The sequence below is a fragment of the Ictidomys tridecemlineatus genome, chromosome 1 (assembly GCF_052094955.1).
Source record: "Ictidomys tridecemlineatus isolate mIctTri1 chromosome 1, mIctTri1.hap1, whole genome shotgun sequence".
Classification (NCBI taxonomy): domain Eukaryota; kingdom Metazoa; phylum Chordata; class Mammalia; order Rodentia; family Sciuridae; genus Ictidomys; species Ictidomys tridecemlineatus.
Genome location: NC_135477.1, coordinates 160488910 through 160560998, shown reverse-complemented (window position 1 = coordinate 160560998; position 72089 = coordinate 160488910). Strand labels below are relative to the sequence as shown.

Sequence of the window (72089 nt, the reverse complement as noted above, 5' to 3'; positions counted from 1 at the left end):
GTCAAAGATGGAAACAACCCAAGCGTTCACCAACAGATACACTGATAGAAAAAATATGGGTAGATACACGTGGAATACTATTCAGACATAAAAATAAAGTTTTTTACATTTGCTGCAACACTAATGAACTTTGAAAACATGCTTACTGACATAAGCTAGGAAAGGAGAACAAACATCATATGATTCCCCTTATATGAGGTATCTAGGACAAGCAGATTTATAGAGACAGAACTTAACAGGGGCAGGGAGAGGAGAGCAGGGAGAAAGGATGGTTGCAAAGTAATATATGTTGATCCTGATCATAAAAGTTTTAGATATACATGGTGTGATAGGTACAAAGCATTGTGTTTGTAGTTTTGAAAGTTTTTTTAATTTCTGTTGGAGTGTTATAATTATACATACTAGTGAGATTTGCTATGTCATATTCATTCATGCACATAATTGGATCAATCTCATTCCCCACTACTTTTCTGTTTCCTTCCCTCCTCCTCTCCCTAATCCACTACTCTTCTTATATCCCTATTATTATTTTAATTGTTGCTATATAATTTTACACACACACACACATATGTATTACACACCAACACCTTATATGTGGGATTCATTGTGGTATATTCATACATGGACATAGCCTAATTAGGTAGATTTAATTCCCCAGCACTTCCCCATAATCTTCCTTCCTCCATCACTCCACTTTATTGGTATTTCTTCTATTTTGGTGAGATTCCCCTCATTATTATTATATTATTATTATTATTATTATTATTATTATTATTATTATTATTAGAGCTTTTTAGTTAGTTATACATAGTCACTGGGTTCATCCCAATAGACTCATGCATGCATGAAAATCAGTTTAAGTTCATCATCCCTGTATTTTTCCCTCCCCCATCCCTTTTTAAATTCTTGCCCCTCCCCCCATCTTTCTCTAACTTCCACATATGAGAGAGAACATTCAACCCTTGACTTTCTGAGTCTGGCTTATTTCATTTAGCATGATATTCTCTATTCCATCCACTTACCAGCAAATTACATAATTTCATTCTTCTCTATGGCTGAGTAAAATTCTATTGGGTATATGTAGACCCCAGTTTCTTTATCCTTTCTTTATTGATGGGCACCTAGGCTGTTTCATAACTTGGCTGTTGTGAATTGTGCTGCTGTAAACATTGGGATGCATATATCACTTTGGTATGCTAATTTTAGATCTTCTGAATAAGGACCAAGGGGAGGGATAGCTATTGTATATGTATTTAATGCCACTGAATTACATACCTACAAATGGGTAAAATGATAAATATTATGTAATGTATATTTTATATATTTACAATAAAATATAGTAACAACATCAAATGCTGATTCTTTAGAAGTACTTTTTTTTTTTTTAAGAAGTACTTTTTAAAAAGAGTAAATGGTCAAGAAACAAAGGACCTAAATTAGCAAATAGTAGTTAAAAATGAAAATAATAGTAAAAAAAACTTGTTTAATATCATCAAGGGATAAATATGAACAAGTAGAGACCAATAGATTTTAAAACTTGGAAAAACAAAAATGAAAAAATTTGATACAAGAAAAAACATAAAGTTAAGTAGACCAATAAACACAAAGAAATGAAAATACATCAAATACCTATCTTTATAAAATTCCTCAAGTCTTGATTTATTTGTAAGATACATTTAAAATTCTAAAGAACACATTCTCAAGTATCCTCACAAACTCAGAAAGAGACTCAGAAAAATGAGGGGGAAGCTCACCTGCACATGTGTGCCACATATGTGTACATGTGTACACACAGCCCAGGTCACCAGCAGACGGTGCTGCAGGAAGATTTTCACAGATGTCCAGTCCTTATTTAGACGCTTCAGTATCTAATGCATGTCCACTGACTTGGCCAAATTTTCCTTATCTTCAGAGATTATAAGGCTCAGAGTATCTTTTCTCTAAGGGAAGCAGATAAAATTAATCAAATAAAAATTTAAAAATTTTTGTTATAGCAAATAGAAAGACCAGTTCTCACCACTCTGATTTACTGTATACCAAACCCTAAGATGATGAAATAAAAACATATCTCCTTTAGTCTTTCCAACTATCCCATAAAGCAAATATTAACATCTCTTCTCCCACCTCCTGCCACTACACAGATTAAACCAACTCAGAGAAGTCATGTGACTTTCCAAAGTCACACAACTGTAAGAGTTCAGCAGGATCTAAGGTCAGGTAGGGGGAACCCCAAAGCCAATGCTTTTAATCACTAAGCTGTAACTGTTGCAAAGTCAGCAAACATTAGTTATATCAGCTGAACAAGTTAGGGGAGGGAAGTACATCTACACAGTCAACCATATATACTCTTTCTGTGGGGCAACCCTGCAGTCCAGAACCTGGCCATTTCATTTCTATGACTTTACCTCCAGAGGAAAAAAATCAGAAAGTGTTTAACAGTTTTCTGAAGTTTTGGGTCAAATAGTCCAAATGTTTAATAGGAATTTTATTAAATTAATTATAATAAAAATATATAATTTTAAAATTTGGCACCATTAAAATGAGATGAAAATCCACATTTAGTAATAGGAAGGCATGTTATAGTAAGCCATGTTATGGAATAGTGATTATGATTCAATTATAGTTAAAATTTAACTAAGTTTGTGTGTGGGCATATATTAAAGTCTATAAACATATGGCAGGTATTTTTTTTAAATCTCTATAATCATGTTTATCTCTGTTGAGGAGACTCTGTCTGGTTTTTAACTGTTTTGATTCCTCCAGCTATCAGTGTTGGTTGTTAACTCCCCTGGTAACCCCTTTCCATCTTGCAACTCTGTTCTGGTATCCACCCCCTTCCACATAGCCATTTGCTTCACGGAAAATTGGGGCCATCCTCCAGTCCTGAATTGAGTAGTCTAAGGCTCTAAATTAATCACAGGGATCCCATTCTCTTTTCCAGCAATTTGTTTCAGCATGAACAAGTAATGCAAATTTGATCAATGAGATATAAGTTTACTGGGAGACATCAGAAAAGGTTTATTCAGTGTTAAAAATAAAAGAAAGAAAGAAATCGCTCTTTTACCAAATGTTGTACAGGGTCAAATTATGATACTGAAAACAGCTGAAGACATTGGTTGAGCAGAGCTAATCGGAGGAGAAGCACACTTGTTACCAAGAGAGAAGAGATGAAAAGAACCTGAATTCACAGTGGCATTGGTGAGCCCCTTCATCAACCAGCCCTAAAAATGCCTAATTTGGGATTTCTTTTTATGTAACAATGTTTTCCTTTTTGTCCAATCTATTACTTTTACACTAAAACAAATCTGACTTATTTAAAATATTTTTGTGTAGTCTGGATTTCTTTACAGTATGAATGTAATTTAAAGGATACCTCAAATTCACTGTTGAATTTTGCCCCCAAGTATACACTGTTCACTGGCTTCCCCATCTCAACTGACAGAAACTCTACTTTTCTGACTCAGACTAAATACCTTAGACACAGTCTTTCACTCTCTATGAAAAATACATATAAAATTTACATCGCAACTTTTTTTAAGTGTATCAAGCAGTAGTATTACATATATTTACATTGTTGTGCAACCAAACTCCAGAACTTTTCCATCTTGCAAAACTCTAACTCTGTACCAGACAACTCCCCATTCATCTTTCCTCTGCAACTCGTGCTAGCCATGCTCTACTTTTAATTTCTCTGAATTTGAATTTGACTATTTAGATAGCTCACAGAAGTAAAGTCATATGGTATTTGTGTATTTTTGTGCTGGCTGATCTTATTTAGCATTTTGTCCTCCAGGTTTGTATGTGTAGTGTATGTGTCTGAATTTCCTATAAGACTAAATAATATTCCATTGCGTGTATATACCACAATTTGCTTATCCGTTTATCTGTCACTTGGGTTGCTTATGCATTTTGGCTAGTGTGAATAAAGCTTCTATGAATGTGGGATTCAAATATTTCTTTAAGACCCTACTTTTGGATATATACCAGAAGTGGAATTTCTGGGTCATATGGTTATTCTTCAGTTTTCCATTGCGACTGCACAATTTTACATACCTTCCAATGTGTGCAAAGATTACAGTTTCTCAATATTCTTATCAACATTGTTACTTTCTATTTCCTGTTTTTTTTATACAGTAGCCATCCTAATGGGTGTGAGTGGTATCTTGTTCTCAGATGATTAATGATGTTGAACATCTTTTCATATGTTTGTTGTCTATTTTCTTTGGAGAAAAGTCTATGCAAATCCTTTAGTCATTTTTGAATCAGGTTGCTTATTATAACTTCACTGTAATGTAGTCATGTCACAATTTTCACTCCTAATATTATTCATTTAGTTTTGTTTATTTGTTTGTTTTTTGGCCAATCCTGCCATAGGATTAACCCTTTTGTCAGAATTTGCAAACATTTTCAGCTCTGGTTTTGATGAGTTTCTAAAATGCCTGTTTTTGTTTTTTTTTTGTTGTTGTTGTTGTTTCCTATTTCATAATTTTTGCACTATCTTGTTTCCTTCCTTCCGCTTTCCTGGGGGGTTCCTGTTTTTATTTTTCTAAGTTTTGGACAGAATGCTGTGGAAATAGATAACTGTAAGGCCCAGAATTGTTAACTCAATTTGTCTAGAAAAAGTATAAATGAAGTCAGGGAGTCAGGGGCTGTGGAACCCCAGAAAAGCTGTTAAGAATCTTAAAAGCAAAGAAGACTGTTTTAGCAAAAGAATCTTGAAAAGACAAGCCCTTAGGTATGACGGCAACTATTTAGATAGATAAGAAAAAGGTTATCCAAGCCTTAGTAACTTATAAAACTTATTCCTTTACTTACTGTGTATCTTATCACAGGTAATTACATTCCTAAGTCATTTCAAAAGATTCATTTTAATTATCCCAAATAATGTTTAATTTATGACTTTCAGTGTTTGCTAAAGGAAAGGAAAGTTGTTAAAATAATTGCTGTGTAGTGTATTCTCATTAAAGTCACAAACTCTTTGTGATAATAGAACACATTGATTGCATCTTCATGTGCCAATCAGCAAAAACATTTAAAAGAATTATAAAGATTCTCTAGCTGGGCGTGGTGGCACACATTCAAAATACAAATTAGTCCTTCATCCTTACTTAACCAATTTTACAATTTAAAAAAAGAAATAAACTAATTCCAGCACTTGAATCTTAAAATAAAGTACAGAATTTTCATTTATTTTACCAATTCCTCACTTGTCAAGCCAGGCTATCTGCTTCTGTAACTTGGCCATTTAATGCTTCAAATGTCCCCCCCAATATAATCTAGGTACATCCCTCAAGATTTGGTATTTATTTTATCATAGACGTCCTATTCCAACATTTTCCAACTTTTGTAATGATATCATTATTAATTAATTAGCTATATAAATGTTATATTTAAAACATGAAAACATGAGCTTTTCAAAGTTACTTTTGTTACTTTCTGACTTCAAGGAAATGTGCTCAAAGAATAAGGTCTGTTTAGTATTTATTTATTGAATCTGAGGGAGGTTTTATGGCCTATGTGGCGGGAATCCTTTTTCTAGTGTTCCTTATGCACTTGAACTGCCCATTCAGTGTTCTATGTATGTTCATTTTATCAAATTTCTTAATTATGTTATTCAAATTATCTACAACTTTAAGGTGTCTCATTTGATCTATCAAGGACTATAATGGATGTGTTAAAATATTCCACAATAATTACAGCTCTATCAAGTCTTCCCTACAGTTTTATAAAGTATTTGTTTCAATGCTTGGTGCTACCCCATAATGTCTAAATAAGTTTTGGATCCCTTAAATCATTACTTGTATTTATTTATTTATTTTTGGTACCAGGGGTTGAAACCAGGGGTACATAACCATTGATCCACACCCACAGCCCTTTTTATGTTTTGAGACAGGGTCTTGATAAGTTGCTTAGGGCTTCAATAAGCTGCTGAGGCTGGCTTTGAACTTTTGATGCTTCTGCCTCAGCCTCCCAAGTTGCTGGGATAACAGACATGTGCCACCACACTTGGCTCATTACTTGTATTAAAGATATTCTGTCAGATGTTGATACTGGCATATCGGTTTTCTTTTTCTAATTGCATGGTGTATATTTTACAATTCTTTTATATTTAACTTCTCTGTATTCTTGATTTTTACTCGTATCTTTTGTACACATAATTCTTAAAAATTTTTTTAACGAATTTGAGAATGTAACATTAAATTGCTGCTTCCCAGTACCTCCAGTCTTGCTTAACTTACTCTAGATTTTTTTCCTAACACTTGTTATATTTAAACATATTACATAGCTTTCTTATTCAAGGTATTCTATTATCTCTTCCCATTAAATACAGCATTAGTTCCATGAGCATGGAAATTTTTGTCTCTTTTGCTTTCTGATGTCCCAAGTGTTCACATCAGAACCTGGCATATAATATACACTCAGTGGGTAATTTTTGAATATTTAGTGACTATTTCTCTTCTATTTGTTAAGTCTAATGCATTTACATTATCTTGTGATAACTATTATATTCAGACTTATTTCTATAATCTTTTTTTTCCCTAAGAGATGGGGTCTCATTGTGTTTCCCAGGCTGGTCTCAAACTCCTGGGCTCAGAGAATCTTCCTACCTCATCCTCCTACATAACTGGGACTACAAGCATGTACCACCCATCCAGCCACAACCTTATATGCATATTTACATATAAGGAATAAAATTATACATTTTTTAAGAATTATAGCTTTTATTTTCTTGACAATTTCATCAGGAAATTTAAGAATTGATGGAATCCTTCACTGGCATTGTCAAGATCGTATTGTCATTAACATAGATAAAATCTGTTTGCATCTTTCTATAACACCAGAATTTTTTGAATAACAATAAGTTCACAGGCTACACCACTTTCATCAGTGACAGTTCACTGAACACTCACCTGATAGTAATAAGCTGGCAAACACAAGTTCTTTTATACCAATCTTAATTGCTAATATCTACAACACTTAAGTCACACATACTCTACACAATGATGTTATAAATAGGTTGCAGAAATACTAACAAAGGGTTAAAGCAGCCACAGGGTTACAGGATGCTGTACCAAGAGCAGAGAGAGACAGAAAGAGAGACAGAGAGAGAGAGAGAGAGAGAGAGAGATAGAGAGAGAGAGAGAGAGAGAGAGAGAGAGAGAGAGAGAGAAGCAGTCAGAGTACCTGTAGGTGGTCAATAAGGATTTTAACAAAGCACTTCCATAGAGTTGTCACAGGGTCCAGACAGGATGGATTGGATCTACAGCAGTTTCAGTTTCAGAGTATCAGCTCAAGGTGTCAGCTTGGAGTGCACCATGTGTGGTTGGTCTTCCCAGGTAGGAAAAACCACATGTTGCTGAAGCCTGATGGGGACAGGAAATCAGGGATTCATTGCTGTGGTGATTTTCCTGGGCAAGGCTCGTGATGAGTGACCAGATGATGGGGTCGAGACATGTTATGACAAGTCTCAGGGTTCTCCTCTTTTATGGGTTGCAAGTGAGAGGTTCTCATCTGGTGAGGTTGATAGATTCCCATGTCTGGCATTCCTGATATGATTTGAGATGTCCACGTGTCTGGATACTCCTTGATTTCGTTTGTTAAGTAGATATGTATAAGTTATTTATCAATTTGTGGCCTTACAGTGATGCTGGGCAGATGGCGGTTGTTTACTTGTACAAATAAGGTCTAAAGTCATCCCACCTTGGCACTTGAACTCAAAATGGAGCAGCTCATGGCAAATTACTGCATACAAAATGAATAACCTAATTTAGGCACAGTCTGAAAACTGCTGTTCTATGCATCAAAGAGAATTTCATAGCTCTCCTTGGGCATGTTCTCTTGATAGTCAACGTACTGGCCTTGATGGAGAGTCTGTTCTCCTGTCTACCAAATTGGAGGTCCTTTGTCTTAAATATAAAAGTTAGTGAACTCACTTTTTTTGTAGCTGCAATTTATTTGTGTCTTTGGATATAAGTTTAACTCTTGTAGGCAATGTAGAGTTGAATTTTTACTTTATCCATTTTGTCAATCTCTATCTTTTGACTGTGGTGTCACCTCATTTCCTGCAATTACTCAGAGGTGGGACTTACATCTGCCATTTTGCTGTTTTCTATACATAATATGCCCTTTTTTCTTCCCTCTACCCTTTCATTACTGCTTTCTTTTATGTTAGTTTTTGAGTATATAATTTTATTCCCTTATTATTTCTTTTGTCACATTTTGGAGTTATTAGCATTGGAGATAGAAATTAACACCTGAACTCAAAGCAATCTAGCTAAGAGTCAAATTAACTTAATTTTGCTAATATGCAAAAACTTTGTTCCAATAAAACTTTATTCTAACTCATCTCCTTTTAGTATTACTATTCAAATTACAGCTATTTACTTCCCATAAATCCATAAACAAAGCTTTAAAATTATTGCTTTTTGTAGTTATCTTTAAGCAGATAGAATAGCTAGAAAGAAAAATACATTTATGTTGTCTTTTATATTTACCTATGAAGATAGGTAAATATAAAATACTGATATTGCTTTGTGTGGATTCAAGTTACTGTTTAGAGACCTGTCATTTAACTCAAAGAATTTCTTTAATGTTTCTTGTAGGGTAAATCTTGTAGTGAAGAATTCTGTTTCGTTTATCTGAGAATGTCTTAATTTCATCTTAATTTTTGAAGAATATCTTAACTAGATGTAGAATTCTTGGTTGATAGTTTTTTTTCTTTCAGCACTTTTAATACATCATCCCACTGTCTCCTGGCCTCATAACTTCTGATGAGAACTCAGCTGTTAATCTTACAGAAGATCACTTGTGCCTTCACTTTCTGTGTTCCTGAATCTCTTGATCTTTGGCTTTCATTAGTTTGACTACCATGTGACTGAGTGTGGATTTATTTCGTTTATTCTACTTAAGAGTCTATTGCATTTCCTGGTTGTTCAGACTAGCATTTTTCATCTGATTTGTAATTTTTTTGCTGTTACTTCTTCAAATACTCATTCTTCTCCCTTCTCTGCTCTTCTTCTGGAACTCCCTTATGAATATTTTGGTATACTTAATGGTTTCTCACAATTCTATAATGTTCTGTTTATTTTTCTTTATTCTTTTTTCCTTCTGTTCCTCAGATTGGGTAATCTCAATTGATCTGCCTTTAAGTTCACTGGTATTTTTTTCTTCTGCCAGTTCAAATCTGATGGTGAGCCCCTTTAATACATTTAATATTTCCATTATTATATTCTTCAACTCCAATATTTCCATTTGGTTTTTAAAAGTAATTTCTATCTCTTTATTGATATTCTTTATTTTAGGTGAGACATCATTCACATACTTCAATTCTTTAGACAGAGTTTTCTTTAGTTCTTTGAACATATAATAGCTAGTTTAATGTCTTTGTTCAATGTCTGGGCTTCCAGGACGTTTTTCTCCCAAGAGCCACACTTTCCTGCCTGTTTCTTTGCATGTCTTGCATTTTTGGTTGATAACTAGAGACTTTATTTTAATTTATTATTATTCTTTGGCTTCAAAAGTTTGGGAGGACACTCATAGAGATGTTCAGGACTTCAATCCAGAGAGTTCATTTGGTCTTTAGGGAGAAACCCATATTGTGGGGAGCCACTCTGAATGATTCACTCTTTCCATCCTGGACAGAGAGGATTTGACTGGTCACTACATCTCATAGTGACCTGGGCATTGCCCCAGTCCAGGAAGTTTGAGGGCATGTCTTCAGACATAGGCCTGTTGCCCCATGGATTGTTCCTTTGTGATATTACCCCTTTGCCCTGTTTGGGATAGAATGTTCCATGGAAACGCCCTTTGTGTATCTCCTTCTCTCGCTCTGCCTTTGGGTGTGGCCTTCCTAGATGTCAGTCAACCTGCTGAGAGTAGACATCACGAAGCTAGACTCAACCCCCTGAAACCTGACCCCTTGCCTCACTTGAATGGCTTCTCAATAAAAGGGTTCAGCACATGCTCTCTCTTTCTGCGGACCCTTAAGGTCAGAGGAGCTGTCACATGACTCAAAGAAAAAGGTATCTCTGTCTCTTGTGTGTTTATTTTGCGCAGCCCAGTTCACCTGGAGTGACCCTCAGTTTAAGTGTGAGGAATGTGACACCACATCTCTCTCTTTCACCCTAAGGATAATCATGTCATGTGGGACATGGAAACCCTGATAAATAAAACCACTTCAACACATAGGAATGAACTCTGAAGTTTTAGAAGAAAAGAGAAAGAGCAGATAGGACTCTTGTGCCACAGAATATATTCTTTCCACAATCACTAACATTCCACACAAAGTGTCCGAACATTCCTAGAGGCCTTGAGAATGCCCACAAAACGGAGAGACCACAATTATTTGTTCCCTGGAAAAAAACCTTTGACCTATTAAGGTCCAGTTCCTTAGTGCCTCCAGAAGGAAGGTATCCATATCTGGAAACTCCTTTCTCACTGTCCAATAGCTACAAGTAAAAATATGTGGGTGAGACTTTTCCATCCTGATGGAGAACAGGTGGGCCATACCTGACGGGAGATGGGAGCTACATTTGTAGAAAACACCTTCCTTGTCCATACCAACAGATGTGAAGACTTCAGCCCATGTGCATTCCAGAAGGCTGAATCAAGCCATTGCCATCATGGATATTTGGAGTTTCATGATTCCAGAGGTCAGCATCTACAAAGAATTTAATAACAGTCAATAGACCACAGTTAAAGTGACTAACATGAGGAGACTAATGCATAAATGCATGCACAAGTGTGATCACATACAACAGAAATGAAAATAAGTTACACTGTAAAAGCTTGAAGGAATCTACTTGATTATATGCTCCTCAGGAAATCAGACAGTGTGAAAGGGAGCAACTAGTTAAGATATAACCTCATGTAGGTCAAGGAGTGTTTTTCTTTTTCATTTTTTATTTGTTATTTTTAGTTACACATGACGATAGAATGCATTTGGACATATTACACATACATGAAGTATAACTTCCCACTGTGTGTATTCATATATGAATGTAGGAAAGTTATGTCTGATTTATTCTGCTATCTTTCCTATTCCTATCTCCCCCTCCTTTCCCTTCATTCCCCTTTGTATAATCCAATGAAATTCTATTCTCTTATTCTGTGTTAGCATCTGTATATCAAGGAGTGTTTTCATTCCAGGATTACCAAGGTGAGATGGCTTCTGAGAACTATAACTCAAGGATATTATTAATAGTTCAGTCTAAGAATGAAGTGATCAAAGCTGAGCACACAGCCCATACCAAAGTCAACTCCCATCTGTTCACTGGAACCCAGGTTCAAAGTCTATGATTATTAAAAAAAAAAAAGGCAGAAGTAAAAAAAGAAAAAAAGCTATAGTAGGCAAGAAATAAATAAATCTAGAATTCATAGATTACTCAAATTTGGTCTATTTAAATTTGGTCTCAGGCCAAGAAGAGTGGGCATGTCTTGGAAAGTTTTCTGATTCCATTGGGAGGAAAAGAACAAAGTCAAGCATTTTGCACATTGGACTCAAGAGACATAAGACAGCCATTTACCTTTCCCAGGACAAAATTCTTCATCAATTAAATAATATATCCAGATATCATGTCATTAAGGCCACATTTAGTTCCAAATAGGGTCTATAGTGTTTGTTAAAACCCACTTCAAACAATTAGAAACATAGATATATATTGTGAAAGCTATAGAGTAAGACAGATTTCTCATTAACTAACTGTAGTGTCTTGGACAAGTTAATTTACTTTTCTAAGTTATTTTTTTCACTTTGCAGTGTGCTTACAGTGGTATTTAATAAGAGATAATGTGGATGACACTACCATTATTGCTTCATAAATGTAGAAAGCATCTGTTTTTGTTTTTTACTTATTTATTTTTGCATAATATTGATCTGCCACTGGTCTGCCACCGAACTACATCTCCAACCCTTTTTGTTATTTTGAGACAGGGTCTTGCTAGGTTGTGAGGCTGGCCACAAACTTGGGATCCTACACAGCCTCAGCCCCTACACAGCTGGGATTACAGGTATACACCACTATCGCAAGTATAGGTTGTATTAATGTTCTATGTATCCTAAATTTGGTTCTTGGTGTAAATCCTCCCTCCCATACTTTTACTAATGATAGAAGCTAACATTTATTAAGTGGTCACCACATGACAGGCCTTATTTTATATAATACATAAATAATTATACATATTTACTCCTCACAATAATTCTATGAAGGTAGAAACTCTTTTTGGTACTGAAGATTAAATCCAGAGGTGCTTAACCACTGAGCAACATCCCCAGCCCTTTTTATTTATTTATTTTCTTTTTGAGACAAGGTCTCACTAAGTTGCCTAAGGCCTTGCAAAGCCGAGGCTGGCTTTGAATTTACTATCCTCCTGCCTCAGCCTCCTGAGACACTGCACCCAGCTTAGAAACTGTTATCACCATTTAATAAGTGTGGACACTGAGCACAGAGAGTTTAATAATTTGTCCAGGGTCACAGAATAAAGTGTCAAAATCAAGCAATCTAGCTTTTCTTTTTAATCTTTATTTTTTGGTGGACACAACATCTTTGTTTGTATGTGGTGCTGCAGATTGAACCCTGGCTGCACGCATGCCAGGTGAGCGCACTACTGCTTGAGCCACATCCCCAGCCCTAAGCAATTTAGCTTTAAAGGTCAAGTTATTAGCCACTATGCTATAACTACTAAAATTTGAACAACCAAACAGGTAATTCACAAATCTAGCCTTCTAGTAATATGGGTCAGTGCAATTTTTGTCCCTATGAATTGGGTACCAATGATGAAAGTTGTAATAACAATTTAATCAGGTGATAGTGACGCAGCAAGGCTTCTGTTAAACAGCACTCTAATGAGAATCTTGCAATGCACTAATTGCACAGGATTACACACTAAAGACACACACCACCTTCCTATGATCAAAGACTTTTCTATACCCCCTCAGCCTTCTTTCCATCCTCACAGATGGCAGATGAAGTTTGACATTGAGTTTAGAAAAGGTTACTCTCACAGCACAGTAACAGAGAGTACAGTTGATGATATGAGACATAGTTCAAAGCTTTTTTTTTTTTCTTTTCAGCACTGAGGTTGGAACCTAGGGGTGCTTTATCACTGAACTACATCCCCCAGCCTTTTTCTCTTTTATTTTGAGACAGATTCTCACTGAGCTGCTGAGGCTCTCACTAAATTGCTGAGTCTGACTTCAAAGTTGTGTTTCTCCTGCCTTGGCCTCCCCAATTGCTGGGATTACAGGGGTGTGACACCACAACTGTTTTGTTTTGTTTTTTTCAGTTCTGGGGATCAAACCCAGAGCTCCAAGCATGCTAGGCAAGCACCCTACCTCTGGGCTATACATCCCTTGCCCAGTTCAATGCTTTTAAAGTCTACTGTGTAGCTGCCATTGGAATGTAAGCTTTATAAATATTATTTTTTTAAAACTTTATTTCAGTAATTGGCACACTATTCAAACTGTTCAACAAAAAAGCTGTTGACTCATCTTTGGCTTTTCATTTCCTTTCACAACACACATGCAATACATTATCTTATCTTGTCATCTTTATCTTCAAAACGTGTGCCAAATCCAACCAATTTGGATTTCAACTACAGCCTCATCTGAGTAATTAAAACCTCTCTACTGGATGAATGTAATAGTCTCTTCACAAGGTTCTTTCCCCCACCCTTGTCCACTCGATTGTTTAATTTTCACAAAGCCACCAGAAGTGATCGATCCTCTATGATCTTGCTCACAATGGAAACTATAGTCCTTGCCCTGGCCTGTGAGGTCCTGCATGTCCAGGTGTCTGGCTACTTCATCTGCTGAATCTCCCTAACCTTGCTTGTCCACTCCAGCCACACTGGCCTGACCTTTACTGTTTTTCAAAACAGCAACTATTCTCCCTCCCAGGTGTTATGGTTTGGATGTGAGGTGTCCCCCAAAAGCTCTTGTGTGACACAATGCAAGAAGATTTCAATGTGAAATTATTGGGCGTGAGAGCTCTAACTTAATCAGTAAATTAATCCTCTATGGGGATTAACTGAGTGATAACTGAAAGCAGATAGGGTGTAGTGGAGGAGGTGGGCATTGGGGGCAGGGCTTTGGGGTATATATTTTGTGTCTGGTGAGCGGGGTCTCTCTCTGCTTCTTGATCATCATGTGCACTACTTCCTTCTGCCACACTCTTCCACCATGACGTTCTGCCTCCTCTCCAGCCCCAGAGAATGGAAGCAGCTGTCTATGGACTGAGATCTCTGAAATCATGATCCCCCAAATAAACTTTTTCTCCTCTAAAAGTGTTCTTGTTGAGTCTTTTATTCACAGCTGTGAAAAAGTTTACTAAAACACCAGGTAATTTGTATTTATTATTTCCTTTACCTGATAATCTCTTTTCTTTGATTATATTCAGGACTCTAACCAAAGGACTATACTATAAGGGGCCTCTCCTGATCTGTATAAATAGTAGACTTTGCCAAGCAAGGTGGTGCATATCCACCGCCTACACCACTACTCAGGAGGCAGAAGCAGGAGTATTGCTTTGAGCCCTGGAGTTCAAGGCCAGCCTGGGCAACAGAGTGAGATGCTATCTAAAAACAAAAGCCAGGCACAAAGGTGCACACCTGTAATCTCAGGTCAGAGAGAGAGGAAAAAGACAAAAGTACAGTCCAGAAAACTTACCACCATACTTGTGGGTAGCCTCTCTAAGAAAGACTTAGACCTAGAAAGTGATGGTTTTCAGGTACACTAAAAAAAAGTGCCAGGACTCCCAGATTTGTGAACCCCAATGAGGCCGAGAGGCAGAATATAGACCTCCGTTACAGAAACGCTGTGGCTATGTTCAAACATTCACACTCTATCACTAATGGCCATGAGAAACTCAAAGGTAGAAACCTACATTCTGTTTTTTGGCAATCTTATCTGCTTTCCATACTTTGGTGGGCACTTTGGAGGGGCTAGAGCCCTCCCCCGAAATGACTGATAGTAAATTTCTCACTAGCTCAGCAAGGAAGAGGTACTGAGTCAAATTTAATTTGGATTAAAAAATTTCAGTATGTTACTTATTGCTTACCAGATTTAGAACATTAGTACACACCAATTGAATCAGGTTTCTTCTCTTCTTCAAATATTTTAATGACTCACATCACATTTGAATAACAAGCTACCTCCTGACCACTAGACCAAGATTCTACCTGGCCTCACCTTTTTTTAGGGGGAGGGGGGTACTAGGGATTGAACTCAGGCCCCATCACACACACCCCTTTTTAAATATTTTATTTAGAGACAGGGTCATATTGAGTTGCTTATAGCCTTGCTAAGTTGCTGAGGCTGGCTTTGAACTTGTGATCCTCCTGCCTCAGCCTCCCAAGGCACTAGAATTACAGTCATGTACCATTGCACCCAGCGTCCTCACTATTTTTAACACCCCCATCCTCATATGCCAAATCATTACCCTTACTCCCTTTATACCAGCCTTCTATTTCAGTTCTTCCAAAATATTGAGATTTCTTATAACTCAGGTTCTGTTCCCTTTGCTTAATACTCTTTCCCTTCCTTTCTTCACATATCGATTCCTTCTTATCTATATGTCTCAGCTCATATGCTACTTCCACAAAGAGACATCTTATCTGAGACTCTTCTGTCCCAAGGTTCTCCATCACTGTATCACCTCAATTTCCCTTAACAAAAGGTAAGGATTTTCAGATTGAATAAAAAAGCAAGATCCAGAATACATGTTACATACAATGACACACTTTTGATTCAGATAATCTAAAAAGTTTCAGAAAGTAAAGAGAGACAATGTACCTTTGTTGGTCAGTATAATTAAAGGTTTATTGATGTTGTTGGTTGTTATTATGGTTTAAATATAAGGTGTCCACAGAAGTTCATGTGTGAGACAGTGCAAGAATTGTTTGGAGGTGAAATGGATAGATTGTGAGGATTGTAATGTAACCAATTGATCAGTCCATTGATAGGGATTAACTGGGTGGTAACTACAGGCAGGTAGAGTGTGGATAGAGAAGATAGGTCCCTGGGGGTAGGTCTTTGGGTTTTTATTTGTCTCTGGTTAGCAGAGTTTTCGCTGCTTCCTCTTGCCATGTCCTGACTGCTTTCCTTCTCCACACCCTTCCATCATGATGTTCGGCTTCACCTCGGGCCCAAAGCTATGGAGCGGGCCGTCCCTGGACTGAAACCTCTGAAACCATGAGCCCCAAATAAACTTTTATCCTCTACATTTTTCTTGTCAGGCCTTTTGGTCACAGAGACAAAAAGGTGACTAAAACCTTGATTTTTTCCAAATAGGTAATCTTTAGTTTCCTTGATTTTCTCTATTGCAATCAGCAACCGTAAGAGAGCTGAAGTGGCTATGTTAATATCTGACAATATAGACTTTAAAACAAGAAATAGTACTAAGGACAAAAAAGGGCACTGTAGAATGTGAAAGGGGTCAATATATCAGAAAATTCTAGCAATGATTAAGTCACACTTAATGAGAACCCAAAATACGTGGAACACCAATTGTCAGAACTGAAAGAAAAAACAGATAGTTCAAAAATAATATCTGGATATTTTAATGCCTCACTTTTTAAAATTGATAAAACAGAAAATTTGTAAAGGTATAGAAGGTTAGAATAATACTATGAATCAGCTTTATTTAACTACCACCTACAGCAGATGGCACCAAATAATAGCAGAATAAACATTCCTTTAAAGCTCACACAGAACATTCTTCTGTATATAGACTATATACTGCATCATAAATCAAGTCCCAATCAATCTTAGAAGACTTAAATTTTACAAAGTATGCTCAATGATCACATGGAATTGAATTAAAAATAGAAAGAAATTATGGATAACCTCAAATGTGTTGAAATTGAACAAAAAGCCAAGTACAATGGTGTGTGCCTATAATCCCAGCTACTCAGGAGGCTAAGGCATGAGGATCACTTGAACCTAGGAGTTCAAGGCTAGCCTGGGCAACCTAGCAAGGAAGACCTGTGTCTTTCCACTCTCCCTCTTAAAAAACAAAAAGGAAAGCAAGAAAAAAAGGAAAGCAAAGAAGTTGAACAATATATTTCTGAATAATACATAGGTTAAATAAAAATTCACAGTGAAAATTAGAAAATATTGTGAACTAAATAAAAAACAAACCCACAATATATCAAAATTTATGGGATGCAGCTTAAAGCAGTACTTAGAAGGAAATGTATAGTTTTAAATGCCTACATCAGAAAACAAAGGTCTCAATTTAATAAACCTCCATCTTAAGAAACCAGAAAAAGAAGGAAAAATTAAAATAAAACAAGCAAAAATAATGAAATAATAAGGATAAGAGCAGAAAACAATGAAATAGAAAACAGAAAATCAAGGAAACCAGGGCTGGTTATTTGAAAAGATTTAACAAAATTAACAAACCTTTAGTCAGATGATGAAGAAAAAAATAAAGGTAAAAATTGCCAAATAGAGGAATGAAAGAAAAGATTACAAATCCTATAAAAATTAAAAGGATTATAAAGAAATATTTTAAACAGGTTTATGCCAACAAAGTAGACAACTTCAATAGAATGGGAAAATTATTAGAAAGCCACAGCTCACCAAAACAAATTCGATAATGTAGAAAATCAAAATAGATTCTTAAAGAAATTTAATTAGTAATTTAAAAAACTTCTTTCAAAGAAAATTCCAGGCCCAGCTGATTTTACTGGCATATACTATCAAATATCTAACTAAATAATAATACTGATCCTTCACAAATTCTTTCAGGAAACAGGAGGGAACACAACCCAACAAAATCTACAAGATTCATATTAGCCTTACAACAAAGCCAAAGAAAGACATCATATGAAAAAAATTCAGAACCCTTAAGAACATAGTCATGAAAATCCTTAATTATTATTATTTTTTTATTGGTTGTTCACAACATTACAAAGCTCTTGACATATCATATTTCATACATTAGATTGAAGTGGGTTATGAACTCCCAATTTTTACCCCAAATGCAGATTGCAGAATCATATCGGTTATACATCCACAATTTTACATAATGCCTTATTAGTAACTGTTGTATTCTGCTACTTAATTATTATTAAACTGAATCTGGCAATATGTAAAAGGAATTGATACACCATGATCAAGTAGGATTTATGCCAGGAGTATGAGGTTTCACAGTCAACTAATATAAGAGGCTATATAGAATGAAAGAAACATGATCATCTCAAAAGATGTAGATACAACATTTGAACACATTCAACATCTATTTATTTTTAATTTATTTATTTACATCATGTCTCACTATGTTGCACAGGTTGGCCTTGAACTCCTGGGCTCAAGAGATCCTCATGTCTCAGCCCCCAAGTTCATGGGAATAAAGGCCTATGCACTGTGCCGAGCCTATTCATGTTTTTAAAAAAAAAAAAAAACAAAAAAAACTCTCAATAGACAAGGATTAGAATTTCTTCAACCTAATAAAGTACATAAATGAAGATCCCACCATTATCATCATATTTAACAGTGAAAGACAGATTGCTTTGCTCTTAAGTTTGGGAAAAATGGTAAGGAAGGATATTCACTCTTGCCACTTCTTTTCAACATTGTACTTAGAAGTTCTAGCCAGTTTAATAAGGCAATTTTTTAAAATTAGGAGAAAAAAGATATAAAACTGTAATTTCAGGCTACAGGGTTGAAAATTCCAAGGAATTAATAAGACAACTATTAGAATTAATAGAAAAGTTTTAAAAGAGTCACAAGATAGGGGCTGAGGTTGTGGCTCAGTGGTAGAGTGCTTGCCTAGCACGTTTCAGGACCTGGGTTCAATCCTTCTTAGCACCACATAAAAAATAAACAAAAGTATTGGGTCCAACTGCAACTTATAAATAAATTATATTTAAAAGAAAAGGGTCGCAAGATATTAAATCAGTATTCAAAAGTCAACTGTGTTTCTATATAGTAACAATAAATATTTCAAATACAAACTAAGAAAAGAATTCCATTAACAATAACATCAAAAGGAAAGGAATACAACTGATAGAAACACATTTAACAAAAATGGAAGACTTGTACATTGAAAAAAGAACACTGCTGAGAAAAATTTTAAATGATCCAAGCAAATGAAAAAACATCCTATGCCCATGGATTGCTCCCCAAATTGATTCAGAGACTCAATGCAAACCCTATAGAAATCTTGGCAAGCTTTTTGCAGAAATTGATAAGCTTATCTTAAAATTCATATAGAAATGAAAGGGACCCAGAATAGCCAAAGTAATCTTGAAAAGTAATGAAGTTGAAGGACTTTCATTACCCGAAGGACCAGAGACATCTTTCCTAAAGGAAATCTGTGGTTAGCCCAGTGAAATAACGAGTAGGCCACTAATTTTCCTATGGTAAAGCAAGTTCACACTCACAGGTCCTCAACGCCACTATTACTTCAGGAAGAAGATCTGAGCAAGGGTAAGTGATCTCTCTTTGAAGTGATGCTATAATTTTATCTAGAATTCTATATAACCTTTATAACTTTCTCTCTTGAGCTGACCCATTAGGAAACTAAATCAACTACTTGGGCCTTTCATTTACAAATTCTTCCAGTTGTTCTATCTGAATAACAGGCAATTTATTTGCTCTAACAACAAATTTATGGAATTATTATGGATATATTACTCCATTTTTATAACAAAAGAAATTAATGCATGACCTCATTAAGGTAATGTGCTTTACGTTACCTAGTAAGTGGCAAAGTCCAATGTATTATTGCATAACCAGGTAGGAAATGCTTAGTCATCTAGCACTGATAAAGCATAGAAGGTGCATAGACATGGAATTTCCCACTCTTTGGAAGAAACCATTGCTTTAAGTATTAAAGTGATGTGTCCAAATCTAGACATTTGTCAAGTCAGATTACTGGTGGCTACATCCAAAACTGGAATAAACACAGTATGTGAGAGCACAGAACATTTAATTTGTTTTTACAAAGACCATCATTTTTAGAGAAATATCTTTGTTTTTTTTTTTCTTTTCAGATTATATTCATATGATTACAAACCTGAGAACCAAGGAACTGAACCCAGCTAAACTTTCAGGAGTTAAATTGAAAGTAGTGTCTCTGTATTATTCTCCTTTTGCTAAATGAGAAGAAAACAGCATTTCTCTAAAAAAAAAAAAAAAAAAAAAAAAGGTAAACAGCCATTAAAGCAGGAGAATATATTTGCACCATATATACATAAAAAGCCTATACTCAGAACACATACAGCATTCCTACAAATGAATAAGAAAATAAGCCAGAAGAAAAATGGGCTAGGGGTTGGGGTTGTGGCTCAGCAGTAGTGCGCTTGCCTAGGAAGTGTGAGGTATTGGATTTGATCCTCAGCACCACATTAAAAAAACATGAATAAATACAAGGTATTATGTCCACCTATATTTTAAAAAGAAAAATGGGCTAGAAATTCACAAAGAACATATCAAAAAGCCCATAATTATATGAAAGTGTTCAATATCTATAATAATCAGAGAAATGCAATATAAAACTGTAAGATACAACTACGTCCTGTCAGAAAGTTTGAAATTTAAAATTCTGACAAATAGAAAGATATTGCTAAGGATGCTAAGGAGTGGGACGGACCTCTCATGATGGTAAGAGTGAAAACACAACTATTTTGAGAAAGCAGAATAATCTAGTAAATTTCAATGGTCTAGTAATTCCATTTCCACATAAGAACTTCATAGAAACATGCATATGGGAAATATGCATATATTCATACAGAATTGTTTATTACATCCCAAAATGGAAGATTCAAATGCTCATCAATAACAGAACAGATAAACTGTGGTATATTCATCTAACAAACAATGGTCAGCCAGAAAAAGAGAGAGAAATGAACTATTTATAAAAATAACACATATATATCTTAAAAATAAACCACTGAATAAAATAATCCAAACAAAAAAAGAATATATACTATATAAGTCCACGAATGTGAACTTTATAAAAGGTAAAAGTAAGCTATATTATTAAAGTTGTAATTTAATAAAACAATTATATCATAATACTAGCACATTTAATTATTTAGTTATATATATTATGATGGAAAATCTGTAAGACATAGTAACAAAATCTAAAACAACATGTCTATGATTCTATTTATGTCAAATAGAAAATCTGTTTTTATGATATATACTTAATTAGTCTGACTTGTTTCACTATAATAAAGGCAAGCTAACTTTATTTTTAAAAAATAGGTTTTATTTTGGCTCAAGGCTTTGGAGGTACAAGGTCGAAAGGTCTTCTGGTAATGGCCACCTTGCTGGCAGAGTCTTGAGGCAGAGCATCACATGCCAAGAGACACGAGTGTGTTTGCATATGTGTCTGTCTAGTGTCACTCTTCTTATAAAGCCCAGAATTCAATCATAAGGTCTCTACCCTAATAACCCTATCTCATCCTAATTATTTCCCAAAGACCCTACTTGAAAACACCATAGTTAGATCAAATTTTTACTTTCTTAATCCCTCACAATGGAGATTAAAGTGCAGCATGAGTTTGTGGGGAACAAACCATATTTACACCATAGCCACTGTCCAACAAAATTTACTGCAACAAAGAAAATGTTTTATGATCTACACCATTTAATTCATTAGCTGCAGTGACTGTTATACCCTTAATATGTTGTTAATATGACTAAGGAACTGAATTTTTAATTTAATTTTAATTTCAATTTAAATAGACTCATGTGACTAACAGCTACAGTATTGGACAAGTCAGTTACTGACAAGTTAATAAACATATAGCGATTACCTCCAGAGCTGGGTTTTTCAACCTATAACACAGAGGATGGGATAACTTGCTATGCTGGGTGGTCTTGTACACTGTATTTGTTAGGAACACTTCTCGCCTCTATGCTCCACATTCCAGTAGTATCCTCTCAGTCAAGACAATCAAAAGATCTTATCAAATATCACCTAGGGGGGTAAAATTTTTCTAGTTTATCACTGCTTTGGAGGTAGAAAGGAAAAGAGAGGGATGAAGAGAGCATTTTGTCTATTTTTGTTCTGCCAAAACTTCTTTAGAGGGATTATGTACACACATATTCTCTATGTAATTCATTAAAAAGTAAGGCTGTCTTCTTTCTTGGTACTGAATGAAAATGGATAAAAGTTTGAAAGTTCACATGAATAGCTACCAAGAGCAGTGGAGTGGAAAGGAAGAATCTCCTCCTACCTGAGTCCTGGCTAGGAGAAATGACCAAACTTTTTTTTCCATTCATAAAGACAGGTAAAACAGAAATAAAAACCATTTAATGGAAGTAAGGCTGAGGATAGAGTTCAATTGGTAGAGTGCTTGCCTCAATTGCACAAGGCCCTAGGTTCAATCCCCAGCACCACAAAAAAAGAACCTCTTAATGGAAGTACAGTTGTCCTGTTAAGGTCTGTAGACAAGTCAAAATAACACCTGGTATTTTGCCAGGGGAATGTAGAGTTCGTAAACAAGTCTGGATGGTGCCTGGCAAAATGCCAGAGGGAGTGGTTTGAGAAGTAACAAAAGCAAGCCATTAAGTGTGGAGATTCCTTATTGGTTGACTGATGTATCTAGTTTATGCTAATTAAGATAAGCTGTGCAAAATGTATAAATAGCTCTGTTGTCCTATAATAAACGGCTTCCATTCCTGCTGCATCAACGTACACAAGTTATTCGTCACCCCCCCCCCTTATTCTGCTGCAGCCGGACTGCGGCATTGTCGCTTGGTATTCATGGAGGATTGGTCCCAGGACACATACACACCCACACAAAAAGCAGAAGATGCCCAAGTCCCTTAGATAAAATGGCATAGTATTTGCATTATAACCTTCCAACATCCTCCTGGACACTTGGAATCATCTCCAGATTACTTAGGACACCCAATCCAATGTAAATGCTATGCAAATACTTGTCATTCTTTCTATATTATTTAGGAAGTAATGACAAGAAAAACGTTTGCACAGAACAGAAGCAATTTTTAAAAAATATTTCAATGCATAGCTGGTTCAAAGAGGGGATGCAGAACCCAGGAATGCAAAGGGCTGGCTGTATAATGGCCCTGGTTAGGAATGTATTAAAATGGAAAAACTCAGAGGAGTCAGACCTGCAAGGTGGAAAGTGATCAAAACTAGAATTCAAGATTCAAGTGCTACCAATACATAGCTAGTATTTGGAAGTCATGACCCTGCAGAAAGCAAAATGTTTACAAAGAAACTCTGAGCTATAAATAAGGATTAAGGAAAGAGGGCCAGAAGAGAATATTGACTGTAACTATAGTCATGATCGAAAGGCAAAAGGAAAATCCAGACAGCTGGATCACAGAAGCCAAGGCAAGGGTTTAAAGAAGGAATGGTTAATGTCTCCTTGGATCTAATCTTTATTAAAAAATAAATAGTAAGTATCACATCCCTGAATGCCCCCTTTTTGTTTCCCAAAACCTAGCCAAGTTAAGGGAACAATGAGAGCAAGCCTGGATCAGAATGTCCAGATACATGTTATCTTGAAGGATACAAGGTTTTCTCTTCTGCTCACTGGGAACTAGGGCAAGTTACTGTTATCTGTAGAAAGCTACTTTCTTGCATATGCACTCCTACAATTGCTCCTTAGCAAACTAGGCAAACTAATGCTGATGATGTCACTGCTTCTGTAGCCTGACATATCAAACCCTTCTCTGAATGGGAACTGGCACAGAACTGAAGGTACTGTGGAAAGGCTTCGTGTCACTCACTGCTGGCTGTCACTGGTGAAGAGCTGGAGGAAGAAGGGACACTGCATGGCAAAGCGCCTGTCCAGTTTATTGCCACTGAACTTTTTTTTTTCTTTTGCAGTACTTGGGATCAAACCCAGGTCTTTGACATTGAACTCTTCTTGGAGCAGTCACTGGTCTCTTGTAAGCTTTCCCCCAATAAATCATGTCTCACGTGCTATCTCCAGGCACTTTCTTTGGTCCTTCTGCAACCTACCCCACTGCCCTAGCACAACTGGGCTGAGGATATTACACTACGTAAACACACCTTTTCATTTTGTTATCATTTTAGGAAGCTGTAACCCAAGATCTGAATTCATGAATGATTGCCAGTTTAGGAGGTTCTGAAACACAGATAAAAATTAGCTTGCACTTTTTTTGGAAGAAAGTCTGAGAAATTTCACAAGATTTTCAGGAGGGTCTATTACCCCCAAAAGTTTACCAGCGACTGTAACTATTTTTTTTCTATATCAGGCTTTATTTAAAATTACTTATTAAACAATTTGTGAGATTCATTCTCGATCTTGGTACACTAGAAAGTTAGATATAAGAGTCTAGAACAGGGGCTGAGGCTGTGGCTCAGCAGTAGAGCGCTTGCCTCACACAAGCGCGGCCCTGGGTTCGATCCTCAGCACCACATAAAAATAAATAAAACAAAGGTATTGTGTCCAACTACAACTAAAAAATAAATTTTAAAAAAGAGTCTAGAACAGAGATCAAAAGAAAATTTTGAGTGCAAAAATAAATCATTTTAAAAACCATGAGCATGTAAATGGTGGTTGAAGCAGTGGGAGGGTCAGCCCCTTCCTCACATACAAGGCTATTGTGAAATGAAAATGAGAATTGGGCCAGGTCACATATATAGGAGATGAACGGACCCAGGAAGAAGAGCCAAGAGGGAGCTGGGAGTGAAGGAACTAGGAATCATGATGCACTTCACTGAAAGAAAAAATATTGTTCAGAGTGTCTACTTGAGTTTAGCCACTAGGAGGACCCGGAATACTGTACTAGACACTCTCAGGGAATTTGCTGGGGGAGGCTTTCTGTGTTAAAAAGCGAAAGAGTGGCATAAAGACAAAAACTCACAGAAGGAGGAGGAGGAGGGGAAAGAAGAGAAGAAAGAAAGAGAAGAAGATCATGAGCCCATCAAGAACACGAGGGGTTTGGGTTCCTATTTTGTTGGATTCTGTTGGCAAAGAGAAAGAGAGAGACTGATTTTTCAGGGAAGAGAGAAAGAGCCTGGGGGCTGCCATCCTTCATGTTATAAATGTACTTTCAGAAAGACAATGAATAGTGCCTTAAAAACATGAAACTTTTGAGCCAGGCATGGGTGGCCTGGGCCCATACTCCCAGATACTCAGGAGTCTGAGGCAGGAGCACTGTTTGAGCCCAGCAGGGCCATGAGCCTGGACAGCCTAGGGAGACCCTGCTTGTCAAACACCCAATGCCCTCTTCCTATCACTTACCATCTCTTAACTTCCAAATGCTTTACAAAAAAGTGGTTTTCCCCACATCCTCCACCCCACCTGCTGTGGAGAGCAGGCCTGTGTCCTGCTCTGAGTTAGCCCACTAGATATAAAATCGCAGTTTTCAGGTCATGCCTAACCCTGAGCTATCCGATTTTGTTAAGTGGAATTTTGCCCCGAGTTATCCAATTTGAATTCAAATGCCAAGTTAGAATGACTCTATACCTTCTCTGTACAAACAAACAGCTATAAGGCTCAAATTGATCACTTATTTATGCCAGTTTATCAAAATAAACCAGGAGCACCTGAACACATGGGCATCCCAAGTCACATCAGGAACACCAGATGCAAGAGCTAATCAATCTCACCAGAGGCAATCCCTTTACCTAAGACCCATAAAAGGAGAAGCTGCCCCCAAGACTGGACACGATGGAACCCTAACCCCTTCACCTGGTCGCTTGTCACAAGTCTTACCCAGGAAGATCACCTCCAGTTCTGTCCCTCCAGGTTTCAGCACAGCATAGTTTCTCCTGCCTGTGATGACAGCACCGGCCTGCTCCAAGCTGACACCTCAAGCTGACACTCTGAGACTGCCACCTGTCCGGACCTTGTGTCTTGACGACTGTTGCAGAATGTATTTGTTAAAACCCTTATCTGACTACCAACAGGCATTCTTTGACTCTGCATTCATGTCTCTCTCTCTGCCTGTGCTCTTGTCTCCTGTAACACTGTGGGCACCTTAACCCTTTTTAAAGTCTTTCTGTGACCTACATTTATCATTATGTGAAGTATGATGTGTGACTTGAGTGTTCTAGATATTAGAAGTTAAGACTGGAATGGAATGAAAGAACTTGTGATTGCCCTGTTTCTGACTATCAGGTAACCCACAGTTATTCGGTGAATTGCAGCCACTGAAAGTGGTATAGATGGTGAATTTATTGTTATTCAATAAATTCTGACATTGTAGAGAGACACAAATGTGTTTGGTCTATATCTATGTTAATAGTATAACAATCCAGGATAATTGGCATAGTCCTCAGGATTCCATTTGTTAAAGAAGGAATCCAATAAGTAAACAGACCATTGATAAAATAATAGGAAATATATAACTTTTTTCAAATAAATTAAGCCATTTTGAAATATTACTCAGCCATAAAGAAGAATGACATTATGGCATTTTCAGGTAAATGACTGGAACTAGAGAATATCATGCTAAGTGAAATAAGCCAGTCCCCCAAAACCAAAGACCAAATGTTCTCTCTGATTTGTGGATGCTAATCCAAAACAGGGAGATTGGGGAGAGGTATAATAGAAATAGATTGGACTATACAAAGGATAACAAAGGGAAGGGGGAAAGGGGAATAGGAAAGACAGTAGAATTAATTGGTCATAACTTTCCTAGCCTTGTAGTTGTATACACAAACACGGTAACTCCACATCTTGTACAATCACAGAGTGGGAACCTAATAGAATAAGTTATACTTTATGTATGTATATTTGGCAAAATAACATTCTGCTGTCATGTATAACTAAAAATTAAAAATAGGGCTGGGGATGTGGCTCAAGCGGTAGCGTGCTCGCCTGGCATGCGTGCAGCCTGGGTTCAATCCTCAGCACCACATACAAACAAAGATGTTGTGTCTGCTGAAAACTAAAGAAATAAATATTAAAATTCTCTCTCTCTCTCTCTCTCTCTCTCTCTCTCTTAAAAAAACTAAAAATAATAAATATTTTTTAAAAATTTTAAAAAATAAAAATTAAAAATAAATTAATTAATTAAGCCATTTGGCCATATAGATAAAATTCAGGGGGCTAGGGATGTGGCTCAAGCAGTAGTATGCTCGCTGGCATGCACAGGGCACTGGATTCGATCCTCCTCAGCACCACATAAAAATAAAAATGTTGTGTCTACCGAAAACTAAAAAATAAATATTAAAAAAATTCTCTCTCTCTTTAAAAAAATTTCAGAATCCATACCAAAGACTCATGAACAGAAACTAAAAGCTTGCTCTATCAGGTTCATGCCACTGTGCAAACCATTGGGGGTGAAATCTAACTTGGATGCTGGAAGAGAGCACACCTCCTATCCATGCAGATCAGGATCAAAGACTGCAGAGCTCAAAAGGCAAATTGCCTACAGTGTGCAGGGTTCATCTCATAAGGGGTTGGGTGGCAAGGTAGCGGAAGCCAGCCTGACCAGAGTAAAAATTTTATGCTATAATAGTAACCCAGAAGTAATTGTGGGTTACAATTTGGATAAAAGGTATCCCCCAAAAGCACTTGTGTTAGCACAGAAATATTCAGAGGTGAATAATTAGATTGTGTAAGTCCATCTTGGTTGAAATGGACTAACTGGGTTGTAACTATAGGCAGGAGGGGTGACTTGAGGAAGTAGGTCCCTGGGGGCATGGACTGCAAGGGTTCATCTTCCCTATGGTCCCTTTCCAGAACTAGCTAGTATGTGCTCTCTCTTTCCCTCCCTCCCTCCGCTCCTTCCTGGCTACCATGAAAGATCCACGCTTCTCTACCATGTCTTTCTCCCATGTTTTGTTTCACCTTGAGACCAGATCAATGGAGTCATCCAACCATAGACTGAACCTCTGAGACTATGAGCCAAAATGAACTTTTCCTCCTCTAAGTTGTTCTTATCAGGTATTTTGGACACAGTGATGAAAAGCTAACACATCATATACTACTCACTTGAGGAAGGAAACAGTTTAGGCATGGAGGAGATATCTTTAGTACATAAAAACTGGTGGCCAACAAAACACATAAGAGTTATGAAGTACAGATTAGTAAGTCCAGATAATACCCACACATGTGGCAACAACATATACAAAACAATACCTGTTAAAGCAGGAACATAAAGAGATTACAGAAAATTACTAAAGTAACTCAAGGTAAACTACTGCTTTATAAAATGGAATAACTCAAGGCTAGGCACAGCCTCAAAACTATTGTTCTATGCATCAGGGAGTAACAGAGAGGGTTATAGCCTGCCCTCCACACTTCTGACTCAGGCCTTGGAGACAAACCCATCTCACATTACATTACTCCACAGTCCCCATGCAACTTCTCCAGGTCCAGAGGGGCCATTCCAACCAGCCAGGTTTGCAAAAAGGGGACAGCCAGGAGCCCTACCCCAGTAGCCACAGCCCAGGTCAGTTACAGCTGCAGTCATAGGTTGACACAGGCCATGCTCACCAAACACCTCACCTCTGGAAACACTGTCCATGGGCTGGATGTCTAGCTAGTCTTTCCAGAAACCTCTGGCCCTGCCTCTCCCAGAAACCCCACCTTTTGAAGGCCTGTGAGGGTCCCTCCCCGCCATCTGGGGAATGGAGCTCCTCTCCTACATTCCCACTTCAAAGTTCAGTGCTAAAGAGCTTCACTTAGTCCTTCCCAAATTCTCTTCTGTGCACTGGGGCCAGAAGGGTGTGTGCAGGGGGCAGGGAGGACCCTTAAAGTTCCTTCCATGGAGGATGGAGAAGCTGCTTTACCAGTCAGGACAGACACATCATAAACTGACACACAAATCACAAATGTAGCCTTTAACTGGGTGGCCTATGCTTTCAAGAAAAATAAAGCAGGGTAAGGAAGAAGGATATGAAGGCACAAACTCTTATTTAAAGTTCTCTTGATTAGGAGACCTTTGATCAGTCTCAAAAGGAATGAGGAAGACTGACTCCCTGCAGAAAGAATGCTCCAGGGAGCCCAGAGGTGATAAGAGGGGCTGTGTGGCTGGAGCAGAAACAGCTGGGGAGAGGGCCTGGGTGTGAAGGCATGCTCTCCTCTGCCCTCCGCAGGGTGAGGCCACCGTGGGGTCCCAAACCTGGGGAGGATCCAACAGGCCTACAGTGTGATCCAAAGTGGCCAGTGATACACAAGCCATGTGACTGCATAATCAGCAGGGAAGAGGCTAGAGCGCTTTGGAAACAGTAAAACGTTACCAGGAAGCAGGCAGATCTTTCAACAACATAGATCATTATGTTTAGAGTTGCCAAACATACAGCTTGCCTGGTTAAATTTGAATTTCACACAAAAAACGAATAACTTCTTAGTATACCCAACATATGCCTCTTGTGGTGGCATATCCCTGCAGTCCCAGCTACTTGGCAGGCTGAGGTGGTAGGATCATTTGAGCCCACCCATTTGGAGATCAGCCTGGGAGGCGTAACTAGATTTCATCTCAAAAACAAAAACAAAAAATCCTGTAAAATATTTTTCATTATTTGGAATAAAACTGGGCCTCACTAAGTTGCTGAGGCCAGCTTTGAACTCAGGATCCTCCTGCCTTAGTCTCCTGATCCACTGAGATTACAGGCATGTGCCACAGCATCCAGCCCTACATAATTTTCAGTTAATTTCAATTTAAATTTATTTTGTAAGATGCCTCTGAGATTAGTATTAAAAACACATTTGCAAGATCACTTCCAATTTTAGATATGATTATACTAAGTTCATGAATCAGTTTTACAGGATCCAAACCTGATGTTGATTTTACATTAAAGATTATTAATATTGCATGCTGCCTAAAACTTTTTCAGATGAAATTTCTACAGGATTTAAACCATTGGACTATTAAAAGGCAAGTCAGTAAAAGTCAGAGAAAATATCTTTTTTTTTCCAGGTAATAATTCAAAATCTGAATAAACTTCATTTGATTTTTCATATCTCCATCTCTAGATATAATCTCTTTAATTTCTATTTGATAAACACTTTTACCACAATAATTGATAAACTCGTCTGGTGATTTGTTCATTTCTAATTTTTTCTTTTTTGTTCAAGTACATTCATCTCTCTTGCTAAAGAATTACATTAATCAATTTCAGAGTTACTTTCATTTGCTACTAGCAAAAGGATAAGCCTATTTATTATTAAGCATGCAGTTTTGTATGTAGTCATTTTTTAATTATAAACCTTTATTAACTTTTTCTATCTGATTAAAAATATCATCCCATAAAGAGAAGTTGCATAAAAATTTGTAATCTATTTGCACCAAGAGGCTTTCTATTTCAGGATATTATAATTTGTCATTTGATGTTATATCTTTTAATATTTGTCAAATATCTTTAATTGTTGAAGTGCCTTGATTATATTTGATCTTGATGCCTGTCAGGATTCACATGTGTTTTATTTTTTATTTTAATTTTTTTGGTTCCTGGGATTGAACTCAGGGGTACTCGACCACATCCCCAGCCCTATTGTGATTTTATTTAGGGGATTCCACTGAGTTGCTGAGGCTGGCTTTGAACTCTCAATTCTCCTGTTCCCTGTCTCCCAAACTGCTGGGATTATAGGTGTGTTCCGCCACATGTTTTTTATTTTTGCTTTTTTTTTTTTAAGAGAGAGAGAATTTTTTAATATTTACTTTTAGTTTTCAGTGGACACAACATCTTTATTTTATTTTATGTGGTGCTGAGGATCGAACCCAGCGCCCCGCACATGCCGCTTGAGTCACATCCCCATCTCCTGCCAATTGTGTTTTTAAAGTAGCTTTTAGAACAAGCAAATAGTCCATCTGTTTAATGAATTCACCATTATATATCCTTTGTGCAATACTAAAAGAAGCTCTATTTGAAGTCATAGAAACAAAATTTTTCCATATTAATATTATAAAATTATGTGGCATAATTATTTAGTGGAATAAATAATGACTTTTTCATCCTTATATAAATCCCTGCTATATTTTTTCCCTTATTAGATCCATGGCTTTAAAAATATTTCATGTCAAATACCATTTTTTTCCAATTTAGTGACAATTTTACAAGATAGTCTATATATCCCTTTTTATGTCAATAATACTGAACTTAATTCTATTGTTAGGATATTACTTTCTTATGTATAATTTTATTTTTTATTGGTTCATAATAGCTATATATAACATTAAGATTCATTTTGACATAATCATAAATGCATGGAGTATAGTTTGGTCCAACTAAGTCCCCAGTACTTAACTTTTACCCTCCCTCTCTTCCCTCTTCCTGTTCCCTCTCTTCCACTCTACTGATCTATTTATTTACATTTTAAAAAGTAGTATCTTGTGGATATACAATGGTGATATTCACTATAACTGTTTACACAATTACTCTTATGTAAACATTCTTAATAATCTGATGTTTGTTCATGCTGGGTTATGTCTCATGTATAAAGAATAAGGAGTCCGGGAATGGAACCACCATTTGACCCAGCTACCCCTCTCCTCAGTTTATACCCAAAGGACTTAAAAACAGCATATTATAGGGACACAGTCACATCGATGTTTACAGCAGCAGAATTCACAATAGCTAAACTGTGGAGCCAACCTAGATGCCCTTCAGTGGATGAATGGATAAAAAAAAAAAAATGTGGCATATATACACAATGGAATTTTACTCAACAATAAAAGAGAATAAAATCATGGCATTGGCAGGTAAATGGATGACATTGGAGAAGATAATGCTAAGTGAAGTTCACCAATCCCCAAAAATCAAATGCCAGGGCTGGGGATGTGGCTCAAGCGGTAGTGCGCTTGCCCGGCATGCGTGCGGCCCAGGTTTGATCCTCAGCACCACATACAAACAGAGATGCTGTGTCCACCATAAACTAAAAAATAAATATTAAAAAAAAACTCACTCTCTAAAAAAAAAAAAAGAAAAAAAATATGAGAGCAGGAAAAAATTCCTTTAAAAAAAAATGCCAAATGCTTTCTCTGATATAAGGAAGCAGACTCATGGTGGGGTATATTAGCAATGATGGTGGAATGTGATAGACATCATCATCCAAAGTACATGTATGAAGACACAAATTGGTGTCAATATACTGTATATACAACCAGATATGAAAAATTGTGCTGTATACATGTAATAAGAATTGTAATGCAAAAAAATTAGTAAGGAAACTTATTTTGCTTATTATATTCTCAACAGTATTTCAGAGCTAATAAACTTCCTAGTAGCTTTATGTGTTCCACCAGAACTTGTATTTTGAAGTCCTAACACAGTATGCGACTGTACTTGAAGACACGGCCTTAAAGTTGTAAGTAAAGTAAAATGAGGTCCCATGGTTGGCCCTTACTCCAATAAGACTGCTGCCCTTAAAAGAGCAGATTAGAACACAGACAACTCAGAGACCAAAGGGCAACCATTTGCAGGTCAAGGGAAGAGGTCCCAGAAGAAATAGAACCTGCTGACACCTTGAACTTGGATTTTCAGCCTTCAGAACCATGAGAAAACAAATTTCTGTTATTTAAGCCACCCCGTCTGTGGCATTGTTATGGTAGCTCTTGAATACTAATACGTATTTTATTCAACAAATAAGGCGCAGATTCCTTTGTATGATTAGCTACATCATTATAATGACAATAAATTCAACAGAATTAAGAAGCATAGTATTTGGGTTTTCAACTTTTAGAGGCAACTTATCAGCTTACTCAAACTCCAAAGGATTCTAAGATGCTAAGCAGAGAGCTAAAAGGGTGTGTGATAGTTAAGTTTATTTGTCAACTTGGCTAACCATGATGACCAGTCATTTAGTCAAATGCTAGTCTAGATCTTCATCTCATTTACCAGAATGTCAGAGATACCATCTTAGATTTACCAAACAAAACAGAGATTCATGTTGCCAGGCAAAGGAGAGGGCCATGACTATCAGAAAGTGACAAAGGAAGCCAGGCCAGTTGGTGCACCTGGAGTCCCAGATACTTGGGAAACCATGGTGGGAGGATCGCGTGAGCCCAGAGGAGGTGCAATTGGAGATAGAGAATACAAGTTAAATGATTCTCAAATTTCTAAAGTAGAAGAATCAAGAAATAGCACTTTATAAGCTTTATGATTTATAGTCAGCACAATAAAAAGGACAGTTGGAAGAGGTTCCTCTAGGGAGTGGGACTGGGGATGGGAAGCAGTAGAGTAGGACAGAATTTTTCACAGTGAACTCTTTATTTTCAACTGGGCTAGCAGAGAGAGTAGCAGCAGCTACTCGCACCTCAAGACCCAGTGCTAGGGCTCTTGGCACAGCGCCTACTTCCTGGGTGAAGCAGAGCCCCACTCCACCATGCTCCCTGATCACTAGGCGCTCTTGTTACCTGGTCTCTCGCTTTTCACTTATCTATTTAAGAGTCTCTTCCATTGCTCTTAATACTTTAAAGGTGAAGACAGTATTTATCTTTGTTTTCCCATCAGACCTTTAATAACTGTTGAATGAATGAAAATATATTTATTTTAGAGCAAAGGCTTTGGAAAACTTCCAAATTAGGGTTTGATTTCCAGGCCTTCCACTTACTGGTCATGAGACTTTACGTGACCATGGTGACATTAACACTTCTGACCTTCAGCTTCTACATTACCTATTATGAAGAGCTGTTTTATTAAATAATAGACTGTAGCATCCCTAATACAGTCCAAATGCACACTGCTATATTGAACAGTTAATGCCAATCTAAGAAGGTTAATAAGGGCTACTGGAAGCTGCACCTGTCTGTAAGATAGATGCTATACCCTTTCTATCCCAGGATCATGCTGGGAATTGGGAGCAGACAACAACACATAACAGACTCCTTAATGGCTGGTTACATGTTTAGTGCAAAAAAAAAATGTTCAAATGAACATAGAACATTTTGTCATACCATGTGGCAAAGGAAGACATTAAAGATAAGGTTTTCAGTATCTGTATTTTATTTTATATGAAAAATAATCTTTTTTAAAAATGCTATGTTTCCACTTTCTGCCAAGATGGAATATCTTATAGTAGGCTGCTTTCATGCCAAAAAAAAAAAAAAATCCCACAAAAATTAAAAAAAAAATCATGAAATTTGAATAAAAATCTCTTAAAAGTCTTTTTGAAGGCCTCGATTACTAAAAAGGGCAAGAGTATCATAATCATGGAGAAGGATAAATTTTGCATTAGCGTGTCAAAAGTCTACAGCTTCTTTTATTCTAAAGTCACTTAGTGTTTCTAGGAATGGGTTAAGAATGAGGACCCAGAGCAATGGGCAACTTCTAAAAGGCAGAGAAACCAACAGAAATTTTGGCTGTATGGAAGGGCATTGAAAGACAAGAATAAGACTCTAGTTTATCAGAACATTAAATAGGACTGGTAGAAAATTTAGCCAAATGTTCAGCCTGGTTACTTATTAAGACATTCTGTGAAACCCGAAGCTGTGCAGAATGAAAGGTTAAGATGCTAAGCAGAGATCTAAGATCTCTGGCTCAGATTCAAAAATTCAAATTCTCTGAAAAGGAGAATGAATTTTGAGGTCAGAGTCTAGATACTGAGGATACAAAGATTAGAGCTGAGGAACTGCCACTGGGGACAGATGCAGTGAGCACAGTGGCTGTCACATGGAAAACCCCTGGAAGGCCACATCCTGTAAGCGGGGAGACGTACAGCAGTAGTAGTCTTAATGAAAACCACAACCCAGTCTTTCAGTAAGCTCAGGCCCTGATTGTAGTAAGGTCCACTCTGCCTCATTAGAGGAAAGTGTGAGCCCTTTGCCGAAGAGGTTCAACATAGAGTTCAGCATTCAGGAAAAAACTACCGTGCATGCCAATAGAGTGGACCAAATTACCAGAAATCAGGGAGGGGGACAGAATAGAAACAGAGCCACAGAATTAGAGAAATACAAATTAAAATTACACTGAGATTCCATCTCACTCCAGTCAGAATGGCAAGTATCAAGAATACAAGTAACAATAAATATTGGTGAGAATGTGGGGAATAAGGTACACTCATACATTGCTGGTGGGACTGCAAATTGGTGCAACCACTCTGGAGAGCAATATGAAGATTCCTCAGAAAACTTGGAATGGAACCATCATTTAACCCAGCTATCCCACTCCATGGCATATACTCAAAGGACTTAAACCCAGCATACTACAGTGATGCAGCCACATCAATGTTTATAGCATCTCAATGCACAATCACTAAGCTATGGAATCAACCTAAGTGCCCTTCAACAGATGAATGGATAAAGAAAATGTGGAATATATACACAATGAAATATTACTCAGCCATAAATAAAAATTAAATTATGGAATTTGCTGGTAAATGGATGGAACTGGAGACTATCATGCTAAGTGAAATAAGCCAATTCCCAAAACCAAAGACCAAATGTTCTCTCTGTTATGCGGATGCCAACACAAAATAAGGGAGTTGAAAATAAAAGTTCATTGGATTAGACAAAGGGGAGTAAAGGGAAGGGAAGGGAAATGGGAATAGGAAAGATAGTAGAATGAATTCAACATTACTTTCTTTTGTTCATTTATGTACATGTGACCAGTGTAACTCCATATCATGTACAACCACAAGAATGGTAAAGTTATACTCCATGTATATCAAAATACACTCTATTATCATGTATAACTAAAAAGAACAAATGTTAAAAAATAAAGAGAGATAAGGAGAGCCACAGGAAATTTAAATCATGGATTTATCAGATAAGAACTTAAGAATTTTCAAGTAACAGTTTCATTGGGGGAAAATATGAAAAAAAAAACACAGAAAAATTCCCCTGATAATTGAATCCAATAAAATGTTTGAGGCTCTGGGTTCAATTCTCAGCACCTTCCCTCTTCTTACAAAAAAAGGATATTTAAGAACTTCATAGGTTTAGCAGAAGAGATAAATAAATTGCAATATAGATCAAAAGAAAATATCTAGTCTGAAGAGCAAGGAGGAAAAGGGCTGTGAGACACAAGAGAGAATAGGATATATATAAAATACTGAAAAGTTTTTAACATCCAGATTTTGGAGTCTCATAAAGAGAGGGAGAAATGGGACAGAAATATTACCTGAAGATATAACATCTGAGAAATTTCCAAAACTCACCAAAGACATCTACCCACAAATTCAATCAGCTCTGTAAATGCCAAAAAGGTAAATAACAAAAGAATACCACACTAGGTACATATAGAAGACCTACTGAAAACCAAAATAAAGAGAAAAAAATCTTAAAAGTAGCTAGCAAAGAAGAAATGGAGGAGAAATTACTTTCAAAAGAGCAATAAGATAAGGCAGCAGACTTTTTAACAGAAATGGTACAATATAGAAAATACTGAAATTATATCTTTTAAGTCCTAAAGAAAAAGTTCTAGATGCATTTCAAAGAAGAGTTTATAAGCTACATAAGAACTATAAACTTATTTGAAAATATAGCAGATATAAAACACAGCATAGATATTTAAGACAGGTTAAGACATAAAAAGTATAGCATGAATGGTCTAACTTACATTTAATCAGAGTTACAGAAGGAACACAGACTACATTGAAAGAGACAATGGTTAATAATTTTCCAAAGTTGACCAAAGACATCATTGTACAGATCCAACAAGTTCCCCAAAAAAACTCAAAACAAGAAGAAAAAAAAACAAAATAAAATTTTAAAAAACCTGTCTTGAGCACCAGTCATTTTCTGTTATTTCTCTCCAAGCTCTATTCTCTCTTGTTACACTGGAGCTGGAACTCTGTAAACTACATTTCCCAGATGCATTTGCCAGTTGGTTCCCTTTTAAGTTCTGCCCTTAGAAGCCACTAGAAGGAGATTAGATGGGAGTTGCCCTAGACCCAGTGCTTTTTTTTTTTTATGAGAAAAAAACAAGATTTAGGGATTACTTATTACTGTAGCATAAGCCTATCTGATGCTAACAAAATACAAACAAAAAAATGTTAAGTAGACTTACACTTCATACTACAGATGAAAATGAAACTAAAAGACAAGGACTCTATAACTTTGAGAAATTAGGAAATATATGCATGATCTTGGGGTGTAGAAGAATATTTTAAGACATAAAAAGAAAAAAAAACCCTCCTAAAAAGCATAAATCAAAAAGGAAAAGCTTGATTAATTTGGCATAAAATCAAGAGTTTCTGTTTATCAAAAGACAGAGCTAAAAGAGTAAAAAGACAAACCACAAAACAAGATATTGGGAAAAGATAATGAACAAAGTGCTTATACGCATAATATATTAAAAATTTCTATGAGGCAAAAAGAAAAAGACTTAAAATGACTGATAAATATGTGAAAGGTGCTCATTATTAATAATCATGTGAAAATAGATGATGGCATACATGTCCTGGCTCAAGCAGTGCCACTGTAGAACAAAATACCACACACTGGTCTCACAATTCTAGAAGCTGGTAAGTTCAAGATGGAGATATGGGCTAATTTCTGTCTGGTGAGAGCCTGTCTCATGGTTCATAGTAAGCCATCTTCTTCCTGTGTCTTCACATGGCAGAAAGGGGGAGAGAGAGCTCTCTGGGGTCTCATTTATAAGACCACCATCCAGGAGGGCTCTATCCTCCAGATGTAATTTCTTCCCTAAGGCTGCAACTCCTAACATCATCCCACCTCGGGTTAGGTTTTCCACATAGGAATTTGGATAATGGGGGGAGGCCAACATTCAGTCCACACCACACTAGCTAAAATGCAAACACATTTGTCATGACAATACCAGATATTGGAATATGAGGGGTAGCAAGAACTTTAATCACTTCTGGTGAGAATGCATAAAACCACTTTGGAACATATTTTATGGTAAAGTTGAAGACACACCTACTAAAAGTCCACATTTCTACTCCTAGCTGTATGTTCTAAAAAAAAATGTGTTTATGCATAATAGAAATCATATATAAAAATGCTTATCACAGCATTATTCCTAGTATACAAAGACTGAAACAAACTCAAATGCATCAACAGTAATTGACTATACTATGGTATAGTCTTACAATATACAACAAAACTGAATGAACTATGAAAATTAAATTACCTCACAATACAGTTGAATCTTAAAACAATGTCAAATAAAAGAAGCCAAACACTCCAAAGTATATAGTCTGATTCCACTAATAAAAATCTCAAAATCAGTGAAAATTAAATAGCTACATATTCAGAGATTTAGGCAAAGGCAGTAAAACTACAAAGATAAGCAAGGAACAGTTAACTACGGTAAGTCTCTAGAGGATGTTACCACCAAGGTGCCAGATGTAGAAAAAGAGATGGGATCTGGGAGGGGCTACCAAAGGTACTGATAGAAAAGTTCCTGTCTCCAGCTGGGGGTTGGTGACACAAGTGCTCTGCTCCCCTTCACATTCTAAAGGATACATCCCTACACCATGAACAATTCTCTATGTACATCTTAAATTTTTCAAAATTTAAAAATAATAAATTTCACATAAAGACAGCATCACAATCCTGAACATACATGTTCTCTCCATTATCTGTGAGACAAGGAGAAACCATTTACCTTGACTTGCCAGAAAAGGACATTTAAGTTATCACAAGTGTTTAAACCCAGTCTAGAACCTGTTATGGTTCAGATATGAAGTGTCCCCTAAAAGCTCATGTGGGAGACAATGCAAGAAGGTTTGGAGGTGAAATGATTGGGTTATGAGAGCCTTAACCTAAATAGTGCATTACTCCCCTGAAGTGGACTAACCGGGCAGTAACTGTAGGCAGGTAGGATGTGGCTGGAGGAGATAGGTTATTAGGGGCGTACCTTTGGGGTTTATATTTTGTTCCTGGTGCACAGAGTGCTCTCTGCTTCCTGATTGCCATGTCCTGATCTGCTTTCCTCCTCCACATCCTTCCACCATAATATTCTACCTCCCCTTAGGCCAAGAGCAATGGATTCAGGCACTGTGAATACCAAATAAATGCTCTTTATCCTCTAAAATTGTTCTTGTCAGGTCATTTGGTCACAGCGACAAAATGAAACAGAACCCAAAGCTAGGGTTTTGCTGCTGAAACATTCATCACCCAGACTCGGCCTGCACCAAGGCAACACATACAAAATGGGGAATATGGTAAAAGCTCCCAGGTCTTAAAAGAATATTCCAAATAAGGCTCTTTAAGGCTTCTGGCAGGGATATTTTATTTATTTATTTTTATTTTTTGGTTAAAATCACAACTGATAAAAATACCATAAAAATAAACATGTAAACAAGGTATCAGAACTTTGGTTCAATGAAACATCTCACATCTAAAACATCTGAGGTACAAAGGCACCTTGCTAGGTGCTAGACAGCCTGGCTCTGCTGCAGCTGCTCCAATGCTATCTTTGGGGCCAGAGAGGGCACAGGCTGAATGCAGAGGCTGGGACTGAGGTCACACAGGACCCAGCCCAGTATTCTCTCCACTCCAAACAAACATTGACTCTTCCAAAGACCCGCCTGATAGGAGTTGGAACATACAAAGGGATCTGTCATGCTGAGCTGGAAGATGACTTGGGCTGTGGGGCCAGAAGGAGAAGGGCAGAGAAGGACGTCAGTCAACTTCTGTTGTTCCACAAGGCCTCAAGAACTCCTGTCCTCGTTCATGGAACCACTTATTGGAGACTGTGAACAGAAAGCAAGTATGTTACAATCCCATTGGTCAGTTCAGTAGCCAAAATTAATATCTAACCCCTGCACTGTGCTCTGAGAAACAGACTTGAGTAAGACGTGGTCTCGGGCCTCAAGTTGTTCATGGGCTACTAAGGAAGATACATGAGTAAACAGGTAACTGTACAAAATTCTGCCAGTGACATGATACCTGTGTGGAGGTTGTCATGGGAACAGAGTCAAAGAGCATGTGACCAGTAAGGGAAGAGGAGACCTCAGGGCTAGAATATGAAGCTAAACGTAACACCAAGGTTGGGTGCAGAAAGTGGGAGCAGGAGGAGAAAGTCATGAAGGCAGGGATCACTCTGTCTTGCGTCAAAGACCTCAAACAGCCTGATGTTACTAGAAACTAGAAGGTAGAAGCTGAGAGGTTGGGGAGGAGGAAGCCTGTCTGCACTGCAGAGGACCTGGCTATCAGATGCCTCATGCCCTGTGGACGTCTGTGTGCTGTGGCACCAGAGCAGCAGAGCTAGAACAGCATTGTCACCTAATGCTGCCTCAAATGCACACAAACCACAATTCTGTTCCTCAAATATAAGCTCTCTCGTGACAAAGAAAAAATTATTTTAGTGTACCACTGAAGTCATCGAGTTTTTTTTTTTAATTTATAGTTGTAAGTAGACAGCATGCCTTTATTTATTTTTATGAGGTGCTGAGGATCGAACTCAGTACCTCACATGTGCAAGGCAAGCGCTCTGCTCTGCCCCTGAGCTACAGATCCAGCCCATCATAGAGATTTTTAAATAAAATTTAACTTAAAAGAAAGCAGTACATGTACTTAATTGAACAAACTGTCTATAAGGCTTATCGTGAAAATAGCATATATAGTTAAATCATGAATTTTAATTAAAAATATACAGTGTTTACATCATTATGTATGTCACTTTAATGCTACATTTGAGACATTTAGTAGATTACAGTTAAAGTTTCTTTCTTGTACATCTTTTTCTTCCTGAAGTCAGCAACTACTTCATTTTCTTTTTCTTACTTTTTTTTAAGCTATTACTATTTACCCCCCCCCCAACTATTTACCCCCCCAAACTCGTGTGACCACCTTTGGACAGCTGTTTCCAGAATAAGGGTCAAATTCAGTGTCTAGAGTTTGGTCCCAGCCTCTAGCCTTGTCTCTTGTCTCCTTTTCCTCAAGTGACAAGGACAGCAGCCCCCATACCTATGATGCTGGATGAAGCCTGTGCCTCACCTGCCTGATAGGAGGAAGGGTTTTCTCTTCTCTGTTTCCAGCTCTCTCCTCTGCTCCCTCAGAGCCCTGGCCAGAGCCTGCTCCTCTGGAGAGCTGCCTTGGACTTACAGTGCTTGTAGTTCTCTGGGCATCTGAGAGTGTTCTCAACCAGCTGTCTCAGTACTTAACCAAGTGGACTGCTACCAGACTGAATGGTACTACCGCTTAGCAAAACAAACCCCTCAGAAGGGAGACAGTCTTGGCTATGTCTCAGCAGTTGTGTCCCAGTTGAGCCTAAGGCCCACCATCAAAGCTCTGGCTGAGAACACCACAGCCAAGAGCACCCTCAAGCCACTCACCCCACTTGCAGCCCACGAGCACGGGGCAGGCTGCATGTCTCGTTCGGTAGTCACCTTCTCCGCTCCTCAGAAGGTTGTACCAAAATACAGCTGTGCCCTGGAAAGAGATGTCCTATCAGAACATATCCTTAGAGACTGGACTCAGAGACCTGACCCCAAGCACCCTAGAACCCCTGTCCTGAGCAAAAACACCTTCAATTCTCCTGTGTACAGAGGAACGGGGTTCTGGGACTCCAAAGATGCCTACCCTTCATGGTGGGTGGATGTTTACAAACCCATCTGACTTCCCTCCCTATTCCTTCTCCCCAGTTAGAAGCTGGGACCACAGGTCCAAAGTACAAGAAGGAAGGGGCTAAGGCACATCACAGTGATGGTCAAGTAGGCCTGGCAATGGGACTTGGGGACACAGTCAGATCTAAAACCTCTGACCCACAAGAATCAGAACTTACCTTCTTAGGCCAAATTGCAGCCCCCAGATCAGGGAAGACAGTGGCACCACCAGCTTCTACATCACTCATCTGGGAACACAAGGCATAGAGTTTGGCCTCTACCCAAGCATCTCAGAGCAAGTGAGTCACAAGAATTATGACAAAGTATACAGATCGCCCTCCTGTGAGCATGAGTGGCACTGCTGGGAGGCTCTGCTCATGGCCAGCCCTTCAAACAAGACTCTTTCTCCATCTATTTACTCCCTGTGGTTCACCAGCATGGCCTCCACGCCACAATGTTCAAAAGCAGGAGACCAACATCCAGGCTAGCCCTAAATGGGAGCAATTTGAGTCTATAATCAGAACATTCCTCCTTGAATCCCCACCCAGCTTGGGCCCAGCAAACTGCCTGACCAGAAGTTCCCGCAGCTTCCACTAGCAGGTGAGGACCTGTATGGGCTGTTTCTCTGGCTCCTAGCTTGTTGCTCTAGTCTAATCCTTGCTGTCCCACAAAAGCAGCCCTCTAGGGGGAAGGGGGACACTGAGACTCTAGAGGCCCTGCTTTCCCCAACAGTGAGCCTCCAAACAAACTGCACACAAGATCCAGAGCAGCAAGACTGCCTTCACACCCACAGAGGGTGCCTCGACTCCTGCCAAAGCACCACTCCTTCCTCATCTGGCTCTTACTTTTTTGCCTAATAAAAATTGGAACTAAAAAATATTTCCACAGGACACAAACCAGACCGACTGAGGAACACTCAATGAACACATGCTAAATGAATAAGATGAAACCCCCCTGACTCCCCCAGTCCTGGGGATCAAACTCAGGGAAACCCCAAGGCCTGCCCGTCTCATTAGCCTCTCCTTCCAGACACACTGGCCCTCTTCTTTTTTCCAACATCTCAAGCCCCCTTGCTCTTCTGGGCTTACACACATTCTCTTCTCTGCCAGAAACACGTTCCACCAGTTAATTTCCATTCAATCTTTAAGTCTCAGCCAACCTGTTACTTCGCGAGGGAGGCTCTCTCTGAACCCCAAGCCTGGGCCGCTTCTACACAGCACTTGTTCCCATAGTAACTAAATAACCATTTCTCTTATGTTTAAAGTAAGTCTCCCATGTTAGACCTCAAGCACCACAGTGACTCTTTCTCCACCAGCTTATCCACATGTCCTTGCTCACCAGCTTATCCACAGCATAGCCCCCAGCATGCAATAACCACACAGTTCAAACTTAGAAGGAAAAAATAAACTGTCCCTTAAGTTCCTTGACAGCCTCTATGCCTCTTTAGGGCAGGCTCTTGCAGCAAGGTGGGGAGAGGGCCCCCCAGCCTGTAGGGAAACAAAGGCTGCTTTTAGCTAAGAGCACCTTGTGACCACATCCTCACTCTGCTGCCAAGGGAGGATCCCTCCAGAGCACTTATCCTAAAAGTCCAGAGTGGCAGTGGGCCCATCAAATGGGAGGCAGAATATGCTACAACACACGTGCATCTTGAGGAGATTGTGCTCAGTGAAATAAGCCCAACACACACACACACACACACACACACACACACACACACACACACACACTATTCTATGAGTTCATTTACTCGAGGTTATGTGAATCATCAAAACCAGAATAGAGGTTGACAAGGCTGTGGGAGGGGACCCGGGAATTACTGTTCAACAGGAACAGTGTTTCAGTTTTACAAGAGGAGAGGAGTTCTGGCGATGGAGAGCGGTAATGGTTACACAACGTTATGAATTTAATACCACTGAAGTACACTTAGAGATGATTAAGATGATAACTTTTATGTTCTGTGTATATTATCACAATAAAAAAGTGGGGGGGATAGGAGCCAGGGATAAAGTCATAGGGCTGGGGGCTACACAATGAGAACAGAGACCAACTTTCTCTATTCCAGCCAAGAAGGGCACTGAGGGACAAAAGGACCATTAGCCAACAGCGGGTGGCATCAGCTTTGAGGAGAATGGGATGTAAGAGAGCTTTCTGGACCCACGGTCCCCTTAGGGCCCATAAGCTGCACATCATACTCACGTAGTTTAAGAATGTGGCCACACGGTTCCCAGTCCCTAAATGCTTGAAAACATCTTGTTCATGGTTCTATAAAATTAAGTGAGAGTGGACAAGTGGGCCTGGACCCAGTACTTACATAGTTAAGAAACGTCGCTAACCTATTCCCCTCCGTTTTGAGGCCGCTGTCAAAAGGTCGCTGCAACAGACAACAACTTTCACCCAAGTTTGCAATCAACTTACCCACCACCCAAATGATTGGGGCCAAAGGGACAGGGGAAGGTAATAAGTGTGTGTTCCCCAAAACAGCCTGGAACAAAGGACAATCCAATATAGGAAATTTTGGCCAGGACAAGGAATAATTTTCACAGAGACCTACTGAGGTCCTTTGCTCTAGAATCAAAGCAAAGAGTAACAGAGTTAGGGCAGGCTCCACTGGACTCCACAGACCCTGTGGCTCCAGACTGGGCTTCACCAGTAACAAAGAGTCTCCTTTGGTGAGGCAGAAAGGGGGAGAGAGAGGGGGTGATATGGAGGCTGAAATGCTGCTAGAAGCTCCAGCCTCCTCAAATCAATTAGAGTGGGGCCCTCTGAGACCACCAGTCTTACCCTAGAGAAGTCAAAGTGCGGCTCGTACTGTCCTCCCATTCCATAATTTGCAACCTGGTGAGAAATTTTAACAGCATTGGATTTTGTGAGCAGCATAAACAGGCTCTTATCAGAGATACCACATCCCCAGGCCTCCAAACAATCATATGCCCTAAGAGCATCCCCTCTCAGGTAGAAGAAAAGCATGTCTCGCTGGCACAGGCAGAATAAGTGTTGCAAATATGTCCACAGCTGTGTCCAAGAGGATAAATGGTTTCCTGAGAAGAAGAAGATGGCTGACCTGCAGGCTGCCACTGTGGAGAAGCACCAGCCCTTCAAGAATACTCAGATGGCTCAAGAGGGAGCTCTTCTTGAGGCAGGCCCTGGTCTGAACCCAGTTTGTTTGGGAGGAAATGAGAAGATGATCCAAGAAAAAAGCCAACACCAAACTCAAAGAGGAAGTTTTTTGAGACAGAGTCTTACTGTATTGCCCAAGCTGACCTTAAACTCTTAGGCTCATGCCATCCTTCCGCCTTAGACTCCTGAGTAGCTGGAACTACAAGCACATGTCACTATACCTGACTTGAGATTTTTCTTTTTTTAACACTAGTTTTGGAGCTACTCTGAGTCTGGTATTGCTCCTGCCTCCTTTTCTAAGCAGCAGTTCTTGGTCAGGCCAAGTGGGGCACTGTACTGAGCACTTCTGCACCCAAGTGAAGCAGCAGGGCATGGTGACCAGTTACCAGGTGACCAAGAATTGGTATATAAAACCTCAGCACTCCCAGAATAAGCCTGCACCTAAACCACAGCAGCCTCTGCAACTACGGGGTGTCACTAATTGGATTAGAAATTGCAATGCCTTTGTGAATAGTATGTAGACACAATTTAACATCCAAGATCACAAAGTTACTTTAGCTTCAGTAGTTAAAATAAGAGACAAGGTTTAAAAGAAAATGCATAATTTGATATGATCCCCTTGATAAATCAAGTGGCACCACAAATCTATCTAGGAATAGCTAGTCACTGTTTTTTACTGAAACCCTAAAAACCTTTAGGGCTCAGTGACTAGTTCTCACAAAATCAGTATCTTTTGTGTATCTTTTTTGGCCATTCTAACAGTCAGAAGAGAGATGCTGCAAAACTGGCAATAGTGGAGATCTTCAGATATGGGAGGAAAAGGGAGGATGGACATTACAAGAAAAAAAATCCTCCAGTTGGAGCACAAATGATGTTTGCTAAATATGATGAAATGCAAAATCTGGGCAGTGTATCTTTCCATGTCTACAAAAATTAAAATTTTGATGTAAATAACCATGGCAGAATGAAAATACGCTGTCATTCCACTGCTTCAGCCTTCAAGATTTCTGCACCAGGATTACCTGAGATTCTGTCAAGAACATAAGGAGGCCTGTGCATCAGGTACTTGGGGCTGGAGGCACATTTATTTATTTTAGGGAGAGAAGTGCTAGAGAGAGTCTATGAGGAAATGCTATTACATATTTTCACAAATTTATCCTTTCTTGGTACCCATTCTAGACAAGACCTTAAAGAAAATTCTAGACATGCTGTGACTAGCATGCCAATGAACTCCAGAGATTTCCATCCCTGCTTGTTGTGGCGGCCGCAGAGCATGACTGCACTTTCTAACTCATCTGCTCCTTGGATGAAGTGACTAAACTTTGAGATCCCAGACAATGAAAGAAGTTGCACTGCAATAGCTAGCTCACCATTTAACAGTTTGGACAATTATATTTGATCAGTGCTAAAACCATTGTCCCTTCACTCTTTAATATGGTCCTCAAACAAGTACAGAAGTCGTGGGAGTTTCTGGGTTTGCAGCAATCAAATTCACCATCCCTGCACACTCAAGTCCCCAGATTCATTCCTTTAATAACAAGAAATTATATATCAAAACTGATCCCTATGAGAAGGTATGCATATGAACATTTTGGATTCCTTGTTGCCATAAGGTAGAGTCAGCCATTTGAAAGACATGGGTATTTATGATGCTGACCAGAGTGAAGGAAAAAATAAAATTAGGAACCACCTAGTAGGCTAAGACATCATCAAGCCAGTAGTCTTGAATCTTGGAGAATCCTGAAGGTGTAGCATCTCCTCCTCCATCAGACAGGTCCCCATCCCATTCATAAGAATGCCTTAATTGCCCTTTTGCTCCCAAAAGGTCTAGAGCAAACACATCAACTAAAGCTAAGAGTGTTGACAGGTAGCAGAAGGACCAGCTCTTTTCCAAAAGACGGTAGCATTTCCAAAGGGGCCCTGGTGCATAGGCTGTTGCTGGTGCCTAGGTATTTATCATATCACAAGCAGTACCTGTAGAGTGGGTACTCAGGAACAGGTGCTGAAATCAAGGTTCCTGTTCCCCAGACCAGGTAAGATCAAAGCTTTCACAACACCACTGGCTGTCAAATAAAATGTCATAATAGTTCCCAGAGGAAGAATGCAAACAAAATCAGTATCTCAGTCACTTGGGAACTGTGGGCTAGATCTTCCAGAAGAGCCCTGACTCTAAGGGGCCCTCCAATGAGAATTGAGATATTCAAACACCAGATGATTAAGTTAAAACACAACGAGAGGCCAGACAGATGAAGCCAAGGTTGGAGCAGAGAAGGCAGTCCATAGCGAGAGGCTGCTGTCTTCCACGGTTGAAGGTGAGACAGAGGTACAGAGAGTGCAAACAGGAAGCCAGCCAGGACAGCAATAGAGGCACAGGTCCTGTCCACTCAGCCCTGTGGTCCCTGGTACAGAATCAGCCAATCAAGCAGACTGCTGTCCTTCAGGACCAGGAGAGTGCTGAACATTGGCTCTGATGTGAAAGAAAGTAGTGGCAGAAATCTTAAAACAATAACAAAAACCTGCTCCAAGAAGACTTAAGTCAAGATAATGTCAACAGTGACGCATGTAGTGTGAAGAGCTCCTATCTTCTTGAAATGGTGGTTCTCTAGTGCATAGGAGGCAAAGTAGGCAATGTGGCAGAAGTCCCTTGTTGTGTTGCTGATCTGCAGAACTTATTTTAAAACCATACAACACTAAGTTGAGTTGAACTGAAAAATTATGAAAAAATTTTCACAAGACTGTTTTACAAATACACTGTTTATAATCTTGTGTTTTTGAAAACTCTGTTGGATTTCACACAAATCCATTATGATGACCTTTGAAACCGGTTTACTGATTGCAGATGCAGATTCCAAAAGAGGGGGGGAAATGTGAATGCTATTTTGCTTGGATATGTCCAAGTCAAGGTTGAGAGAATCCTTCCCAAATGACCTCCAATCAATATTCTAATGAAATCTATAGCTGGTCAGACCCACATGCCAGGCTGAAAGATGAAGAATGCTATCCTTAAATGCACAGACACTCTAGCCAAACAGAGATCCAGGGACTCTAGAAAGAGGCCAGTGAAACTTCTATGATAGTTTCTCAGGTCATAATTTTATAAAAGAACCCAAGAGTTCTGATGTTCGGAAGACAGAAAGCCAGTATTGACTTGAACTTGGTGCCCACAAGAACACACTGTGAAGGAGCTCCACTCAGAACCTCTGAGCATGCTGCCACCATGTATCTTCCTGATCACCTTGGAAATGAAGGCAAGAAGCCAGAATCTCAATGAGAGCACTTGGACAAAAACATTCCTCCTTCACCAGCAAACTAGTTCAGGCCTTTCATTTTTCCTAGCAACATATCACAGAACACTTTATCTTATCTCCAAGTGCAAGTGACTAGGACACAGAATCATAACTTTGGAAGATAACTCTAGGATTTGAACTTAGGTAGTGAAGAAGCTATGATTAAGGCTGCTATGACTACTACTGATCCCTCACCCCAGCATGGTACCTGAGCACACAATAGATGCTCAGCTAATATTTGTCCATATCATGTTAACTGCTGAATACAATAGATATTATGAATTCTGGTTTCCCCAGCACAAGAGCACTCCATGTTCACGGCATAGTGCAGTTATACTGTTTAGTAAGCAAGCCTTCCTAGACCCAGTGTGTGTACCTGGAAAGAGCATCTAGCCAGATATCCCCCCTTCCCAACGTCTATGGTCTCAAGGACCAGCTTGTACCTGTAATAATTCTGCAGTCTTTACTGTTAACCCTGTGATGTGCTGCATCCGACGATTTACTCGAGCTACAACAGGGTCATCATCTTCTTCTAGCCATGAACTGGGACAAAAGAAGAGAACAGGTAAAAGAAAATGGGGAAGTCAGACTTAGATGAGGTCCTGTGCTCTCTCCCAGCATCAATACAAGCACTAACGGGCAGAAGAGGGTGAGTACTATAGGTGAGTGTGGAGATGCCAAGCCCCCCTCCATTGGGTAGGTACTGGGAAGCCTGTGAGTTGGGGCTTGAACAGCACCCCCACACATACCACCACCATTGCTTACCTTTTGGAAACCCTGTAGCTGGCAACAGTGAGGACACCGGTCTTGGGATCACGAACTGTGGCTCGTGCAAGCTGGAGGTCAGGAAGACAGGGCAGACTTACCCTTTTTGGCCTTGTGTTTTTCTCAGAGAGCACTGGGACCAAATCAGCCATCCCCATTGGTAGGAGAAACAACTTTACAGGCAGTGACTCTAGCCAAGACCCCATGACCCTGTAGGCCAGGCCAGAACAGGAATCTGAGGCCACCAACTTCCCTCTCTGCTATCAGACCCTGGCCACTCCCCTGCTTGGTCACTACTCATTCCTCCTCCTCCCAGGTCTGTGCTACCTGCAGAATTATGCCAATGGATTTGGCTTTGTCCACCTCTGTGTCTTCCTAGACAGCCTCCCTCTTTGCCAGACCCATAGATCATCCTGAATAAGCACAGCTGAGCTTAGCTGCTCCCACCACATTGGGACTGTGCCATGATCCCTGAGCCTCCCCTTGTGTGCCCCTCTTGACTTGGTCAAGTTCTGTATGCTTCTGAACCTCAGTGGCCTCCTCTGCCAAGAAACCCAAGCAAACACACTCCTGATGCACCCCCTCACACTGGGCTCCCACGCTGCAAGAGGAGAGACAGACGCACAGTTTTCACTCCCTCGGGAGTCTCACAAAATCAGATGATAAAACCAGGAAAAGGATTATCAAGTTGAAATAAATAAATGACTACCTGAAGCCACCCACCCCAACCTACACACACACACCCCTCACCTACTTCATCTCCCCAGTTCCCATTAAGAGGCTTAATGCTACTGCCAGGAGGAACTACTACTCAGAGCCAGCCTCCAGGGCAAGTGTCCATGTGCTTCAGCTGTGGACTGTCCTAATGGGCTCACATAGGTGGGGCCATAGGCCCAGTTACCTCACTCCAAAGCACTTTCCCTTGAAGTAAATATGTGAAAAGTGCCTACTATGTGCTAGGTGATTGAGAAACATGGATCTCACCCTCATTTCATTCAAATTGAGTGGGGGAGAAGAAAGCAGAAAACCAGTCAAGTAATTGCAGCATGCACGGGTGAACTTCATGTTTCAGAATCAAGAATGGCTTCCTGGAGAAAGGAACCACCGAGATGAGATTGGAAGGGTAAATAAGAGTTAGCCAAGGAGGGGAGCACTCCAGGAACAGCGAAAGGGCAGTGATAGAGAGGCCCAGGGATGAAAAAACATATGGTGCTGACTGTGGATCAGAGGTTATGTGAAGGAGAGAGATGAGACTGAGTGGAGAGCAGGCACCGGATCTGAAGCAATCTTATGGCCCACGAGAGACAGGGCAGGCTTTATGCAGGGGAGCAGCCCTGGGAACACCCTGTGGGGAGCTGAGCAAGGAGGGCTGGAGTGGGAAGGAGCTGGCTAATGAGGAGGCCAGAGCAGAAGGGATGGAAAAGAGTGGACAGAGCAAAAGTCTGTCAGGGGGTGAAATCAACCCCCCGGACACTGTGTTGCTAGATGTTCTAATTAGGTGGCCAGCATACAGAATGGATGGCTTCCCTGAGCTCCTATCTGAGGGTCTTTCCTGAACTCAGTGATGCCAGTCCTTCCCTGATGACAGATGCAACCACAGCTAGACCCCATCCCAACATCGGAGCCTCACCATTGGCCTGGTGCCCACAAAGAGACTCCGGGCAACTGTGCTGTGCCCCTGGGGACAGACAGGGCTATTTTGAAAGCAGTCTGGGTATCCACAGGCAGCTGCCAGGCATTCCCGACAGGACAAGTTAAGCTCACTGGCCCAACTTCAAAGCCAGAATAGCATCTGTCCCTCATAGCCTCCGGAAAGGAGAGGTCAGCTCATGATGGCCAACACATTTGGCACTTCACATGGCTCCTGTTCAAAGGCAAATTTTCCCATTGCTCCCTCCCCTAGCGTTGCCGTGTGTGTGTGTGTGTGTGTGTGTGTGTGTGTGTGTGTGTGTGTGTGAGAGAGAGAGAGAGAGAGAGAGAGAGAGAGAGAGATACACGGAAAAGTTCTCAGTGTCTGGCACTGAGGGACACGAAAGGAATCCAGTGCCTCTCTCACCTAGAACCTAGAAAAGTAGTTTTTTTCCCTGGAGAACTTTGGAGCTTCCCAGAGGGTGGGAAGAGGGGTCCTAGTAGCCATCCTCTACACATACTAGCTAGATCAGCCCTTAGCCCCATCAATGATACCAAGTGACCCTAACCCCTAGATGTCCTAGGACTTTGAACCAAAGTTGTTTCAAATAATTTCCAGGGACCAGGAGAGGACTCTCTCCAGGAGCACTGGGCTTCCTGGCCACCTTGGCTACTACAATTCTACTAGGAGCAGAGAAAAAGAAAATTCAGGTAAATCCTCCCTTCCAATCATCTGTGGTGGATGATTATAAATGGAAGCAAACTTTTATGAACTAGAAATAGAATAATAATTTTATCATGTCACACACACACATAGTTTAAAAACCAACAGCCTACTGCACACTTAGCTGCAAAACACCAGAGGAATTTCCAAGAAATTCAGAAAGAGGCAGGATGACTATTGTAATAATGCTTCAGAAGTTCTAGGCAATTCAATTAGACACAAAAGCAAAGAAAATATAAGTATTAGGAAGGAGATAGCAAAATTTTTCTTATTTGCAGGTGATATGACATGTACCCAAGAAAATCAGTTAAAAATCAAAAAGGGAATAAGTGAGTTCAACCACCACCCATGACCTCACAGGTTAACTTCTTCAAGGGTGAAATAAAGCCAGAGTCACAGTTTACTAAATACACATAATAGTTAATATATGTTAAGCATTTAGGAACAGATCCTGTCACCTTAAGAACTCAGTAACAATTAGCTAGTATTATAAGATACATTTTTTAAATCAAGTTTAATACATAATAACAAAACCAGCTAAAATATAGAAGAAGCAAAGTTACAGGAACAAAAAAGCCATCTATGAATAAACTTATCAAAAAATATAAAAGATATGAATAAATGGAAAGACCCAGCATGTCCCTGGAATGCTCTGGGATAAGAAAACCCAATATTGTACAGATGTACAATCTCCTCCAAGTCAATTACCTCTTTGCAGTCCCAGTCAGGAGTGCCAAAGGACTCACCTTCCCAGTGCCTTATGGAATATTTTCTAAAAAAACTGACCTCCACGTCAGTCCCCCAACCAGGGCCTCTCTCTATGAGCCTGCCCTGCTCCCAGAATGACCTCCTACTGTAGTACTTGGTGGTCCACATTGATTCCCTCATCTTTCTTTCCCACTAGTCCATGAACCCACAGGTCAGGCTGAGTCTGCGGCATCTTAGTAACCCCACAGTGGACTCATGCTAGATACTGATAAGGTCTTGACTAGGTAAACAAACTGCCCCATGATGTTAGAGATGAAAGAGAAGCTGTCCCCTTTAGCACCCCTACGAGGACCAATAGAGAGACACCTACTTTGGGTTTTGCAATCTCCTTGATCCTCTCGATTTCCTCGTCAGACATGACATCGTAGTACCTGACGATGTGCGGGCTATCCCACTCGTCCTCCTCTTTGAAGGGGGCGATGAGCAGCTGTGGCACCCTGTTGCCATGGTGGTACCTACAGAAAAGCCTCTTCTGTCTCCGGGGTGTCTGGGAAGCACAAAATAACAGACCCTAAGCTGAGAGATCCCTTAACCTCAGTCCCAACTCAGCTGTCTGCAGACGCTGTCTCACACCCATGACCAGCTGCTGCTCCCTGCCTCCCTGCCACAGAAGAAATGAAACACCTCTCAGGGTGACTGGCATGAAGTGACAAACCACAAACCATGCAGCTTTTCGTCTCTCTCAAGATCACTTCATGCCCATGAGTCCTGTGGCAGAAGGTAATTCCTGACCCTTTCTCAGAGATTCAAAGAGGTCTGGAGGGTGGGTCTGAAGCCTTTCCAGGGGAGGAGTCAGTGGGAGCCAAGTGGACGGGCATGGAAAAGGCAAGAGCCTGCCTCACACCTGAACCTCTGCGAGGAAGCACTGGAAGCTCAGGGCTCCCCAAACCAGTGGTACCGATACCAAGCTCCAGCAATTGCTATGTCTTTACCACAGAGACTTACTCTCCACTACACTGGGACTTCCCTTGGGACCTGAAGCACATCCTTACCCATGTTTTCTTCATAACAGTGAGATGAGCAAAGGCTGGGCACACTGGGGTACAGAGAGGAGTACAGTAATAACTGAGGGGATGGAAATTCTACTTGGGGCATCAGGGAAATTCTCCAGCCCTACACCTCAGAGAACACCCACACATCAGCCTCAGCAGACGCTACCAAGAACTGGGGGAGATGCTAAAAAAAAAGTATCTACACATAGTGGAACATCCTCCTAGGCCTGCCTGCCCACCTCGGACATCCAGGTCTACAGTCTGGGCACTGTGCCCTCTCCCACAACTCACCAGTTTGACACCCTCCCCACGACAGAGGCTCTCATACACGTCCCTCTCAGGCAGGTAGTCCACTGGCCTCTCGTAGAGGCCTCCCTGGGTTTCTAGCACCGCTTCTGTCTGATTTAACGACTGTTTTTCCCTTTCTTCCTCCAACAACCGCTCAAAGTACCGCAGATTCCCTCCGGCTCGCTCATGACTTGGGTCTAGAAAAAGCAAAGAACAAGAAGGAAAAGGAAACCACAAACATCTGTTAGGTTTTTTAGATAAATTATTCAGTAAGCGGTTTCTCTCCCAGCAGCCCCCTTGCAGGTTTTGCCTTCCACAGCACCTATCCAGGTGTGTGGGTGAGAGTCAAAGAGTCAACAGAGGACTCCCCAACCCGGTCAGAGCTGAGAGAGCAGCACCATCAAAGGAGGGGAACCCTAGCCAGCCACGGAGGAGACTGCCTCTCCAGGCCTCCTTGCAGGTCCCAAGGTCCCCAGTCCAGAGAAGCAGTCCTGATCCTGCCTCCTCCTCTTGACAGCCATATCTCCATTTACAGCCATTCCCCAGACTGCGGGCACTGCTGGAGACTATGCTGTGCCCTGGCCACAGCTAGAAGCAAGCTGTAACACCAGCAAAAAGAACAGCCACAGCATTAAAAGAAACAGGCATGGCAGGATTTCTGTGACACTCCTCAGGTAAGGAAACTGAGGCTCAAAGATATTGAGTGACTTGGGTTGAGATTCTATAGAACAAGAATCCAGGAGCCCCAGCTCCTTGTCCAAGGCCCTTACTGACTCACCTGAAAGAATCTACAAAGATCTTTTCCCACATAGGTCATATGCTAGCTGACATCCAACTCAGGGCCCCACGGAAAGCAGTGGCATAAAGAAGGCTTTGCCAGTCTCTGAAACTCCAGATGACAATGTTGCCATGTAAGAGGTGCCACAGATGGGTTGTGAAGGCACCAGTGCTATGGCAAGCCCTACCGTGAGACCTGAGACCTCCAACTAGTTGGTACCACAGTGAACCTGATGGACAGCCTGCATTGAAAGCTACTCCTGACACAGTGGCGATTCCACCCTGCCAAGTGTCAAATGTACCACAGCACTGGGTCCTTAGTTAGAAAGGGAGCATGCAGGGCCACAGGTATCACAGGCACCCCAGACCTGAGTACACCCATCAGCAATGGGCAAGGGCTAATGGGTAAGGAGCTAGCTGGCAGTTGGAATATGCCATCAGTCACTGGCCAGGTGACAGGTCAAACTGACTCAATCCCCCAAAGAAGTGTCAAGTGGTATGTCCCCTGCCAGCTCCCCATCTCCATCTCACCTTCCCTGAATCTCCTTACCAAGGGAGAGCAGGCGGCGGGTGAGCTCCACAGCACGGTGCAGGTCACCCAACTGGAAAACGGCATAGCTCAGGTAGTCCAGTGCCTGGGCCTTGGTCACGGTCCCCTCCTCCCCAGCATCAAGTTGCTTTAGCACCTGCTCCATCCACAGCACCGTGTGGTAATAGTCCCCTTCATTGTAGGCTGAGCGGCCCATCCCGAAGCAGTCATCCACGCTCAGCACGGCCTGGTACTTGGTTCCTACAGCAGGAGAGTCCAATAGTCAGCCTCCAAAAAAAGAAACACTGGGTTATGGAGGGAGGTTCCCACCAGAGCCTTAGACCATAAACCCCAACATGCCACTGATACAGTAAGCACAGACAGGTAGGCTCTGCCCTGGGTTTACAGCCAATCTCCCAGCCTTAGACTCCCCTTCTCCCAAGGGGGAGGAGCTGTGTTATGGGGGACCCCAGGAAGCCCACCAAGAAGTAGTGTGGAAGGTGCGAAGATCCTGTGGGCCACACAGAAGACATCTGGGGGACAGAAAAATCAGCTGAAGAAACAAATGTAGGTGGCAGCCAAAGCACACATGAGGATAATCACGTGTAAAAAATGTCTGAGGGAAAAGTGGAGAAGGTGGCCAGAGCCCTGGGGAGCACCCACTCAGAAAGGACAGAGGATACAGAACATCAACAAGCCACTAAGACGTAGGAAAAACTGAGGGAGTGGGAGCAGCGTGACAGACACCGAGGGAGGCTGAGAGCCAAGGCTGCAGTACTGGCTTTGGCCATCAGGCAGCAAAGACCTTGGTGAGCACCACTCAGCAGGCCTTGTGACTTCAGGTCATGTGCTGTGAGCTGAGCACTAGAAAGTGACCACGAAGACAGTTTCAAGCCAAGAGCAGTGGCTATAGGGAAATGAAAGGTTTAGGGCAGACTCAAGATGGAAAAAATCTATGTGTTCCTCTAAGAATAACAAGAAAGCAGATCCCATGAGAACAAGGAGGGCTGTGACCCTTACTGGAAAGCACAGGAGTCCCCCCAAAGCCCTTTTAACAGCCACGTGCACATGGTTGATATGAAAGAACTGCCTCAGAGTGGGCCCCTTCTGCCTGATATCCAAGATGGACCTCTGCCCAAAAGGAAATTCCTTCTGCAGTAGGAAGTGCCCATGTCAGAAACTGGGTGGCCTAGGAACCAACAATGTAGGACAGAAAGTTGGGGAGAGTAATCACAAGAGGGAGATGTAGATAGGCCAGGGTTTGGTTCCCTAGTGCCTCTTTCCTCTCTCCATACCTCACCACAGATTTTGGCTAGCTCTGTAGTCCCAGGAGCCTACCTAGCTTAAGTTTCAGTCTCCTATCTACATAGAGATAATTTCCACCTAAACAGAGATAATGGCATCGATTTTAAAGGACATAGGCCAAGAATTCAATGAGATGATATATGAAGATGGCTCCTGTGATCCTCAGGATGCTAATGATGGGTAGCTGTTATCAACATGTCTCACAGATACCAAGAATGTTAAGAACGGCTCTCAGGCACTCAGCATCCCTCCCAAAAGGTAACTTGAATGTCTGGTCCTTGGAGAGTGGGCCCTGCAGAGTGACAGCTGAGCTGAGTGTGGAAAGGCAATCAGACAAGGAGCAGCCCAGCTGACACGGGTAAAGGTATTCCTGCAGAGGGAGTGGGAGGAACCAAGGAGCTGAGCAAAGGAGAAGCTGAGCACCAGGGGCAAGGAGGCCAGGGAGACAGTGGGACCTCAAAGACTCCACACAGGAGGGGTTTGGGTTTATCCCTGAAAGTTAAGCATTGTGACCAGGTTTTAGTGTGCTAAAGACAACATGGAGGATGGGATTAAAAAGTGAGCTGGACAATTGCAGGAAAATGGATGGAACTTGAGAAACTTATGTTAAATGAAATAAGCAAAACTCAGAGTCCAGAGACTAGGGCCGTATGTTTTCTTTCATATAGGGAACTTAGAGAGGAAAAAAAAAAAAAAGGGGGTGGGGGGATGGTCTCATGAAAATGGAAGGGAGATCAAGGGAAATCCTGGGGAACAATAGTGATAAATTATATTGTTATGTCATGTGCAAATGTGAATATATAATAAGTCAGCTGATATCTTAGCCAGTCATGGGGCAGTAGTGAGGGGACAAGTACAGAAGACCTTAGGGAAGTAGACTCTATGGGCCTCAGGATTCTGGCTTAGGCTGCAAGTAAGAGGAGATGCTTCTTGCTGAGGTAAGTGGTGAAGGAATTGGGTAAACAGCTCAAAGGAGGTAAGGATTTCAATTTAGGACACATGAAATTTGAGAAGTCCATGGAATATCTAAGCATAGACAGCCCACAGGCATTCGCTGACACTGGTTGGAAGCTCAAGAGGTTGTCTTGGTGGGAAACACGGATCCAGAAGTCAACCATGGATGGGAAATGCCTCAAAGGATGAAAATTGCTGGGTTCACCGGGGGAAGGCTTGTAGGAACTAAATCCTAGAGAGTAACTCCCTTCTGTCCTCACCTCCCCATTCAGGACACTCACAGGCATGTGAACTGAGTGTCCATGTCAGAGTGTAGCTCCCTCTTCCCATCAACCTATCGCACAGCTACAGAGCAAACAGACCCTGCAGGTGCCCTGAGCTGCATTCTATCTTGGATCTCATGGTATAGCTTGGTTCAAAACCTGACTGAGGCAGAAATAAGAAGTTCACATCCCCTCCTGTTACCTCATCAGACCCAAGGCCCCAGGCCACACCTAGCCAGTAACAGAAACCCTAAAAAGGGAGAAAGATTCCACACACTATGGATCTGTTTGTATCTTCTCTGGTGTCCCACAAATGAGATTCACTCAAGGTCTAATGAGATACAATGGAATCCCTAGGTTTATTGTTCTTGAAAAGCTCTCCAAACCCAGCTTATCTTCTTACAAACACTTACATTGAGGAAGTCAGTGGAGAAGGAACTGGTTTTAAAAAGAAAGAACAAATGACCAGAGAGGCCAAAAGAGAAGAAGCCAATATCAGTATCCCAGAATTCAAAGGAGGGGAGAATATCAGGCAGAATGAGGCAACCAATGCACCTAACATTGCTGAAAAGTTAAAGAATATCATGCCTGAAATGTCTGTTGGCTTTACCAGCCCCAGAGGGTTGACGGACAGCAGGCACAAAGGCACAGTGGGGTCAGGAGTACAGAGGAACTAGAAGTGGAGAAAGAGTGTGAATCGCTCTATCCAGTAGCCAACCAAGAAGGGAGAGGAGACTGACCACAGCAGAGACCAAATAGTCTTGTACCCTGAAGGAGGAGTTCGGGAATGAGCAAGAATAGAGCATCTGTATGAGCTCAAGGAGAGACCCCAGACAGGTGAGGACAGAATGAAAAGGAGCAGAGACTTAACTGAGGGGACATAGGAGAGAGGGCAGAGTTCAGAGATCAGCCTTGTTGGGGAGATAGGAGGGTGGGAGTTGGAAGCAGGTCTGGCAGTGGATCTGTGGTGCTCTGGGGCAGAGACCAACAGAGTTCCTGACAGCAGCCTCAGCGTTCTCTGAGACACAAGAGGAGAGGGAGGTCCTTGGATAGTGCATGGAAGGAAGTGGCAGGCAGGGGATGCGGGGAAGCAGCTATCACGGGACAGGGGACAAGCACCGAATGGGGATCCAAAACAAGGATCATCAGTAGAGGCAGAGACCGTACACTGCCTCTGCCTTGTCCAGCCAGCAAAGAGACACAAGCAGGACAGGCAAAGCCCAGAGCACTGAGTTACCTGGAAGATCCCCTCTGGAAATCGTGTCTGGGTCCAGCTTGTATGTGTCCTGAAGTCTCATCAAAGCTTTGGCAGCCCCCGACTCATCCTCGTCAGTGGGGAAGAATTGCCGTTGCACTGAGAGGTTGGCAATAAAACCTTCCAAATGAGAGGGAGAACAAGAGGTTGCCTTAGATCCAGGGGCAGAAATGCTCCTGGGATCAGAGAGGCAGCCACTAGTAGGTCTCTGGCTAGTGGATTTCTGCTGCTTGCCTCTGAGACTACTGGTAGGCTCAGTGGTGATGTACTTGCTCAGCATGTGTGAGAGCTCAAGGAGAGATGCCAGCACTAGGGGATGTGGGAGGAAGAGTTTGCCCTTCCACCAGGAAGGCCTCCCAGACTGCTCTAGTCCATGGGACTTCTTTCTTACTCCTCACTGTCCTACCACCTGTGCTGCTCATTTGGAACTGAACAGAAATAGCTGGTACAGTGGTTAACAGTAGGGAGTCTACAAGTCAAGCTTTGAGCTCTCTGATCTCGGTGGCCAAGACCACAGCCTGGAGCCAGGAAAAGCCTCTGACCACTGAAGTGCCCCCACAGAGACTTTCCCCAGTTATATAGCAAGAGAGGCATCTCCTGAAATCCCAGGACTCCCGGCTGATTCAGGCCTTCAGTTCCATCTGTGAGGTAAGAATTGGGAGGGGAAACCCCAAGGAATTCCTCCCCTGGCCCCTTCCCAAGAGCAGCAGCACACACTGCAACCCACTCTCAGAACGGGCTCAAATACTCATTTCTAGCCAAGCCTGGGGATTCAGAGGTCAAGAAGCTGCTACCCTGTCTTCCTTCTGGCTTCATGGTCAGGGACTCTGAAGAGTTCAGAATCCAGGAAATAGAAAAACATGCCTCCTTGAAAAAGCCACAGACAGTGTCAGCATGCCCCCCTCAGTTCAGGGGCAAGAACTCCATGTCAGGATGAAAACAACCTGTTGATCTCTGGGCTGTTTGGTATCCTTCTAGGTAATTTTAAAGTTTCCCCGATGAGATGCAGAGGGGAGGGTGTGGAGTACAAGGTCAGTGAGCAGTGATCTTCTGAGCAGGCTCAGTCTCCTGCTGTGCAGGCAGAACAGACCGTTCCCAGCTACAGGCCTAGGAGGCGGGGTCTGGGAAAGGCAGGCGGGGCTTCTGGAGGCAGTGAGCTCACTGGGCACAAGGCCAGCCTGGCTGAGCTCACCAATCCCTCCCTGGAGGCCACCCTGCCCCCAGCCAAGCCCGACCCAGTCTGGCCACGTGAGCTGAAATGTCTCAGCCGGAGAGACAGCTAGTCTGAAGTTAACCAGCACTCCCAACTCCAAAGAAAAGAGACAGGGCCTGAGCCCGAGGCTGGGAGTCCATGAGGCCGCCTCCAGGCTCACCACCACCATCACTTCATTTTGACAGGAAAGTGTCAGAGCACGGTAAATTCTACTCTAGAAAAAACTTTTCAAAAAAGTCATACTGGGGGGTGGCGGGGGGAGTCATACTCTGACCTGTAAATACCATTTCTAAGAATTTATTCTAGAAAAATAATCAGAGTTAGACACCAAAATGTATATGAAAGATTGCTGATAATTATAATTTGGAAATAGGCCCATTTCCCATGACTTTCCCAGTTTTACAGTATAACAGTATGACAAATTGTGATCCAGCTATTAAAATCATGTTGCATAAAAACTTTTAATAGCGGGGCTGGGGATGTGGCTCAAGCGGTAGCGCGCTCGCCTGGCATGCGTGCGGCCCGGGTTCGAGCCTCAGCACCACATACCAACAAAGATGTTGTGTCCGCCGAGAACTAAAAAATAAATATTAAAAAAATTCTCTCTCCCCCCTCTTTCACTCTCTCTTTAAAAAAAAAAAAAAAAAAAAACTTTTAATAGCATATAGAAGCTGGGTGCAATGTGCCCACTGTAATCTCAGTTACTAAGGAGGCTGAAGGCAGGAGGATATCAAGTTTGAGGCCAGCCTCAGCAACTCACCAAGACCATCTCAAATAAAACATGAAGGGAAAAAAAAAAAAAAAGAAAGAAAGAAACAGGGGAACTGAGATGTAGCCTAGTGGTATAGTACTTGCCTAGCACATGTGAGGCCCTGGGTTCAATCCCCTAATACTGGAGCGGGTTGGAAGAGACAAGCTGTGAAATTCAGGGACAGGTAAGTATATGCTTATGTCACAAATCCGCCAACAGAAATGTTTTGTTTGTAAAAGACATGAATAGAAAAGAATTCAGATGAAGGCTATGCTCACCACTTGACTCCTTTAGAATTCATTTGTCCCTCAAAGCAAGTGAGTTTTCATCCCCTGGTATACATATGGTTCCTTTAATTAAAAAAAAATGTATGCATATATAGAAAGATCATAATTTTAACAGTGCTTATTACTAGGCAACTGGATTAAGAATTGTAATTTTCTTATGTGACTGTGTTTGTTTTCCTAACTTTTCTATAAAAACATGTATTACTAAAGTATAATTACAGGAAATGTTATTACCAAAAACAAAAAGGCAAAAACTGATTACAGTTACATGTTTTAAAATAAGGACCACCAACTACCAGCACTAAAAGAGAAAGGACAGAGCCATCATCAGCAGGGTCTATATTCTTACATAACATTTGCTCACTGTCCCTCACCTGCCGCTGAGTCCTGCAGGACTAGGTCTTCCAAAGCAGGCCAGTCTGTGTTCAGCCGCTTTACCAGCTTATAGGCATTCACGGGGTGAGCCAAGTAGCCCTCTGGGTCAGCAGCTGACTTGCTGGTCAGGGCTTCCATTTTGTTGGCCCAGCTGTGGAACCAAAGAAAAGGAAGACTAACATCCCCACCCACACAGGTCTTGATCTGTGGTAATTTCCCTGATGAGATCTGTCACCTTTTGTTAAGAGGTAATAAAACATGAATACAGTAACTCCCACAGATACATCTAGCTCCTTAATCTTAATAAGAGCTGGGAACCTTGGTGAAAGTAGAAAGGACTTAAGCAGAAAGGAAAAGACAGAGACTCTTTAACCCATGTGATACTAAAGTATTCAGACCGGTGGGAGAGACCACACCTCTGGAGGGCTTCCTCTTATAGATACCCATACATGGGCTGTGGGGTGGGGCAGGAAGGCTGACTCAAGGTGCATATGGGGCCTTAGGACATTAGACACCTCTTAATCTTGGAGAGCTTGGCTTCCTCCACAAGGATGTACTCCTTCAGAGCCTGTACCAGGTCTTTCTCTGCATAAATCAGGTCAGTCATGTGCCCTGTAGGAGAGAAGTAAGGGCCAATCAGAAATGAAGGAGGGATGTCCAGCCCCCTTCCTTGGGGCATAAAACATCAATTCAGAAGAAGTAAATTTTCTGGGCCAAGGGCGTGTCGAGACTCTCTGGGAACACATGGTCCTGGCCCCAACTCTAGGAGGAGACAGGCAGAAGTGCCAACAGGATGTCTGTGATAAATTCACTGGGATTACTCAAGGAAGAAGGTCCAAATTTCATTCTCCCACTGTTAACCAGCTGGTCATGTCACTGGGAATAGATATCCTAAGGGGTCATCATATGGAAACAAGCTCTGAAACTTCAGGTAAGGAGAAGAGCTGGATTCCCAGGACACAGAGTGCTCACTGCTCAGAACCACTCTTGGCCTGGGAGAAAGTTAGTCAAAAAGGCCAGATAGCATGCATGCAGCCTGCATGTCCCAGGGAAAAGGGCCCATTCAGACAGCTGGATCCAAGGAAATCCAGATCTTTAGGCTCTCAGAGGGGAAAATGGCAACTCTGTAAGCCCCACGATCTCCAGAACTGGTCAAAACCAGTGAATGAGGCCACCCTTCCTTGAATTAGAATACACCTCAGGTAGTGAAATCACCTGGCATTTGAGCCAAGGGATGCCCAGGAAGACAACAGTCCTGTTGCCACATACCAATAGAGGTGAAGAACTCGGCCTGCACGCAGCTCAGGACACCAAACCAGGCCATCAGCAGTGTGGACACCTGGAGTTTCATGGTCAGAGAGGGAAGCATCTGCAAGGCATTCAGGGACATTCATTAGATCAAAATGGGCTTAAAGACAAGGATAGTTAATTGCTAGGACCAATAGATTGCCAGTGAAAAAGAGCAACTTAGGTTGAAAGACACATACATATGTACACACATACACACACACTCAAATGTGCCAAAATCCTGGCGCAGCAAAAGAAAGCTAAGAAAGAGATTTGGGATCACCACAGGGTGTGGAAGCACTGACATGTGCTCAATTCTGGACCCTACTCTGGCAAGCCATTTGCCCTGGGGAAAGGCTCCATCCTCTCAACTCCTGGAAACCACTAGCAACATGAGAAGGCTGAATCAAGGTGAGGGGACAGTCACCTCTGGTTCCAATCATCTGACAGTCCAAGATTCTGGTCTACCCCTTCTTATTTCACAGACTGTTTCTATTTTACCTTCCAACACATGTACCATGATAATGCCAGATTCTGGTGACCTAGTCCTTGCCCATAAGATGGTGACATTATGAAAAGACAACATCAGAGAACTTGATATGATATGTTCTAGGGAACCCAGCCCAAACTGAGGTGTAGAGCAGATGGTCAGCCAGAAGAATCATCAAACTGACCCCGGCCAGTCAGGGGAGTGACATCCAGGATAGACACTGCTCTTCCTATAGTGAGGCTCCTCAGCAGATGCCATCCTCACTGGCCAGTCACCGTTCATTCACAAATATTTACTGACCATACAGAGATGCCAGGCACTGAGCTAGGCACTCAGAATACAAAAATGAATTAGCCACCCATAGCCAAACTCTTGAGCTAGACAGTTGACACAGGGAAGAAGCCAGCTCCTCATCAGTCTAGAAATAGTCAGACACCGCTCTGAGGGAGGCAGGCACCACCTGGGGCAAGCCTCACTGGCAGTGGACCCATATACACAAGAGAAGCTTCAGACATCATCTCCCAGCTCAGCAACGCAGCCCAGGACGTGCTGGAGGACCACCACCCATCGGAGCCCCTACTCTGCCAATTCTTCTCTTTTGGATCCACTTCAGCCAAGTCTCACTGGAATGCTCAAATGGAAATTTACTGAGAAAATAAAGGAAAAATAAAGGCTTCTCCCCAGAATAAAAGTCTTAACTGAAAGTTAAGCTCCAAGTCTGAGCTGCCTAATGCCAGTTCACCAATTTTTGCCTGCCATGGTTGCTTAGATACACAGTCACACTCTCCATTCCTCATCTTACCCTTTCAGAAGAAATTTCAATCCACTGTGGTTCCAGGTTAGGCTCACAGAAGGGCCCAGCCCCAAACAGGTTCCTCTAACCTTATCTAAGAAGATAGCTTAAGTGCATGGGCCCAAGTGTCCAGCCCAGCAGGGCTGCAGAGCTGACAGCATGCCCGTCACAGTCTAGTTGCTGGGGGCTCAGAGACAGACAGGATAATTATCTTTCCTCAAGCCAGGATGTGCTGTAGGGAAGGGAGTAGTAGGCTAAGGAGTATATTATGAGTCAAGGCATCAAAACAAAGCAAGAAGATGAGTAGGTGTGGGCCAGGTGCTCCCAGTTCCAGCCTGGTCTGCTCCCAGGCCTCCCCAACTGTCTTCTCCATTTCAGGATTCCAGAAGGCCTCTCTGGTTGCTTCTGCAAACCCATTAACTTAAAAGGGCATATGTCTATTCTTTGTACCTCAGAAGGCTTGACTACCTCAGGAGAGCACCTTCTGTGTATGTGTAGGAAAAACTCAAAGCCAGGAGGATCTGTGAACAGTAGGGGGACCAGCTTTGGGGCGGGGGTGATGGGAGAACAAGGTCCAGGCAGGAGATCAGACTAGACATGGCTGGAAGTGGGGGCCCCCACCCTTCTCTCCAGGTGTATCACCATTTTCAGTTGCATACATCTGCAGAGCTCAGACAAAAAAATTTATGGGAAGAGGGAGTCTCTCCATGCCTTTCAAATTATCCAGCTGACACCATCCATGAGCACCTAATAGCACTTACGGTAAAGCAGCCAGGTTTCTTTATTACATGAATACCAGCTGTCCTTTCTCTGGAATGTGCTGTGTGGCTTAGATTGAGCCCATCCACGAATCCTGGCCTGGAGGCAGAGCCTCAAAGAATCACAAATAAGTTTGGGGAAATTAAGAGTCGCAGTCTCACTCTGGCAGGAGAGGGGGATGATGACTCTGCTGGCCCAAACAGCTAGACACCCCCAAGCAGCTCCCAGACTGCCACATCCATACTGCCATCCCAAGCAGGGGCATCTTGCAACCCCATCCTATTTCTCCTGATCCTGGGCCTCTCTACTCAGAAGGCTTTGTACAAAGGTTATTTAATTAGCATGAAGTTGGGAGGAGGAAGCATTCAAAAGGGACTGTGCCCCACAATGTGCAAAAGGTCAACCCTTACTCTCTCTTATACCCTTAACTTGCAAAGAACATGCAAGTACGTGTACCTGCCTAGTTCCAAACAATGTCCAATGCTGCCAAAAGCCCTTCCAGGAACCTTCAGAAATCCACACAGAATAAGTTTGATGATGTGGCCAAATCCCCTTTTATGAAAAGCAAAGTTGCACCAAGCCCAAACAGAAAACCATTGTTGAGTTTTACCTGAGCTGCACCCTAGAGCTTAGAATAATGTATCTCCTAGAAGTCACCCCACAAATAACTCTTCACCATATGCTTGTTCAATTTAGGAAACAACAACATAAAATTTTAGATTTCTTCCATTGAGTGAATTGTTACAGAGTATACAGAATGCCTACTGTATGCATATCAATGCAGAGAGAACAAAGCACTGTGAAAAAGCAGGCCCCAAACAAAGTATACTACATGATTTCACTTTTGTAAGAAAAAACTACTGCATGTAGTATATATGCAAGAGAGGCATGATCTAGTTGCATCTCAGTGAAGTAATTTTATTTTTCCTTTTATGCTTATTTGTTTTCCTAATCTTTTTATAAGGAATTATATAGGAATTTTTAAAATTTTTTCTATAATATGCTTAAATATAAAAGAAACAAAGCAGGGCCTTCTCAAATGAACTCTAAAGGGGTCTTGGCAGCCCTACAGTTTGGACCCCACCGGGAGGTCCTGTGAAGCCTGCCAACACCCCAGTGACAGTAATTCACCCACCAGGCAACTGGCACTATTTCTAAGCACAGGGAAATTCCAAGACATACAACCAGAGGTCCTACCAAGACTGCTCTTTGGAAAGAACATTTACAACCTGGCCAAATGACCATGAAAAGATGTTTCCAGCTGCAAACCAGCAGCGTCCTTAGCTTCTCCCCTTACCTCATCAAGCAGGATCCTCTGCCAAGCTCCCAGCTGCAACCCAAACCCAACAGCTTGAGTTTTAACAATGTACTTAACAGCCTAGAGACAGAACATGGATTTACTGAGAATAGAAAGGTCTTGCTTGGCACTGGATAAAATTCTGCCTGTTTTCTGTGAAGTAGCAAAACCTCCCTGAACAGGGGTCCTTGACCCCCTATCCCTCCCATGGCCCTCCCTCCTGGTGCTGTGACCAACTCCAGGATGGCAGAGATGAAAGGAATTAAATGCTCAATCTAGGAGGAGCTGCACGGAGCTACGGGAGGTCCCACTATAGAACACATGAATGAACATTCAGGCCCAAAAGCTGCTGTCACTGCCACTACAGGAAAGGCACCCAAGTGTTCTCTGATGTTACATCTCAACCATCATCTGAGCCCTTACCAACACAGCTACAGCCATGCTGGCCCTAACCTTCTCTGACCTCTCTCTCCACATCTCATCTGGCTTCCCTCCCAACTCTATTCTACAAAGTAGTCAGCATGGCTTACTGAATCCCTTCCTTTGGCTTCCACTGCCAGCAGGACAAAGTCTGAAGTCCTTAACCCAAAGGGCCCCATAACTCTGTGTGACCTGGCCCTGCTGTCCTTTCCAGCCCATCTCACCATGCCAGGTTTCATATCTTCATCAATTATTCCATGTGAAAAATATTTCTTTTACCAAAAACCTAATGAAGCCTGGATCTGTGCTCAAAGTAGTCAAGTGTTCTCTTGAACCTCATCATCCCTCACTCCACATTTAAGAAGCCATATAAGACTATCACTGAGGGAACTCCCTGGGCTCTTATTTTTGATCCCCAGTAGAGAAAAGGAGGCACAATGGACCCTGCAAAACTGGATGAGGGTGCATGTGTCAGATAATATGTATCTGTTGCTACACCTTCTCCATCCAGTGCATGAAAACATTGATTTCCACTTCCCTACTTGGGTACCATCAAAACCACAAAATCTCCTGCTTCAGTAATTAGGCCATGAAGTAGCAAGGAGATCATTAAAATCAACATGCAAATACCAAGTTGGGTTTTCAGTTAGGGTCTTGGCAGAGACTTGGCAGTCTAGATTATCTTAATTCATAAGAAGGATCTACGGGAGGATGAAATTCACACATCACCATATTGGATGCATCCTACACACAGTCTCATACTCTTTTGGTCTCACCCATGTTCTAGGCCCTGAACCACTTGTTTGGCCTTAACCTAGTCAAAGTGACTATATTGACCTATGCCAGAATTTCTGGTTCCTCCTACTATCTCCATACTGATCTCTCCAATGGCTACAGAAGGGCCCTCCTGAGGAGGGAGGGAAAGTTAGTGGCTCACAAGGCAGTTCTGACCAATGATGTATAGAAGACAAGAGAAGTTCAGCCCATAAATTCTCTCTAGGCCTTTTACAAGAAACTGTTCTGAGGCATAGAGTTTCTATAGAGCCTGCACAGAGAGGTCCTGAATGGGTGAACAACAAGTAGATCTTCATGCAGAGTGGCCACCTTGCTAAAGCACCACCCTGTATTTGCTTCCTATTCTTCTCTACCTCTTTTTTCTCTTCCCATGTCTTGGCTGCCCTGCAATAACAGACTTTCCAATAAAGCATTAAGCACTTAAGCTCTTCCTCAGGCTGTTTTCTGGGAACGTAGTCTAAGGTAACCACAATTTATGTTTCCAAAAATCTTTCATTTCTACCATCTAATTCTCACTAAAATCTTGTAAGCTAAATAATCATCTCCATTCCAGATGGAGTAATCCCCCCTTGTCCATGGAGGATACAGTCCAAGACCCCCAGTGGAGGCCTGAAACCACAGGAAATAAATATCAAATCTTGCATATGCTGTTTTTTCCCCATACGTATGTACCTATGATAATATTTAGCTTATTAATTAGGCACAGTAAGAGATTACTGTTAAAAAAACAAATAACAAAATAGATTATAACATTATAAAAAATTGCCAGCATCGCTGCTCTTTCACTTTGGGCCATTATTAATAAAAAACAATAAGGGTTAACTTGAACATAAACATTGCAATACCATTAACAGTCAATCTAATAACCAAAATGGCTACAAAGTGACAAGTGGGTAGCATATACAGCATGGATACACTGGACAAAGGACTGATTCTTGTCCTGGACAGAACATGCAGGATGGCACAAGATTTCATCATGCTAATCAGAAGGGTTCACAACTTAAAAATTACAAATTATTTATTTCTGTAATTTTCTATTTAATATTTTCAGATTGTGGTTGACCATGTATAGCTGAAACTGTGGCAAATAAAATTGTGGGTAAGGAGGGAAACTACTGTATAAGATAGATACAAAAGATTGATAAGTGAAGCCAAGAGGGCTTCCTCCACATTTGACATCTGACAGAAAATCAATGTCAGAACCAAGCCCAAGCCCCAAACACACTTTTTACTACAGACAGCTGCCATCCAATCTTACTCAGGAATATGAGTTACCTTAGAACACAGGGGCCTTCCAAAGAGGGAAGCAACACTTTGCTCTAGCAAAGCATGCCTGCCCAGGCTAAGGACTTTATCATGGATTACCCAAAAGGTTCACAAAAGCAGGTTCAAGACATCTCTGGCTGGATCTCACCAGAAGGAGAGCAATGCGGACCCAGAAAACAGCAACACAGTTCCCTGAGTTCAGGTGAGTATTACTCCTACCTCCAGACATTACAGCACTCACATGTAACCAAGCAGCCCACCTCAAGGCAAGGCAGTTCAGTCCAATGAGCAGGTACTCTGGGGTCGGGCAGACCCAGAGTTAAATCCCAACTCCATCACTGCTTTCTGGCTTTATGACCTTGTGTAAGTCACAGCCTTCTGTAAACCTCAGTGTCCCCATCTATATGATACTAGGACCTATATTTCACATGGCTATTGTGATGACTGAATGAGATGATGGATATCAGCAAGCACCAGGCATAATTTATGTCAATTATCAGCAAGAGGAGCACCAGAGAAAAATCAGTGGAACGGAAATAGTCAGCTGCCCTGCATAAGTCAATTGATTATCTGAGTGAGGAAGAAGGTCCAGACCAGAGGTCAATGAAAAGGCATGAAACAAGAACAAAGCAGAAACTGGGCACTTTCCATGTCCCAGGAGTGCCAGAAGACTTACAGGAGAGACTAGGGTCATGCAGTACACTGCCCATCAGGGATAATCCTGGAATTAGCCAATCCCTGGTTCTAAACCTCACCAACGAAATTTCTCTAACAAAAGACAGGGACCTGGAGCAATACTCTAGGGTCTCATGTACTTCTGTGCCTCTGACCTGCTCACTTCAGGGTTCTACAAGTACCAGGTCTTGGAATCTCTGCCATATCCTCTGTACCAGGTACAGAGCAGGCTACATTCTATTAAGCACTTCTGGAGAGGTCTAGAGCAGAAACTGGCTTCTGACCAGGCTCAGACAGATCCTCTCTGAGCTGGAGAACACTACCTAAACACTTTAATCCTCAGACCTGCAATGACACCAACTGAACAAAACCTCTCTCCTAGGGCTCCAAGAAGTCTAGTTCAGACTTTTCATTCCTCTCTGCTCTTTCTAAGAATAAAAAACTGCCTATCTATCCCTCATTCCCTGTTCCCAGCACAAAACCCACAGACCACAGGATTCATCAGGCCCCTTTGCTCTAGGATAGACTAATGTCCCACCCTCAGGCACTTCAAAAGTCCAAATTGCTAGATTTGAGCGACTATTTCAAAGTTTAACTCTCAGTCCAGTATTCTGCTAGGCTTGCACGTGCCTGTGCTACAACATTTCCTGCCAAACTCCATCTGCATAAAATTAAACTCTTGACAGATCCCAAGAACTAGGGACACACCTACCAGCACTCTGCACACTATCAGCCAGCGTGGCCACAACTCGGCCAAGGCCTTGCGTCCAGCCTCAGACCCTCCCAAGGATGTGGGAGGGCAGAGCTAAAAAGGGAGACTTTCTCAGGAAATGAGAAGACCCTATATTTTCTCACCCCACTCATTCCTCAGAGTTGCACGTACCCAGTGTGTGAGTGATGAGCAGTCCTCCTGGCATGTGCCCAGATACCAGCACGAAACAACAATCTGAGACAGATTATGAGTTCCCCATAGGCAAGAATAGTGCCTTGGCCACCTCATCTCCTTCATTCCAGCCCCAGGCACACTTTAGGCAGAAGCCAAGGACGGATGCAGGAGATACTTAAGAAATGAATAGAGAGCAGCTATGGCTGGTCTAAACCAGTGGCAAAGTGAGCGCTCTATCAGGCATCCCACTTCAGAGCCTATGACAGGGCAGAAGAGCCTATCATAAACCTCAATTTCAGTATGACAGCATCTCTGGGATAAGGCCTCAGCCAACTCCATCCTTGCTATGTGGCCTCAATGTCTGGGCCATAGAGTGGACATGCTTGGCACTGTGAGAATAAAAAGGTCCTAAAAGAAAAGAATTCAAAAGCCAAAAATCCTGTGAACCATGAGAAGCAAAAAAGAGAAGCTGGCCCCTGAGGCACAACACCACAGTGAGAGACTGCACCCTGGATGCTTCAAGGGCAATTTAAAGCCAAAGCCAAAGGGAATCTTGGTCCATTTAACAGAGAACTAAATCTCAGATGTGTTGTCTCAGATGTGATACAAGTTGCAAATAAGCAGCAGCTGGCAAAAGCATCCTATAAATTCTCAGGTGGGCAATGGATCTGTGCAAAGTCTGGGACATTTGAGAATGTGCTAAGCTACAAAGTAATGTCCATCAGTCTTGCTCTTAGAGTCCTTCAGGATCTCCTGTAAGAGAGCTGGGGCTGTTGGGTCCCCATGAAGAAGCACAAGCCTTAAGTGTGTTATTCTGTAGTAAAAGACAAGTCTGTCTTGGGAACAACTCTAATGCTCTCCTGAGCAACTTCAATGTGTCAGATTAGAACACAGAAGCCAAGGGCCCACTCTTTCTGCTCAGCTACAGCTAAGACAGGAAGTGCCCTGATCTGTACTCATGTTGCAAGGGTATCCTGGGCACCTAACCCATGCAGGGCACAGTACCTGGCACTGTCCTCTCACTCTAGGCTTTTGTAAATGGAGTCCACAAGCAGCTATTTCCTCAAGTGCCCTTTCCCCATCACCTTGCTTCCACTAGAGTAACACAAGAATGCCCGTGGCCCAAGGCAGCTCCCACTCACACAGGCTTTTCTTCTGTCCAGATTACCCTTTTGCCACACTCCATCTGCTCTGAGTCACCTCCTCAAGGAAGTCTTCTGGCCTGGGGCATCCTGAATACCCACAGTCCACCTTCCTGCTAGCACAGCACTTACCATACTGGGCCTGGACTTTTCCCGCTCTTCCAGTCGTCTGCCTTCTTGGGCTAGCAACTCCTGGCAGCTTCTGGCGCACAGAAGGGTGGTTTGTTGAATTAGTTAGCTAATTACCTCAGGTCTCCGTAACTGCTGGGGGAAAAATTTTATATATACAAACAGATTCCATAGGGATGTCAGAAGGGGAAAGAAGACTTTTTGATCCAACCGATCTAATTAACTGCTCATCTAATTAACAGCACCAAGCTGATCCGGCCCCGCTTAGGAGCGAGGAGAGTGGGCCTCTCCAACACGAAGCAGCCCCTCCCGGGCAGCCGACGCCCCCGTCCCTGCCTCCAACCACTGGCAGCCCCCGGGGTCAGGCCACCCCTTCTCAGGGAGCATGACAGGGCAGGGCGGCCAAGTGCCCCGCCCCGCCCCGCCAGCCACCGAGGGGACCGGCAGGAAGGGCGCCGCTGACCTCACCACCGTGATCTCGGGAAGGGACGCTGGCGGGCCAGGAACCCAGGCGGGTGCAGAAACAAGGCGGAGGGCGCGGGGCTGCGGGCGCCGCTTGCGCAGCGGGCGGCGCGACCCCGGTCTTCAGCCCGTGAGTCCGGCTCTGCGCTGACAGAACCCATCTCCCAAAGACCCCAGCCCGCAGCCGAGAACGAGCCCAACAGCTGATCCCGCAGGCGGCGCGCTCACCTGGACACGCGCCGCTCCCGGCGTTTCCAGAACCTCCTGCGGCGTCGCCCGGCCCGCTCGGCACCTCCTCCCTCCGAGGCTCCGCCTCCTGCCGCGGTCGGGCTCCGCCCTCTTGAGCCTCGGCCACGTCCCCACCTCCCGCCCCCGAGGCCGGGCGGGCCGGGTCCCCTGCCCCCGGCCCTGGATCTTCGCCTGAGGGCGCCATCGCCGGGAAGGCCCCGGCCGCCCGACTGCGCGGTAGCTGGAGCTGGCCTAGCGCCAGGATGGAGCGGGCCGCCCAGCGCCCTTCATGCCGCCCGCAGCTCGCTGCACGTATACCGCTCCTGCCTCCCCTCGGCGGGCTCCCACCTGTGGGACTCGGCCTGTGCCCCTCTGCAGCACTTGGGCGCCTCCAGAAGGGGCGACGACCCCATCCTTGCGTCGGGGATGTCCGGGGAGCATCCCTGGGAGCTTGGCGGACTCCCTGGCTTCAGCTCATCCCCCTTTGCTCAGTTACCCTGCGGAGTACAGGACCCCGTTTGTCTTTTCTATCCTGGTGAGAGTTGGATGTCACGAAAGAGGACAACCAGTGAAGAAGACTTTGAGGAAGGCTAGGAACCTGGGACTAGTTCCTAGAGGGATTTGGACCCCTGACTCAGGCACTCCTGGCTATATGGGTGGGAGTTGTGGATTGATAGGAAAGGAGCCCTCCAAAGACAGAGGTGGAGAGGGGATGGGAGGCGGAGCCGAGTCACAGCCTGGAGCATCCATGGTTTGTTTGCCCAAGCTCTGCCTTATCAAGCCAAAAGATTAGACACTGCACTGTGCCAGTCCAGCC

General features: G+C 41.7%; 1 protein-coding gene across 7 annotated transcripts; it reads right to left on the bottom strand.

Moving 5' to 3' along the window:
• Positions 1–39030: 39030 nt before the first annotated feature.
• On the bottom strand, positions 39031–71397 carry P4ha2 (prolyl 4-hydroxylase subunit alpha 2). Of its 7 annotated transcripts, none has more exons than XM_013363103.4 (16): positions 71273–71397; positions 70586–70655; positions 61913–62012; positions 61159–61255; positions 60643–60794; positions 58000–58137; positions 54262–54501; positions 52938–53131; positions 51965–52141; positions 48534–48604; positions 48212–48311; positions 44146–44199; positions 43561–43626; positions 41544–41612; positions 41095–41191; positions 39031–39510 (listed from the first exon to the last, which is right to left on the bottom strand). In XM_013363103.4, exons 2-16 carry the CDS (start codon positions 70586–70588, stop codon positions 39440–39442), a joined length of 1629 nt encoding a protein of 542 aa, XP_013218557.1. In that variant the 5' UTR covers positions 70589–70655; positions 71273–71397; the 3' UTR covers positions 39031–39439. The 7 variants fall into 7 exon arrangements, with proteins under 7 accessions (XP_013218557.1, XP_013218558.1, XP_013218556.1 ...); XM_013363104.4 differs by lacking the exon at positions 43561–43626 and adding an exon at positions 43676–43735 and having other exon boundaries at positions 70586–70714; positions 71273–71393; XM_013363102.4 differs by having other exon boundaries at positions 70586–70714; positions 71273–71393.
• Positions 71398–72089: the final 692 nt, after the last annotated feature.

Bases quoted from the DNA above. Each gene is read 5' to 3' on its own strand.
- P4ha2 (XM_013363103.4), bottom strand. The intron at 48,312-48,533 runs GTAAGCAATGGT...CTTTTGTCCCAG, and splicing joins AGCTACAGGGTTTCCAAAAG to TTCATGGCTAGAAGAAGATG. The intron at 41,192-41,543 runs GTAAGTTCTGAT...ATCTCTTTCCAG, and splicing joins CTGCAATTTGGCCTAAGAAG to GGCACAGCTGTATTTTGGTA.